The sequence below is a fragment of the Bactrocera latifrons genome, unplaced genomic scaffold (genome assembly GCF_001853355.1).
Source record: "Bactrocera latifrons isolate USDA-ARS-PBARC rearing strain unplaced genomic scaffold, ASM185335v1 scaffold_373, whole genome shotgun sequence".
In the NCBI taxonomy this organism is placed as follows: Eukaryota; Metazoa; Arthropoda; class Insecta; order Diptera; family Tephritidae; genus Bactrocera; species Bactrocera latifrons.
Window position 1 is genome coordinate 146023 of NW_017537016.1, and position 59629 is coordinate 205651.

At 35.7% G+C, this 59629-nt stretch overlaps 5 protein-coding genes across 18 annotated transcripts in view; 1 reads left to right on the top strand and 4 right to left on the bottom strand.

Moving 5' to 3' along the window:
• LOC108972057 (sodium/potassium/calcium exchanger 6, mitochondrial) overlaps positions 1–10607 on the bottom strand; it is a 21783-nt gene extending 11176 nt beyond the window's left edge. For 2 of the 12 annotated variants that reach the window (XM_018938508.1, XM_018938507.1), the window contains exons 1-2: positions 1127–1490; positions 768–988 (exon numbers count right to left, since the gene is read on the bottom strand). In XM_018938508.1, the coding sequence (XP_018794053.1) occupies positions 768–988; positions 1127–1165 (260 nt within the window). In that variant the 5' untranslated portion in view covers positions 1166–1490. Of the gene's footprint in view, positions 1–624; positions 711–763; positions 989–1126; positions 1491–3894; positions 4096–10528 lie in introns of those variants that run through there. The other 10 variants (XM_018938520.1, XM_018938511.1, XM_018938509.1 and 7 more) reach the window with 9 other exon arrangements.
• Positions 10608–18595: 7988 nt separating this feature from the next.
• Positions 18596–36654, bottom strand: LOC108972046 (putative 1-phosphatidylinositol 3-phosphate 5-kinase). Of its 2 annotated transcripts, XM_018938483.1 has the most exons (13): positions 36079–36654; positions 35834–36023; positions 35245–35749; positions 34247–35188; positions 33511–34178; positions 33173–33452; positions 31886–33106; positions 31344–31813; positions 30091–30253; positions 29786–29943; positions 19180–19341; positions 18952–19122; positions 18596–18791 (listed from the first exon to the last, which is right to left on the bottom strand). In XM_018938483.1, exons 1-13 carry the CDS (start codon positions 36559–36561, stop codon positions 18733–18735), a joined length of 5472 nt encoding a protein of 1823 aa, XP_018794028.1. In that variant the 5' UTR covers positions 36562–36654; the 3' UTR covers positions 18596–18732. The 2 variants fall into 2 exon arrangements, with proteins under 2 accessions (XP_018794028.1, XP_018794029.1); XM_018938484.1 differs by lacking the exon at positions 18596–18791 and having other exon boundaries at positions 18863–19122.
• Positions 36607–37434, bottom strand: LOC108972048 (anaphase-promoting complex subunit 13). The gene is made up of 3 exons (XM_018938485.1): positions 37235–37434; positions 36762–36908; positions 36607–36699 (listed from the first exon to the last, which is right to left on the bottom strand). Exons 1-3 carry the CDS (start codon positions 37244–37246, stop codon positions 36616–36618), a joined length of 243 nt encoding a protein of 80 aa, XP_018794030.1. The 5' UTR covers positions 37247–37434; the 3' UTR covers positions 36607–36615.
• Positions 37435–37857: 423 nt separating this feature from the next.
• Positions 37858–41725, top strand: LOC108972056 (presequence protease, mitochondrial). 2 transcript variants are annotated; one of them, XM_018938504.1, is made up of 3 exons: positions 37858–37956; positions 38037–38807; positions 38868–41725. In XM_018938504.1, exons 2-3 carry the CDS (start codon positions 38230–38232, stop codon positions 41398–41400), a joined length of 3111 nt encoding a protein of 1036 aa, XP_018794049.1. In that variant the 5' UTR covers positions 37858–37956; positions 38037–38229; the 3' UTR covers positions 41401–41725. The 2 variants fall into 2 exon arrangements, with proteins under 2 accessions (XP_018794049.1, XP_018794050.1); XM_018938505.1 differs by lacking the exon at positions 37858–37956 and having other exon boundaries at positions 37963–38807.
• Positions 41726–54643: 12918 nt separating this feature from the next.
• The window catches only part of LOC108972061, a 27157-nt gene continuing 22171 nt past the window's right edge, over positions 54644–59629 (bottom strand). Inside the window, exons 2-4 of the mRNA XM_018938524.1 lie at positions 55564–55829; positions 54852–55242; positions 54644–54730 (exon numbers count right to left, since the gene is read on the bottom strand). Of these exons, the coding sequence (XP_018794069.1) occupies positions 54667–54730; positions 54852–55242; positions 55564–55711 (603 nt within the window). The 5' untranslated portion in view covers positions 55712–55829 and the 3' untranslated portion in view covers positions 54644–54666. The remainder of the gene's footprint in view (positions 54731–54851; positions 55243–55563; positions 55830–59629) is intronic.

Here is a 59629-nt window from a genome sequence, read left to right on the forward strand (position 1 = left end):
TATATATATCAAAAATATTCGAAATTGAGTGTCTTACTGATTACGCTTCACTACCTTCAAATTACATATATAATATTACATATGTTCAACATTTTCAGGTTCTGCGCTCAGATATAAACCAATATTAAAATTTTGTTTCACTCATGTTCCATTTTATTTCGTGCTTCATTCATGCCACTGTAAATTTCCGTAAATGTTGTTACGTTATTTTGCATTTTAGGTGACGATATATATATATATATATATATATAGTATATAAACACATAAATATATATATACATATATTAGCGATCCTAGTATTCGACTAGGGCATTATTCGAATAATAATATTCGGTTAGTAGTATCCGACTAGTCATAAGTCGGCGACCATTCGATTAAGTAAGCGTTCAACTTCTACAAATTTTGTCTACGTATATAAGTTAAAAGAAGCTTTGCGGTATTGTCGCGCATAATTGGCATTTTCACAAATTTAAAACTACTCATATACTCGCAGCAGAGCAACTATTCGAATAGTCGCAATGTTACGACCAGTTCATACGAACGGTTACAAACCGAATATTCGAATAATCGGTTTTCAGTATATTCGAATAATTTTAAGAGCCGTAATATATAATATATACATACATATTCATAAACGTATCTCTTTTAGTTTCAGGTGTACAACTAGAGTATAATGCTAATAGTGAGTGATGCGTTAGTCATATCTTATGCTGAAGAAATTTAACTTGCATTGATTAAATATATAGTACTTAAAATTACATACATACATATTTTCAACCGTACATCCCAACACAATATATATTAGTATGCAAATAGTCATTAGAAGAAAAGAGCATAAAATTTGTTCGGTATCATTGTGTGGTTTCAATTGGCAGTATAAAATTTCTATATAATTTCCGAAATTGCCCATACGACTGCACGTTGATGTCTCACGTACATAAGCGCAACGTTCATCATATTCCAGCATTTGAACTACGCTGCAACTTGGCTACAATAGTTTATTATTAAGTAAATTCTTAAACTGTGATATATATACATATATACATGTACATATGTAGATATATGTACAGATGCACATATTGTTTTTAATACTTATATGTCATTTACTGCAAAACTTTTTACTTACAAGATTCGAGACTGAGGCGAGAAGTCCATCTTCAGGCATCGTGAATAATTTATTTTAACATATACATATAAGTGGGTTTACATTTATATAATAAAAGAAATTGCAAGTGAATCGAATTTAAGTCTTTATGATGAAATAAAAGAAAATCTGATATGAACTTAAAAAAAGTGATTACTGGGGTGAAAAAGTTCTCTGACTCATTCCATCTACTGTAGTTTTCTGCATTAAATTGTATTTAGAGAATGTCCCTTCATTGTATGATTAAGTGCTAGAGAGAAACGTTCTCCACAATTTTGTCTGATATTTAAATTAATCTTATTAAAGGAAGAAAACAAAGATGCTCTTAACGAATGTGATCTTCTTCTTCTTCTTGATTGGCGTAGTCACCGCTTATGCGATTATAGCCGAGTTAACAACCGCGCGCCCGTCGTTTCTTCTTTTCGCTATGTGGCGCCAATTAGATATTCCACTTGGTCCTTCCGACGGAGTGGAGGTCTTCCTCTTCCTCTGCTTCCCCCGGCGGGTACTGCGTCGAATACTTTCAGAGCAGGAGTGTTTTCGTCCATCCGGACAACATGACCTAGCCAGCGTAGCCGCTGTCTTTTAATTCGCTGAACTATGTCAATGTCATTGTATATCTCGTACAGCTCATCGTTCCATCGAATGCGATATTCGCCGTGGCCAACGCGCAAAGGACCATAAATCTTTCGCAAAACTCTTCTCTCGAAAACTCGCACCGTCGACTCATCCGTTGTTGACATCGTCCAAGCCTCTGCACCATATAGCAGGACGGGAATTATGAGTGACTTACAGAGTTTGGTTTTTGTTTGTCGAGAGAGGACTTTGCTTCCCAATTGCCTACGCAGTCCGAAGTTGCACCTGTTGGCAAGAGTTATCCTGCATTGGATTTCTAGGCTGACATTGTTGGTGGTGTTTACGCTGGTTCTAAGATAGACGAAATTATCTACAACTTTAAAGCTATGACTGTCAACAGTGACGTGAGTGCCAAATCGCGAGATAAGGAAACGCCTTGTCTGAAACCTCGTTTGGTATCGAACGGCTCGGAGAGGTCCTTTCCGATTCTAACAGAGCTTTCGATGCTGCTCAACGTCAGCTTACACAGCCGTATAAGTTTTGCAGGGATACCAAATTCAGACATCGCGGCATAAAGGCTGCACCTTTCGTGCTGTCGAAAGCAGCTTTGAAATCGACGAAGAGGTGGTGAGTGTCGATTCTCCTTTCACGGTCATTTTCCAAAATTTGGCGCATAGTGAATATCTGATCGGTTGTTGATTTTCCAGGTCTGAAGCCACACTGAGCCACACTAAAGTCCAATCAGTTTGTTGACCATGGGCTTTAATCTTTCATACAATACGCGCGATAGAACCTTGTATGCAATGTTGAGGAGGCTTATCCCACGGTAGTTGGCGCAGATTGTGGGGTCTCTTTTTTTGAGGATTGTGCATAGCACACTTAAATTCCAATCGCTGGGCATGCTTTCCTCCGACCATATTTTACAAAGAAGCTGATGCATGCTCCTCATCAGTTCTTCGCCGCCGTGTTTGAATAGCTCGGCCGGCAATCCATCGGCCCCCGCCGCTTTGTTGTTTTCCAGGCGGGTAATTGCTATTCGAACTTCTCCCTGGTCGGGCAATGGAACGTCTGCTTCATATTCATCAAYTGGGGAATCGGGTTCGTCTTCTCCTGGCGTTGTGCGTTCGCTGCCATTCGGCAGGCTGGAGAAGTGTTCCTTCCATAATTTAAGTATGCTCTGGTGCATCGGTGACTAGATCACCTTTGGGGGTTCTACAAGAGTCTTTAAACCTTCTGTAAGCCGCCGCATTTTTTCGTCGAATTTTCGAGCATTACCCCTGTCGGCCAGCTTATCAAGCTCTTCGTACTCACGCATTTCGGCCTCTTTCTTTTCTGTCTACAAATGCGTCTCGCTTCCCTCTTCAACTCTCGGTATCTAACCCATCCCGCACGTGTGGTGGTCGATCGTAACGTTGCGAGGTAGGCAGCCTGTTTTCTCTCCGCTGGGACACGGCACTCCTCGTCGTATCAGCTGTTCTTTTGCACTTTCCGAAAACCAATGGTTTCGGTTACAGCTGTACGTAAGGAGTGCACAACCTATGCAGGGAATGTTTCCCCTTCTGACTTTAGCTCCCCTTCAAACGGATGGTCTTCGGCTATCCAGAGGATACTTGGTCAAGGACCGGAAGTCGTGAGCTGCTTGAGTCATTTGTAAAAGAATCGTTTCTGGCCACTCCCAAGTGAATGGCGATCAGAGAACTTTCCTCACTTGCGTGAACTTATACACATGACACCAACTTCCTAACTAATGTGATCAGTGGTTCGAAATTCGATATTTCAAGTAAAGTTATTTGGGTGTCAATGACTTGAAAGCTTGGCCATGCCATGAAGTAGTAGCTAAGAACAGTAAATCTGGGGAAAAACTATGTTAATAATTTATTTTACTACAAATCCTCTTTTAACCTATAGAAGTAGCTCCATAACTTTGAATATAATTTCGGATGACAGGTGACAGCTCAAATTAATTATACAAAAAAAAAAAAAAAAAAAAAAAAAACTGATGACTTGAAAGATTACATTTTTTATAATGTTTTTCATATTTTGAAGTTTTGAAACTTATGACAATACTTACAATAGGTTGCTTTTCATATTTCGAGATTAGAGAACAAAAATAAAATTCAATCACCAAAATCGATATTTGTTTTTCAAAATATTCTCCATTATGAAATACATACATATATAATTTTGGTATCTCCAAAACATGCATTCTGAACGCGTCAACCGCCTCGTCATGTGGCGAAAAACGTTGTCTTATTATTTCATCTTGTACCCTTTTTCAAAATTGCAGTTGCTTCAGTCGATGTGTAAGTGTTTGCATTGGCGTGGTGAGTAGTACTCCGCCTTCGGCTGTTAGTTTTCAAGATTTCTTGGGACAACTGAAAAACAGATCCACGTTACGCATAAATCCACATTTGATCATTTTTCACTATTTCATAGACGTGTTTCGAAGCAAATCAAGCATCTTATTTGTTGACAATCGGTACGGCCCTATTTGTGAGTGATCGAGAAATTGTGTTAGATCCAACGTGACATTTCTTTCTACAGTTAAATGTCTACACAATATGCGGGACCAGAATGTTCCACTAATGATTATAGTTGCCTATATCTCACGACAAATTATGGGGATCCAACGTGACAATATTAGTTTGACACAGAATTAATATTATCTGGAACAACAATTTATTTTGGACGACCTTCACGAAAGCCGTCTTGTAGTGATTTACGATCTCGATTAAATGCACCATACCATGGGAAAACACTGAACCTTGATGGATCTTTATCGCCAAAAACTTAATTAAGTTCATCGATGCACTGTTATTGAGTTAATCCACGCCGAAAGTTGTAAAAGATAATCGCTCAATAATGTATGCGGTTTTATAAAATTGTTTGGCCGAGATGCATATTTCAAGTCACTGTAAGCAATGTCGTATGTCAAACCGATCAGAGTATGTACCATATAACATCAAAAATATCAAACTTTACGATAAAGTTGTAAGTTGCCAGATTGCAACACTAGGGTTGTCAAATCCCGGAATATAAAAGGGAACCTAAATATCAAGTAAACCGGTTTAATTTCTTCTTCTTAGCATAGATAAAAGGAATTCTACTCTAACAAATTTACTTGAATTTGTAAACCATCTATCATTGAGTTTTAGGGAACACAAACATACGGATGTTATATATACTATTTTAGCAAAGCTTTCGATAAATTTGATTTGATGGTTTGACACTTCCCCCGTCGAACTTAACCGTCGTCCTTGGGGCCAATTATTTATTTAAAGGGCGTCGATCATAAGTTCCTCTATCCGGCTCGTGTAAATTGACTGGATTTGTTACTCCAAACTACAGAATTCGAAAAAATAAGAGGAGAACCAATCGCGTCTTTCGATTATTGTGTGTAACTTTTGGCTTTTTTAAATTTTGGCATCCCTGACGGTTGTTTTCCAAAAGTCGCTGTCTAAGAGTCGTACTGGCAATGTTTTCGCCATATTTTTCGTGCATTGAAGCTCGTATTTGTGAGGAAGCTGCAAAAGGATCTTTAAGCGCCTGCCGAACAATAAGGGAATCTTCTCTTTTTGTGTCTAGAACTCTTTTTATTTGCAAAATATCACAAACTTGAACGCAAACGATTTAGTAAAAACTTACTGATGTCAGGGTGTGCTAGTTAAAATGCCAGCTTGAACTGAAAACTTCTGCGAAATAAAGGCATACTTCTTTGAAACCTACCCCTAAATTTTCACTGATGCGTGATTTATAATGGCAAATTAACAACGTATTATATTAATAATATGCAAAACAAAAGATTTCCTAAAAAACCGTTATCTACAATTTTCAAGCAATACTATTAGAATATAAGTTAACACAGCACTTCAGACAATTCCCACCATCGGTCAGCAACTCAGTACGAAACTCGAAACCCAGCAATAACTGACGTCGCGTCAGCAGTATTAGCGGCTTCACACGAGCATCCGATTAACTGCTGACTATAGGGATAGTGACCCGGTACAAGCATAGGTTTAATTTAGACTTAAGGTAAAAATTGTATTCAGTCTTAAGACAGCATTTTTATAATAAAGACGCGGACGCGAGTCCGCTATCCTTTTTAAAAATCAAAACAAAAAACTAATGGTTTATTTGGCGCCCGAGCAGGGCCGGCTTCAACGTGCGAAGGTAGTGAAAGCCTGAAACTAATAGCAGAAACAGTCAAAAACGCAGAATCGTGGGTCGTGTCAGCTGATTCGACCTATGTTATGGGCGCGCAATGTAAGTGCCCAGTGAAAAACGCTACTCCCTTCTCTCTTTGACGTAGTAGCATGACGTGAGAATCTACAGCATTTTGGTTTTGCCGTCTAAACGTGTCAGCTGATTGCTCTCTCACAACCCAGGGTTGCCAATATCTATGTATATACTGTAGTAATTTTCAACTTTTATAATTCAATCTGTTCAATGTTTGAAATTTTCTTAAAATAACTCAAAATTGGAGTCGCGTGCTATTATTTATAAATATATAAACTATTTTTAATAGTTTGTTTTCAGTTTTGATATTTTATATTATAAAAAATTGTAATTGAAAACATAGATGTGTACAAAACTATATATGCGTATTGAGCAATGRCAACATTGTGCAAATGAAAACAAACAAATATGGCTGAATTCTTCGTTTTTGCCACGTTTATCACTGGGCACACATTTTGATGATGACTGTTCCTGCTATAAAAAGTAAGGATACGCGAGTGAATAAAAATTACAATAACGAGTAATACACAAAAGCGGCTACCGGAGCCCCAAAGGATAAAAACGTCGAAGGACCAAAGATATCCTGTTGAGAAGCTGTCCCTTTACACCGGACTGAAAGCGTTAGGATCCGATAGGAAGGAAACGCACCCTCCACCACGTGCGCAACGAGGGACCCTAGTAGGACAGCAAACGGGACGACACCCCCGTTCAGTTCATGGAAGAAAAGCGTGGACAGAATTTTGGAAATATACGAACCACAAAGAGGATCGCCAAAATACTACGGTATCCTTAACGTAGTAAGAAACAGAATCGTGGGCAACGCAGACATTGCCCTCGAATCACATAACACATCTTTAGAATGGAAGGCTATTTCAAAATGCCTTACTCTGCATTACGCCGATAAAAGGGACGTAGGTTCCTTAGAGTACCAAATTCATACCATTCAGGAATTTTACCAAAGGGTATATTCGCATCTATCTCTCATTCTTAATAAACTTGGTTGCATGGAAATCGGTGCTGAATCCATGCATTTACTCACACGAACTTATCGTGACAAAGCCCTTGACACTTTTATTCGAGGACTGAATGGCGATTTGCCAAGGCTTCTTGGCATGAGAGAATCCGTAGACCTATCTCAAGCTCTTCACTTATTTCTTAAGTTAGAAAACCAGAAATTTCGTTCGCATTACGCGATCAATAATAATTCCCACGTTAGAAAAGCTCAGGACTTTCGCCCACCTCTTCCGCCTAAAAAGGCCACCAACGAATTCTACCCACAATTGGCTTACATTCCTAAGCCATATTTATCTAAACCGAGCTACATGCCTCAGCAACGGCAACAACCAAGTTTTCACTATAGCAATTCTCCAAACTTTCGGCCAATATATCAACATCCCGCCAGGCCACAACCCCCACGTCCTTTCAGACTTCCGTGTCCAGAGCCAATGGATATAGACCATTCCCTACATACAAAAGCGGTTGACTATATAAATAGAAATGCACCCAATAACCAAGCTTGGAAACGACCGTCAAATTGCCCTCCACAAGTGCCTTTCAAACAACAAAAGAACTTCCATATAGAAACCGGTAGAGAAGATCTATATGACCAACAAGCCACATATGACCACCATGACGAACAAATCTTGACATCGACAAAGGAAGAATACGAAGCAATGTTAAACAACGAACAAATCGAACAACTAGTTCAAGAGAATAGCCAACCCGACTACATAGATATTAATTTTTTAGGATGAAAAGTTCTTCGTTGCCTTATATAGAATTTAGAACGAAGAACGGAAAATTTTTAAAAATACTTATAGATACAGGATCAAGCAAAAATTACATACAACCACAACTCGTAGCAAAACCAATTCCTAATGACGAAGTTTTTTTTGCCAATTCCATAGCAGGAAAGATTCAAATTACCCATCATAAAATAATTAATCTAGCTCAAATAGATAACTCGAATTTGAAATTTTTTATCCTACCAGGACTGAAATCTTTTGATGGTATTATCGGAAACGATAGCCTCAAACGCCTCAATGCAACTATAAACATTCGCGATGACGTAATTAAATTCGGTAACGGTAAAGAAATAAGAATAAAACAGAAGCTTTCTCCTACAGTAAACAGTATTGACGTAAGGGCAGAATTTAAAAAGTGGATTCCACCAAATTCCTTTAAAAGAATCTGACATTGAAAAAACAGCTTTTTCTGTCAATAATGGCAAATATGAGTTTACACGACTCCCACTCGGGCTGAAAAACGCTCCTTCTATATTTCAAAGAGCCTTAGATGATATTCTAAGAAACTATATAGGTGAAATCTGCTATGTCTACATTGATGACATAATAGTTTTCGGCGAAGATGAAGAAAGCCATCTCCAAAATATTGAAAAAATATTTCGCACTCTCAAAGAAGCAAATATGAAAGTACAACTGGACAAGTGCGAATTTTTCCGAAATGAAGTCGAGTTCCTAGGCTTTATTATTTCGCCAAGTGGTGTAAAAACCAATCCTTCAAGAGTTGAAATATGAAAGTTCAACTGGACAAGTGCGAATTTTTCCGAAATGAAGTCGAGTTCCTAGGCTTTATTATTTCGCCAAGTGGTGTAAAAACCAACCCTTCAAAAGTTGAAGCTATACAAAATTTCCCATGTCCGAAAACTTTGAAAGACTTAAGATCTTTCCTTGGCCTTTCCGGCTAAATTAGCAAAGCCCCTTACTTCGCTCTTAAGAGGGGAGGATGGACGCATTTCAAAAAATGCATCCTGTAAAAAGCAGATAACTCTCAATAGCGCAGCACTAAAAGCCCTCAATAAAATAAAATCCTCACTCGTTTCAAAGGAAGTAGTTCTAGCATATCCTGACTTTAATAAAGATTTTCACCTCACCACTGACGCATCTAATTATGCTCTCGGAGCAGTCTTAGAACAATCAGGCAAACCCATAGCATTCATATCCCGTTCACTAAGTAAAGCCGAAGAAAATTACGCCACAAATGAAAAAGAAATGCTGGCAATAATATGGGCACTTAATAGTTTCAGAAGTTATTTGTATGGTTCACCCAAAGTAATCATTTTCACAGACCATCAACCCCTAACTTATGCATTGAGCAATAAAAATTATAACGGAAAAATGAAGAGATGGAAATGTATCGTCGAAGAGTACAATTACGAAATGAAATACAAACCAGGAAAGACAAACGTTGTAGCCGACGCACTATCGAGACCTCCATAGACTGACGTTAACGCTCTAACGACTACTGACCATAGCGACGAAAGTTCCGCACATCAGCTCATCCCAGCTATTAAAGCACCCATAAATGCCTTCAAAAATCAACTATTCATCTTAATCGGTGACATAGATAACTATACGTTTGAAATACCATTTCCCTGTTTCCATAGACATACAATTACAAAACGAGAATATTCGACACAGGACATTATAGACATATTTAAACAACACCTKGACCCAGCATTACTTAACGGTTTATACACTACAGAAAGCTTAATGTGAAAAATTAAGGAAGTATATCCACTTCAATTTGCAAATATCAAAATTAGATTCACACAAACCCTACTTCAAGACAAAAGACTTGGTTCAAAACTAACTCCAAAATATAAAAAATAAATAGTATCTGAGAATAATAGAACAACAGTTAAAACAATGTCAGGACGTATAATTCACAAATCTCTAATAAAAACTTAACTATCAATTTTAGGAACAATGGATTTATCCAAATTTATAATTATCTTCACGGTGATTACATCTTCACTAGCAGATGTAAAAATTTTGGACTATAGTAAAGCTCAACTCATTACAATAGACAACGGAAATGCAAAAATACAGGACGGAGCACTTAGACTAATACAACGCACTGACCCAGACCGTTACGAACATTTCCTGACAGAAAATTATAATGAAATAACCACTCAAGATTGAAATAAAATATATAGAAAAGGAGACAATAAGACCTAACACGAGTCAAATAGTTACCCTCCCATAATATTCCAAATTATATAAAGTTTAATGATCTACCTTTCTATTGATGATCGAGGACGATCATATTTAAGAGGGGAGGAGTTAACACAGCACTTCAGACAATTCCCACCATCGGTCAGCAAGTCAGTACGAAACTCGAAACCCAGCAATAGCTGACGTCGCATCAGCAATATTAGCGGCTTCACACGCCCATCCGATTAACTGCTGACTATAGGGAACGTGACCCGGTACAAGCGTAGGTTTAATTTAGACTTAAGGTAAGAATTGTATTCAGTCTTAAGACAGGTTTTTTAATATTAAGAAGCGGACGCGAGTCAAAATCAAAAACTAATGGTTTAATTTATATAAGCGTGCACTAATTAGGGTGCCACCGGTGTCTAAACAACTATTTTAAATTCCAGACATGTAAACTTGAGTTCTTATCTGCTGTTATCAAGTATACTGTCTTCTATAGCATTCCGCAATGGTGGTGTTAACACATATATTATTGTGCATTACTACGTACGTTGCAACTTTCGCCTTTTGCATTACACTAAATCTGTACATATGTATATATTTGTTCACATACCTCTTCTTATTAATATTTACAAATCGTGAATAAACAGGCAGTTCACTTAAATTACGTTTATGTAAATAACCGATATAAAGAATATCAACATTATTTATAAAAAGCACATGAAAAAATCCAATTAACTTTCACTATATTTACTAGATTTTTTGGGTTGTTTTAAATGAAATAAAAATAAGTACATTTGTAAAAATACTATATACTAATATAACGTTTGCTCTGAGCTTTAATTTCAGCTACCATCTAATATGACACGCAAGAAAGTACTAGTCTATGAATACTCTATACATTTTACAGCAGTTACCATAAACTAATGTACGTATAATAGTTACAGCTAGCATATTGTTATATAAATACCACCCTCATATGTATATGTACATAAGTATATGCATATTTTTAAATACAGAAGCTTAGTCAGTGTAGTCAGGAATATATTTAGTTACAGGAATATATTTTGATTAAGTGAACAAAACTAAGGTCAAAGCATTATCTTTGTCGGTGAATTCAAGGTGTTCATAATATATATTTGTACCAAGGAGAGGGTTTATACAATGTTTGTAGAATAAATCAAATATCAATAACTATGGAAAAAAGAGAGAGTGACCACACTAGCTTAGTTTGTTAGGTATTGGTGTAAGTAATATTACAAAAAATTCAAACCTATTTAATTAGAGAAGAAATGTAATGTATCAATTAGAATCGTAGAATTTTGCTAATCATTAAATTTTACCCAATCAGTTCCAATGAATAATTATGAAAAAGATGTGTTAATACACATATAAGTAATGTTAAATACTTATGTATTTAAACGAATTAAAAATCTATGTTTCACTACGCTTTTGTGTTCTTCAGCATTTCTATATAGAGGTAGAGAACATTCGGCAATTTGAACTACTGGATCGCAAAGCTTTTGCAAATAATTAAAGTTATTATATGTTCTTATCTTTATTTTAAAAATTATTTATCTGCCGAAAACTTGATTCTTACTTATGTATACTTGCACTATGTTGCGACATAATAATTTGTAGTTTAGTTTTGATTTGCTCTTAATGAATTTCACACTTTTTAGTAAAAACCTTGAACCTGCGCTTTTGTTTAAATAATAAATGTTATAATGTCACTAGGAAAAGGTTTTTGTTCCCTCCATTTTGAAATTGTAAATGTATAAAGTACAGAAAAGGCTATAAAGAGTATTTCCAAGTATCGACAATGACTTACCTACCACAAAGTGTTACTAACGAATCGATACATAAGTATGTAAGAAATAAATACCCATACAACGAAATATTCAGTCAAACATACCTATAATTAAATATGTGGATATGCTACTATTAACTTACATACATACATACATATATTACATTCAGTGAGCGATTGAGTCGCTAAGAGTCATGCAATTTATCCGACGCTTCGTCGATAGACATGGCAACTATATAGTTAAACAAGTAAGTGTGATAGGAATCCAAGCAACTATATATATACATATACAGCTGAATTTTGCTAATTCGAACCACCATAATCCACAAAAAACTTCGAGTAAGAGAGGTTTTGTGATATGGAAGGAAATTTGTATGCCTTATATTACAGAAGTTCGTGTTATGGAAATATGTATGTATAACTCATACACTGACAGACATATTCGAGAAAAGGTTTGTGAGAAAAACAAAACTGAGGGTTGTATCGTCCCGATTTTGTCCGTTTTTGTAAATACATGTAGTATATTATTAATATGCCACATACTAATAAAAAGTTTCTCTGAGATTCATTAAGGAACCTCATATACCATCCCCAATCATATGGAATAAAGTCACCCGTATTTTATGTGTTTGTTATATCCGGCTTGGTCAAGTTTTCGCCTAACTCACATATTGGCCGATATACTGTACATATGCCGTATAAAGTCACCTGGAAGTTTGAAAATTAATTCACTCAACCCATTTTTGCCACACAGACATACAATTGTCAGGAAAAGATTGTTTCTGAATTTGAATTATACATATATCTCCATAGTAATCTTGAAAAGTTTTACCTGGATTTGAACATTTTTTGGTTATAAGGTGGAATACTCTAAAGATTATTGGTGAAAAGTTTTATCCAAAAATAAGGTGGCATTGTATTTATTTTGAAAATTCTTTATTTATTCTTCCAAATCAATTTCATACCATTCAAAGTAATCCCCACTAGGTGTAGTACATTATGCCAATCGATTTTCTAATCTTCGAAACACTGGTTGTAGTCACTTTCCGGGATGGCCTTCAGTTCCGTCTTCGATGCAGCTTGAATATCGTATAAAAACGGTGTCCCCGGAGCGGTCTTTTCAGCTTGGTAAACAGCCAGAAGTCGCACGGCGCCAGATCAGGTGAATACGTTGGTTGCGGAACGATATGGGTTGTGTTTAATGATCATTTAATGCAAATTCTTTGCTTAACAAATTTCGACATCGCAAAAAACGGAAAACTCACTTTTAGCAGCTCTCAAAACGACACGTACGTATCACAAAAATTAATGAATACTTTGACATGAAATGTGACATAAATGTGACTGACAGTACTACCAACCAAAAAAAAAAATAATTCTCCAAATCCTTCGACGCGCGCAGTTTAAATTCAAATGTCACCTTATATTTGTCCACAGGTTGCTTCTTTCTTTGAACACAGGAAAATGAAAGAATCAAGTGGAACTTATAATCGTGTTATATGGAAAATAGGCATGGTTGTAGCCCGATTCCGCCGATTTTAATACTGTAATGTAAAAATTTCGCATGTCATATACCGAATTTGGTTGTAAGTGGTCTCGAGATATGTAATTTCACCTAAAAGTGGGTGGTGCCACGCCCATCGTCCATTTTTATAGTAAAGCCCAGTCGTACCTTCTCGGGGGTTAAATGTAATGTCCATTTCATATTTAGTTATTAATTTATCGTGCTTTAAGTAAATTTTGACAGTACCGTTGTATGGTTTTTCATCCATTTTCACACGGGTTGTAGTTGGTAAATTTTTATAAGAATTGTATTAAGTTAATTTGGCTATTGTAGTTACAGTGGTCAAGGAAATAAGTACAATAAACCTATTACTACAGGTGCCCCTTACTATTACAGCCCTCTTTGCCAGATTACAGTTCTTATTTAAGTGCTTAGTTATGGCACTTTATAGTGTTTCATGTTATTACTCTATCATCAGAACGCATGGCAGGCTCAATAAAGAAATGGAAAATCCTGGAGGATTACACTGGCAGCGATCGCTAGTACATTTCCTTCACTATCGATCCTGAAACAAGCGCTAAAAAGTACAGGAAAAACACTGCAACACGGAAGTGGAACATTTCGAAGCTAAATACTTCGAAATTGATATCTGCAATAGACGACCAAAACCCATCTAGCAGCTCCCCAAAAAATGCAAAAAAATTGTCGAGCACACAATGCTAATATAGCAAGAGACTATCAATAATAGAACCAGTGTACGGTAGATGTCATAAATATAAAAGAATAGTGCTATTGGCGACTCTAGATGTTCGAAACGCCTTCAACAGCACTAGATGGTGTACATATTCGACGCTCTCGAAAAAACTTCAAGATACACGACTACCTCAGGACTGTGGTGCGGAGCTACTGCTGTATGAAACTAGAAAAGGGTCACGACAGACAGCGTCTTACTATAAGGAGCCGAGATCTGGGCATACGCGCCGCAAAACCGGCGTAAGGTAATGGCCACAGTGCACCGCACCGCACCGCAGCTCAGAGAGTTGCATCAGCCTACCGAACAGTATCAGGTCTGTCTCTTATACACATCTAGATGTGTATAAGAGACAGACTATAAGGAGCCGAGATCTGGGCATACGCGCCGCAAAACCGGCGTAAGGTAATGGCCACAGTGCACCGCACCGCACCGCAGCTCAGAGAGTTGCATCAGCCTACCGAACAGTATCAGGTGATGCAATATTAGTCATAAGCGGTAATGCCCAAATTGACCTTCTACCATATGAAAGGAAAAAGCTGGGAGGTAAAGAAATCATCCAATAATAACAAGAGCGCAATACAACAAATAGGGAAAGATACAATAACAATATGCCAACAAAGATGGGAGAATGAAAGTCGCGGCAGATGGAAGGCTTTAGACTTATGGACAAGCCGTAAATTCGGGGAAGTCGATTTCTACATAACCCAGCTATTGTCCGGTCACGACAGAGCCGTCGTGCCTATATAACGACACGACAGAAGACGACGCGACGAGAATGCACTGCCGTAGAAAACCTGGTTGGGCCAATAAAGGCGGACAATTTAGTCAGCGTCATGTTGGAGAGTGAAGCAAACTGGGAGATTATCCAGAAATTCGCAGCAATCTTGCTTCGCAGCAAAAAACGGGACCTGGATGCAAATGCGGTCCCAGGGTGGGCGACGGTTCTTTAGAGGGGGTTTTTAGTAACCTGCAAGTGGCACATACCTCTGCAGTGACGATAGCACCGATGATGCGGAAGGCATTTTCCACCCCCTCAACCACAATAAAAAATAATATGGTTTAATGTAATGGCGTTTTTGTGAGCTTCGCAGTGGTCCGATTACTCCCATATACGACCTTCTGCTAAGGAACATGTATACCAACTTTCATCAAGACTTTCAACTTTTCTCGTCATCCTGATCATTTATGTATAAACAAGTATAACCCTATATCTATCTCGTTTAGTTTTAGGTGATACGTATAACCGTAAGGCGACCAAAACTATTTTACCCTCTAGGGAGTCACCTGATCTGAAAGTTCGAAAAGATTCTTTTCGATACTGACGCAGCTTTAATAGTTTTGCGGAGATACCAAATTTGGATTTGCAAGATTTGCCGCATGGTGAATATCTGCTCAGTTGTTTATTTTATACGCCTATACGAGGCTGAGGAGGCTTATCCCATGGTAGTTGGCCCAGATTGTGGGGTCTCTCTTTTTTTGGATTGGGCAGATCTCATTTAAATTTCAATCGTCGGACATGGTTTCGTCCGACTATATTTTACAAAGAAGCTGATGCAAACTCTATCTACTTAAACAAAATATCATTTAAGCGGACCTTTTAGAAATAATTGACGGAACACGAAATAAACAAGAAGTTCTATTATAAAGCATCGTTGTATAGTAATAAAGTATTTAAACCTATTTTGATAAAACGCTTTTTTTTTAGCTTTGAAAGCCAATGGTTTTGACCGTATTATTTTTGCTTCCAGCGTATATACTATATCTACTTTACTTTGCCCACGTATGCTCGCGCCGCCCAGACCTGTTCTATGCCCTTAGGGGTTATATACACTTGTGTGGGTTGGAAAAATCGAAATTTTTTTGATTATTTGTTCCAAATTTCATAGAGATCTGAGCACTAGAACCAAAATTACAGCTGTCAAACACGCACTTCTCTCATGTGCTCCCGAGTACGTGCCGACTGCTATAAACGCGATTGTCTCAAAATCATTTATTTAAAGAATACCGTTGCGGTGAGCGAGGTTTCCCAAGAACCATACGGGCTAACTGAAAACTACAATATCTCATACTTGAACGAAGGACTTTTTATTTGAAACGTGGGTTTTTTGGGAATAAAAATGTTTATTTCGCCAAATCCCTCGTTCAAGTACTGCCTTGTGATATAAACTAAAGAAAACTGTTCTTTTATTTGATTGCAGATAAACCATCCCATACAGCAACAGCTGTAGTGCCAACAAATGGGCACATTTTACTGAATATGTAAATTTAACAACTTTAAAACATACTTATACATATCAGAACTGCCACGAGTACTAAACTTTTGTTTATTTATGTAAGTACTGATCCGTTACTCTGCCTGATTCTGTCAGTTCGATTCATGTACACGAAGCGAAGCGTTTGTCTTCAAATCAGCGATAGAGAACAACTTTGAATCACTAGCGATCTGCTTATACCTGATTTGTTTATGAACGTTCGCATCAGCAGAAAATACCCGAAGTGATGCAAACTCATGCTTCAATGATTGAAATGGTCGACAGCGTTCGGTTTATACATCACCCCTAAACACTGATATACTCGTGGACTTCTGTTCTATTTCAAATACATATGTTTGTGTATACTTGTATGTATGTATTATGTATATTGAAATATTATGTATAATGGAAATTCCATCGAGTATACACATACAAAAAATGTATGTACATATATATTTATATACGTACTCGATAGAATTTACATTGTTTACCCTTCGAAAATTTATAACATGCGCACATTTTCAAAGCTGATACATTTTTTGCCACACATGATTCAAATCAGTCCAGCAGAAAATTGTTGTTGTTTACTGTATTTATAGATTTACTAGTAGATTTACTTATAGTTCACCCAAAGTTTCACATCAATTCAAACAATTGTCTCAACGCTATGAACTGACATGATACGATTGGAACCGAAGCCAGCCATACCCCGTACTCGATCGTGATTGCCAAAGAGCAGATTGTTCGTGCTGCATCAGATCAGTTGACGTTGGCGGCTACTCGAATTGATTAATGCTATGTAGTCTATGCTGAACTGAATTGATTTGATTGTGTTTTTGGCACGACTGTTTGTTCTGAATTTATCATACTCGTTGCAGCTCTCTGATACATATAAACGTATCAACAGTGTTCAATTATTAAAAAAAAAAAAAAAAAAAAAAAAAAAAAAAAAAAAAAAAAAAAAAAAAAAAAAAAAAAAAAAAAAAATGTTTAAAACCGATTTTTTTCTTTCAGAAATTAAGTGTATATAACCCCTTAAACGTTAAGGGACCAGCGATTTTCGTGAATTTTTTAGAAGGAAATACTCAATAGAATATTTTAAAGTTTTGTCTTCAAAAAAAATGTTTCCCAACTGCTGACATGATTCCGAAAAAAAAAATTCAAAAAGGTTATTAAAGTTGAAGGTATATCTTATACAATGACCTACGGTTTTGAAAAAATATCAAAATTTATAAACGGTGTAGTTTAGAAAAAAAAATAGTTTTTTTAGTTAAAAAGTTTTCGTTTTTGAATGCCAAATTGACAATTTTCAACCAATCAATATGATCGTCCTTGTGTAGTAAATATTCAAGAATACTCAGCTTCAATTTGAAGTCGATTGGTAAATTTTCTTTGAATAATGCCGTCAGCTATTTTTAAAAATGTCCTTTCGAGAAAAACGCGTTTAAAGTTTCAAGTCTCCTATTTATGGTATATATGCGAGCTGTCTCTATTTAAAACGCTGCTATTAAAAAACTGTGCCTTGCCGAAGTTCTGCGAAAGATTTATGGTTCTTTGCGCGTTGGCCACGGCAAATATCGCATTCGATGGAACGATGAGCTGTATGAGATATATGACGACATTGACATAGTTCAGCGAATTAAAAGATAGCAGCTACGCTGGCTAGGTCATGTTGTCCGAATGGACGAGAATACTCCAGCTCTGAAAGTATATGACTCTGTCCCCGTCCGGGGGAAGCAGAGGAAGAGGAAGACCTCCTTTCCGTTGGAAGGACCAGGTAGAGGACATGGCTACGCTTGGGATATCCAATTGGTGCCACGTAGTGAAAAGAAAAAACGACTGTCGCGCAGCAAATCGGCTATAATCGCGTAAGCGGTCAAGCAGTCAAAAAAAATTATTTTTGAAATAGTCACACTGGTACAGCCCCTTAAGCAATTTGTGCACAACGTAATAGTATAAATACATACGAATTCATATAAATTTTAAAATATAATTTATAGTTATTGAAAAAAAAGTTGGTAAAATAAGTAGGCACTACGCCTCCTGATCCCTTCTTACCTGCGGCCATCCTATTGGCTTCTGTTTAACTGTTCTCGCAAAAAGTGGAGTATCTAAGTTATTAAAATACATATGTCATTAAAGTATTTGAATTTAGATCTGCTAAGGTTTCAATTAAAAAAATTATATCTTTGAATGTCAGGGCTGGAACGTGTGTAATTCTTCCCGTTTACCATCTATACAACGTCGAAAGGGGGAACACGGCGCGATAGACAGAAATAATTCCCCTTTCCAAATGGCACAGTTGCTCTCAACATAGTTACTGATTATTTATTTAAACATATTTGAATACCACTGTTTAAAATGTAAAACCAATGTTTGATGGTATGCGTAATAAAATTCTCAAGGCAGCCGGTCCTACGTTACCGGAATTGATACCGATTTTATCCGACCAAGGGTTGTTATTACGGCGATCTGAGCTTGTTTGGATCCGTGAGTTTTAGATTTTAGATCTTGAGCATTTTATATTCCCCTTCGAAATTTTAACATCGTTTTTCTCTGTTTTAAATAGATAAGAATTAAGAAGCAACTTTTACCGTATATTGATTGTATAAAGATAAACATATGTCTATACAGATATAACTTTGACTTTATTTCAATATAAATATTTACAGCATGAATCACTTAAAAATCTCCAGTAATTAAGTTTTTGACAAACCTTCCCAACGATCCGGAACTGTATAGAAATAGCGATCCATTGCATCAATAAATCGTTGCTTATAACGCTCTGGTGATATAACTGTTGGTAATTTGCCCATGCCACCTAATATGCCAGTTTGTTTTACAAATGACTCAACCTTTTTATCGAAAGTAAATGTTCGTATGTAGTCTGTAATATATTATAAGTAAGATAGATTGTAACGGTGTTTTGTTTTATTGAATTTACCGATTATTCCCAATACTAATATACTGCTATCATGATTTAAGCCTACAAGCAGCGAGTAATCCATTATTTGATTTTTCTCTAAAAATGTAGAATCTCGATTGATAGCATCTTTGAGAACTGCTTTGCTATGTGACAAAATGTATAGTGGTTTAGACCAAGACACTGTAAAACGTAATTTGTTAAGTTAGTTGAATTGATATTGACGTCACAAATTAAAGTTGATATTATAAATTTCATTGTATATTTTATTTATATATACATACATACATTTATACCTGTTTGCAAAATTAATTTAGTCATGATTTTCAGACGATACAGTAACTTACTGAAAATTGAAAAACTTATAGAATGTTGTGCACTAAGTAAGATGCAATACCATCTGGAATAGGTGGATTCAGATAATAATATAATATTTATAAGGACAGACAACTTGTAAGGTTTACACATACATAACTATATACAATTTATATTTGGACTGTATTTGGTATTATTACGTTTATTATACTAATAATATCTCAAGTAGACGATTTATTTTACATCGACTTTAAGTGACGCGCTGATTTAATCAATAAATATCCATACTTTTATTGGATTAATTTCTAAGAGCCTGTAAATGATAGTCGCAATCTACATACAAATTCTTTGTTGAATTTTCATTTATTAATTTTTATTATCGCCTTCAAAGTAATCCGCACCAGATGTAATACACTTATGCCAATGAGCCAGTCCTCGAAACACTTTTCATAAGCACCTTTGGGATGGCCTTCAGTTCATTTATTTTACCATAGTCGAGCAAGAAAGCGTTTCATACCCAAAATCATCAAACGGAATCGCGAGAGATGTCGAGCTCTCTTGCCACGTCTCTAACACTCGCCTACGATCTTCAAGCACGATAAAATGACCTATTCAGAATACTTAAATAGTTAATTTATCTATGGATCACTTGGATCTTCTGAAATGCAATTTCACAGCGTTGAAACAAGTAAAACTTAAAAAAAAAAGTCGAAGTTCGACAATAGTTCAACCGTTTTTTTTTTGTATTGCAGTAACAAGGGGCACATATGGGCTAAAAAATTTGAAAAAGTGGGTGTGGCGGTGCATTTTAATAAGTTTAATGCATATATCCCTCAACCTGTACAAGCCAAAATAACCAAATGCTCTCAAGATAAATCCTTTAAGAACCCCCACGCGAAAATGCAAGAAATCGAACCATAACCCTATATAACGGTACTGTTCAATAATAAGTACACCAGAGAGAGAGGGATCCTCACTACCGATTTCAACCAAATTTAGTACGTGGCATTCCTCTGACATTTTTATGTTATGAATCGGGCTACAATCGCGCATTCTTTTAATAATTAATCAATAATTCAAAATAATACAATTATTAAATCCATCAGATTCTTTCACTTTCCGCAGTACAAATCAAGAAGCAATTTATATAATGGAGAAAATACTTTGTACAAATAGGAATAAACGAATAATTGCACAAATGTTCACGTCTTTTCGTGGTACGGCCGTTCTGTGAGCACATAACGAAGTAGCTTCATTTTTATATAATATATAAGAAGAAAGAAGAAGATAAAGGTAAGATACATTTTTTCTTTAGTTAAATTTTTTTATAGATCTGCATGCTATATATCCAAATAAAGATCATAGAACATGCAACCTATGAGATGGGGCAGATTCGACAGGGAACTAAAATAAATTCTGAAAATTTTCAACTGTGAAAATCGTTTCTATGATAAACATTATTTTGGTTGTTGAAAAAAATTTAATATGACAAAAACGTGGAATCTTAAACTCTCGAGATATTGAGATTTTACATCTGTGTTAATTAATAAATTTTCACGATTAAAAGCTAATTTTTAAAACTTAAAATCTTTCAGCAAAAAGTAGTACGACTTTCTTCATAATTTTAAAAATCTTAATTTCTTCTTCAAAATATATGTATGTTGCTGCCTCAAAATAAAGGATTCTAACGTTTTTTCGAATCCTCGAAACAGTTGTTAAAGTCAATTTCCGGAATAGGCTTCAATGCGCGTAGCGATTCACTTTTAATATCTTCAATTTACTCAAAACGGTTTCCCCAAAGCGGTCGTTTGAGTTGATGAACAGTCACAAGAAGCTAAAACAGGTGAATGAGGTGTTGCCAGCACGATATTGGTTGAAAATTTGCAGAAGAATCAAACTTAATTTTTGATCTTATTTTGACGTGATTTTTTCGGCTTCGTCTGGTAGTCGGAAAGCATTGTTTCACAGACGTTAAAGTTAAAAACAGAGTCTTTGAAGGAACAGAGTCTTGAAAGAAGTGTTGTGATTTTCTAACCAATCGTGCTTTAACTTTTTCTAGGCCCAAATGATCTTACAAATGGTTTTCACTGATCCTTCCGATATTTCAACGATGACAGTAAGTTCTATGACTGCTAATGGACGATTCTTAAGCAAAAATCCTTTATTTTATTGACGTGTTGATGAATTTGATGGCCGTCCTGGATGTGGACGTCGTCAACGCGTTTTCAACCCTCTTGGCTCTTGGAATAATTCCTCTGACATTTTTTCACTCGCTCGCGACAAACAGTTATCCCTGATTTTAACACGGAATTTGAACCTTTATAACCTCTTGGAAATTTAACGATAGTTTTCTTATACATTCTCCCGCTACACAGCTGAGGCTATTGTGCAGGATAATTCAGACAAAGCCGACGTGTTTGCCGCACACCTCCAAAACGCGTTTACTCCTAACGAGTTTAGAAATGTGTTCGATAAAAAATATCTGTGAAGCGGGTAAGTAACGTTTTTCTTTAATGTTTTGTATTCAACTTATTCACCTATATCTATTTCATATATATGTGTATGAAACTATCATTAATTTTTTACTTTCAATGTGTATTAATGACGAAAATATAGTGGTTAGTAAACTAACCTTCGTAACTGTTGCAGGAGTATAGGTTTAATCTACTTATGAGTTAGGCATGTAAGAATTCATGTATTTTTATACTCTCGCAACAAAGTTGCTAAAGAGAGTATTATAGTTTTGTTCACATAACGGTTGTTTGTAAGTCCTAAAACTAAAAGAGTCAGATATAGGGTTATATATACCAAAGTGATAGGGTGACGAGTAGAGTTGAAATCCGAATGTCTGTCTGTCCGTCCGTCCGTCTGTCCGTGCGTCCGTGCAAGCGTTAACTTGAGTAAAAATTGAGATATCATGATGAAACTTGGTACGCGTATTTCCTGGCTTCATAAGAAGTTTAAGTTCGAAGATGGGCAAAATCGGCCCACTGCCACGCCCACAAAATGGCGGAAACCGAAAACCTATAAAGTGTCATAACTAAGCCATAAATAAAGATATGAATTTTTTTGGAAAAGTGGGCGTGGCCCCGCCCCCTACTAACTCTGTTGTACATATCTTGAAAACTACTATAGCTATGTCAACCAAACTGTATAGAGTCGTTTCTTTTAGGTATTTCCATATACAGTTCAAAAATGGAAGAAATCGGATAATAACCACGCCCACCTCCCATACAAAGGTTATGTTGAAAATCACTAAAAGTGCGTTAACCGACTAACAAAAAACGTCAGAAACACTAAATTTTACGGAAAAAATGTCAGAAGGAAGCTGCATCCAGGCTTTTTTTTAAATTGAAAATGGGCGTGGCGGCGCCCATTTATGGACCAAAAACCATATCTCAGGAAGTACTCGACCGATTTCAAAGAAATTCGGTATATAATATTTTCGTATCATCTTCCCTGATGACATGTACCAAATAAGGGTGAAATCGGAGAGTATAAAATGTTCGGTGACCCCCGAACTTAGCACTTCCTTACTTGTTATATTTATTTCCGTATGTCGCGCAAGCTAAATAATAGATAAATCAAAGAATACTTGTTTCAGATATTCCTTCAGATAGCGAGAGTATTTGTAGCGATGAGGATACAGAAGTTCAGCCAAATCCGCTGGTGTTAGGCGATTCGATTGGAGAAGTTCAAACGACTGATTATGACAACTTTGATTCCGATGATGACATCCCTCTGTCTAACTTAGTACTTCGGAATCCTGAATCTACAGAGTCTAACACTGTAAGCGCAAACAGACCGGCTATAATGGCTCCAAAATGGAAGAAGTATTATAGAATGGACATACCTGGTGAATTTACTGAAAGTGTGGGAATAACCGATCAAATCCTTAGCATGGAGAATGTGCAATCTCTTCTACTATTGCGCCTTTTTTGGACAGAGCATTTACAAGATACTTTATGCTTTCAAACTAATCTTTATGCTACTCAATCAGGAAAGCTTTATACACCCACCACTATAGAAGAGCTTGATGTTTTTATTGCTTTGAACTTGGTAATGGGTATAAAGAAATCACCCAGCTATAGGGATTACTGGTCATCAGCAACTGATTTGACGGCTATGTATCGAGGTTCATGAGCTTCAATAGATTCAGTTGGCTTTTTAATTCTTCTTCTTCTTGATTGGCGTAGACACCGCTTACGCGATTATAGCCGAGTTAACAACAGCGCGCCAGTCGTTTCTTCTTTTCGCTACGTGACGCCAATTAGATATTCCAAGGCTTTTTAATTACTTGCATGTAAATGACAGTAGTTTAATGCCTAATAGAAATTGCACAGATTTAGACAAACTTTATAAAATTAGACCACTACTGGACATCATGCGAACTAATTAAAAAAAAAAAACTACAAACCATCAGAAAAATTTGCGATTAATGAAAGTATGATAAAATTCAAAGGCAGGAACTATCTGAAACAATACATGCCGAAAAAACCTAGTAAACGAAGGTACAAGGTTTGGATGATGTGTGCATGGTCAGGTTACTGCCTAGATTTTGATGTTTACACGGGAAGACAGGGTTCTAGCGTTGAAACTGACTTAGGTGGTAAAGTTGTAAGAAATTTTTTCGAAAATTTGAATCACAAAAATCGTAAAGTCTATTCTGACAATTATTTCAACAGTTACCCTTTGCAAGTTAAATTACGAGAAGATAATATTTTCACCTGTGGAACAGTGAACTCAAATAGAAAGTTCTTACCATCGCTAAAAGAAGACATTTGCAAAGAGGAGCACATGATTACCGGATGAGTGACACAAAAATATCTTTTTTGAAATGGAAAGATAAGAGATCAGTTTTCATGCTATCAAATTATCATGACCCTAAGGATGTCGGAAAAGTTACCCGCCGAGAGCGTGATGGTACCAGTATTGAAGTATCATGTCCGGAATCAGTGAAAGGTTACAATGCGAATATGAACTTCGTTGATAAATTCGATCAACTGAAAGGAATTTATGCTGTTGATGAAAAATCCCACAAATGGTGGCACAGGATTTTCTTTCATTTTCTTGATTGTAGTATTGTCAATGCTTTTTTAATTTATAAAGAACTACAGTCCTCTTCACGCAGGGATCTAAGCCCTTTGACGTTGAAAGCATCCAGACGAAGCGTATACCAGGGTGTACTGACCCCAGCATATGTCAGAGACAAACGAAGGCCCGAATCAGTGAACAGCAACCGCGATTCTACAGCTTCTTCTACAGGCCCTGAATTTATAAAACGTCACAAGCCAACAGTCCCTTCAGAAATTCGTCTTGAATCCAGTCGCACTAAAGTATTTTTAGTCCGTACTGTATGGCAGTGTAGCACATGCAAAGTGCCTCTTTGTCGACGCAAGGGAAAAGCTTGTTTATCAGATTTTCATGACAAAAAAAAATTTACCTTAGTTTCGTTCCGGAGAATTTCATTATATCATATAATATTAATAAACAATATAAGCAACTCATAATTGTTTTGTTTCTATCAATAGTCACGGTGGTTAGTGCCACTAACCACCTCATACCTAGAAAACATTCATACGTAGACTTTTGTTTTTAATACTTTCAATGATATTTTAGCTGTAGATAATGCCAAATAAATTTGAGGTTTTAAGTTAGAGGCAATTTTTGAGACTTGAGACGATTTTGCGATTCTGTAAGTGACAGTCACAAAATCTATTACATTTCATTATTCAGAAATATTAAATTTTCTATAACATAGTCAAAAAACATAATTATCAATAAAAATAAAAATATCTGTTGATTTTGTTTCATAATATTAAAGAAATCTATGTAAAATTTATTTATTTTTAACCTTTTCGTGTTTCAGTTGCTTACAAAATATAAAAAAACGACAATTGATTAATATCTATGGTTCAGTATATTCAAAATGGCAGACAAGAGTTCTTTTTCGTTTTGTGACTTGCTGACTACCAGGTCTCAAATTTGAGGCAATATTTTGAGACTAAAGATAGAGACTGTTTAGTGAATAGTAACTAGTCACAAATTGAAATTTTACCACAAAATGTCTCAAATAGAGATTAGAGACTGGTTACAGAATCCCGCTATTAATCTAAAAGCGTGACTGAAAGAGTTAAGTCCCGCATCCCTTAACTTTGTGATTCCCATTGCAATGGATGTTCAAATATCATTGAACATGCTTTTATTAGCAAACCCGAAATTCTACTAAATATAAATATCTATTTATTTATTAATATAATATACATACATATGTACATAAACATACTCATGCATTTACATGCAATACGCATCAAATAATAATAATAAAAATGTAAAGACAAGTCATAAATTTACAGATCAGATAACATTAAACACACATACACACATTTATTAAATTGTACACTTGAAAACAACCCCTTGTCAAGCAGCAATAAACAATATGCTGCAATACATACAAACATACACAAATATATTTAGTTATTTAAGATAGATTTAAAAATTGTATATAATGAGCAGAACACAATGCTCGCGACAGACGGCAGCAGCACGACAGTGAACTGAAAATGGCGTTGTGAATCCTACTACATGAACGTTTGTGAGAGGGCAGCAACATAACAATTTTCGGCATGTACACAAAACAACGCAGTTGTCCATTTTGCATGTACACAATTTCGTTGTGGCCATAGTAATACCTTGCACTTCAATGAAATTTTRATATTTTGTTCAAAGTGAAATTTTTTATGCAAAAAATAAGTAAATAGATAAATATTTTTGCTTTAAATTATCAGTTATTACAAATGATGTGACAGAGCTATTTTATGCTTTTATTTGTAAAATAACGTCAAGTTTGTTAGAGCATATTAGTGGCATCACCACTCTACCTCATCTCTCTATCTTCCATTCTACTGTCAACTCTACTGTCGTTGGCAAATATAAGAATTTAGCGAGAACGACAACTGTCGGCCTGCAGTCGTGCAGTCGTGCAGCTGTCAAAATAGGTCAGTCCGTAAGATAGGGTGTATTTTAATATTTTACAGATGTAGTTTGCAGTCTGTCGCACTCTATTAGTTCAACACATCACTCGACAAAAGACTTGATCATTTTCCCCCACCAGTGGTAAGGTTGAAAAAATCTTTATTGAGTTTAAAACAATGGAAATGTGATGAGGTTATTTTAATTCTTAAACCCGAAAAACCTGAACATATGGTTAGTTCTTATCGTTCACTGGTAATTATTTCGAAAGTATTCGAAAGAATATTTTTACGCACGGTTTTGCCTTATGCATTGCACAATCGGACGTTCTACGTTATATGTCGTGATACTGAGTCGGATTTGAGACCTGTTCGCGCTGGCGTGCCCCAGGACAGTGAAGCCGACCTTCCAGTGATCAACTCTGACTCGACAATGAAGGCAACCTATGCTGCTGATACTGCACTGCTAGCATCAAGTGGCAACACTAATACTACTTCTATAAAACTTCAGATACAATTGAATGCTCTAGAACCATGGCTCATCATTAATGGAAAATTAAGTTGTTAAGTTATAAGGTAACACTTAGACCGATCTGGGCATATGACATTCAAATATGGGGAAGTGCAGCGAATTCAAATTTAAAAGGAATTCAAGCTTTTCAGAATAAAATTCTGCGTACCTTCTTTCAATGTGAGAAGCGATGTCCTCCAACGGATATAAAGTTGTAAAGGAAACAATCGAAGAATTTAGCAGACGTAACCTCTTCCATGTGGAAATTAAACAAATTCTAAATATAGTGAAATTTACAAAAAAAATACGACAAATGTTTAACAAAAGATTATCTTATGATTAGACATAGGTCGGGAGCAGCGCCCTCTTCTGACCTACTCCTTCATTGTTATACACTAAAAGAAGTAAGGAAGTTCCAAGTTCGGGTGCAAAGTCAGCCGGTTATTCGAAAAGTAATATAAAACTTATAGTATATGGGAGCTAAGGGAAGTATTAGTCCAATTCAACCCATTTTTGACATACAGGCATACCATTATAAAAGAAGGTTTATCTCTTAATTTCACTTACATATATATATACAGACCATCATTTTCGATCAAAAGTCAACTATAGATACCACCTATCGCAGACGCAGAGCTCGAGGTGCCGCGAGAAACGCGAGTGACCCTAACGCAACTTCGTTCTGGATATTGTAGCAGGTTAAACTCCTACTTATCCAGAATTAACCCTGACATACCCAACGTATGTCCTGCATGCAACGAGTCTCCGCATGACACTGACCACCTCTTTGCATTCCCTACCAACTCCACCCATCTAACACCCTTTTCCCTTTGGTCCGACCCCGTCGAAACAGCACGTTTCCTGGGCCTCCCGTAAAATGACTTCGACAACAACACGGATAACTCTCACCATTATAGCGGGGACTGATAACCGCTAATACAACAACAACAACAATTTTATATCTTAATTTAGTGCTTAGTTATGGCACTTCATATGTTTTCGATTAATAGCGATTCGAAATTCGAATTTTTTTTTCGTACTATAGAACCTATTATACATACCAAGTTTCATGGAGATATCTCAATTTTTACTCAAGTTACAGCTTGCACGGACAGACAGACAGTCAACTGGTTTTCAAGTTTTCTCTTCATCCTGATCATTTATATATATATATAATGCGAACAAAACTATAATAATATTTCGCAACTGATTGCAAGAGTATGCATATATGATGCAGAGACTGTGACATACTTTGCGTATTATTTATTGCAAGTGATAAGATATTTGTGAAAATTTTGTAACGTCATACGTACATAACATATTATTATTTATGTAACATCATACATAAGTATGTTCTATCCCCTAAGGGATTTACGAAGTCAAAATGTGGATTGGTAATTTAACTATTTCATTATATTGTTACTATGATTAATGATAACCTTGACAACAAGGAGCGAGAGTTTTTATATAATTTTTGTATTATTATTGTATCGAAAATTGCTTTTATTATTATTTTTATTTAGCTAGGTATTAATTTTATAGTGTATAGATTAAAACTTGTCCAGACTGATACTTTTTTTTATACAACATCAAGAAATGTTTCCTTCAATCCTTTTTAAAAACAGCAACATTTCAAACTTTCTTTTTTCAAGAGCATTATTTGTTGCAACAAGAACTATTTCAATTTTCATAATTTATCTGGGAAGAGTCGCTCTGCGCCATTACTAAGACCCTCTTAAACAAATGCTATAAATACCCCTATTCCATAATAAATAGGTAATATTGATGTGAAGTGAGAAAGATAAGATTTCGCAGTCAAATATATTTTTAGGCAATTTTGTGATTTTTTGACTCGGTATTGTGTGCATTGAAAGATGGTCACCAGTAAAGAGAAAATACGTCATATTTTATATTTTTCTTCGAACAAGGCGAAAACACAAGCAAATCGGCTGTCGAAAATATCGATAAAACAATGGAAATCGTCAAGTTAGGTCGATGGATAGTGGTGATGAAAAGTGGCTCCCTTACGACAAAGTCAATGGAAATGATTGTGATTTAGTTTTGGTGAGTCGGTGAAAACGGTGGCCAAATCAAGATTGACGGTCAGGAAGGATTTACTGTGTGTTTGATGGGTTTGCCAGGGAATCATCTACTATGAGCTCCCTTCTAATAGCCAAACTCTTAACTCGATCCATACAACTGTGGCCAATAGAAAAGGAAGTGTGTTCCATTAGGAACTTCCGGTGAGAAGAATGTTGTTGTTGTTGTCGTGGTTATCTAAACCCTGTTTGGGAGAAAGTTATACTCGTATTAACTAGCATTTAACGGTAGGAGTTTAACCTGCTACAAAACCCAAGACAACGCTGCGCTAGAGTCACTCTTTATTCACAAGCTCTCGTTTTGCAATGGATGCGCTGGGAGGGAGTCAATGATGGTGTTAATAGCTCCATTTTTTGAAGGAACGGAATGAGGGAGATTATGCGAAAAGATAGATGCCAAAATAACAACTCAAGTTTAGAAACGTCGCCAATACATTCAAGCAACAATTTTGGGATAGTGGAAATGGTCGAAGCATCGAAAAATTTATAATTTGAGGTTTAAGCATACTTAAGCCAAGACTGTTACCTTAAGATTATTACTTCTTCAGATAATGGAAGGATCGAAAATGGAAAGTTTGCGAGATTATAATTCAATACATCTCTTTATATATGTCAATTAACTCTGTATACCATATGTTGCAAAAATACACATCCATACATAAAGTACATATTTGCTTTTAATTTTACATGCACGAATAGGTCAAATTAAATGATTGATTTGGTTTACTTACTTTGAACTAAATTTTCATCCAATAGAACTATTTCACCTTGCTGGTCAGTGGGGTCCACCATTCGATTGCGTTCAGAACCCTTTAAGTCGAATTTATTTTTGATATCACAATCGTAAAAAAGGTTCTCCATAACGAGCAATGATTTCTCCACAAATGAACTAAAAAATAAATATTAGACCAGATATGACTACATAAATAAAGTAGACTTTGACGACGAATAATAGCTTTATCTTTGTAAAAGTCTCAGGCGCAGGTTTAGACGAACATTAAAATAATATTTAGATTTTATATTTTAGTTTACGTACTCTTTTTTTTTTACGACAACTTTAAACACTCCAAAAATTTTAGCCAGCAATGTGGGCTGATTTTGCTGTTGACATTTGCTGATATATTCAAAATAATTAGGAGCGAAATTTTCAAAAATATTAATATCTCCTTTAGTCATTTCCTTCAACACAAAGCGGTCATCTGAAATAATAAAATTATTATACATATACTAGTAGATCTGGCCCCGTATTGCTATGGCTATGTTAATTTCTAGAAATCTATTATAATAAACGATTCAATACTGTGAAAATATTATTTACGAATAAAGGCGAAAACGAAAAGGAAAATTTTACCTGAGGTTTAATTTTAGAAATTATTTGAGATGAATTTTCATTTGGCACATTTTTCTTTGAGTTTTGATTATAAAAATAAAATACATTTCTCTTCAGTTTTGAAATGGATGATGAATTTGTCCAGAGATAGCCATAATGCAACCTTTCAAGTTGACGGACCACCGCAGTATATTTCAGGATGATGTCTTTACTATTGCGAAAGCAGCGGAGGTGGCATCTAATGCACCTGTAGGTATTTCCAGAGTCAACATCTACGTAGACAGCCAAGCAGCAATCAAGGCAGTAACCTCGTATCGCATTTCAGCCAGAAGTGTCTTGGAAATCATGGTAGATGTTGAAATTGTTGTCATAAATAAGCAACTTAATTTTTACTGGGTGCCAGAGCAATGAAATATTGGACGAGATTGCCAATAATTATATAAGTCAACCATCCGAAAACGTGAACAACAACCATGCGATGTCTATATGACGACCTCGACAAAAATATGATACAGAAAATCCAAACCCGATTGAGCGAGCTACCAGGGGGCAAAATTACAAAAGTCATGTGCAAATCGGTAGATTGGAAGTTCACAGTATTCCTATAGGCACTCGATAGAAGAGACTGTAGAAACACGATGGGAATACTAACTAGCCATTGTCTGGTGGCAACACATGCCCGCAAGACAGATCGAGAAAACTTCAGGAAATGCCTAGAGCAGGGCACCAAGGAAACAATGGAACATCTCTTGTACACTTGGCCCGCATTGGCAAGACTACGCTGTAAGCATCCGGAGTCTACACAGTATGACGCATTGGAGAAAGTATCGACAGTGAGGCCGTAGAATCTATTAAAATTTGTGTCAAGCGCACGCATCCTAACGATGACTACTCCTCTAGGACTTAGGAGGAACGGACCAATGCATTAGTAGAATATGGATGTAAAATTTCTGACTTACCTAATGTTTTACAGAATCTTGAACCAGATTTACCACCTCTTGCTTCCCATTGTACACTGCTGCATAATGAACGAGCCAAACAATTACGGCATTTCTCGATTTCTGTCTGAAAAACAGTTCGATTTAGTTTGGTTGCGTCTGCTTGTGTAGCGTTATATATATCGCTGGGTTTATGCACCAATTCCATCTCAGGGCCACTGCGGCTTTGGCAAACTTTTAACTCCTCACGTTTTTTCTTCTGTTCAAGATCTTTATATAATGATTTTTCAGTAATGGGAGGTCTTAATGTTTTTACTCGCATTAAATCAAACTCTTTCGCAAAATAAATTTTACATGTAAATTGTTTGCCGTTATCATGGAATGTTAATTCTACGTGTGAAGTATTCGTTTTTGATTTGCTCTTTTCTTCTTCTGTAGTATTGGTACTATTTGGAACATCTTGTGTGTCGCTTTCATCTCCTTCTTGTGAACTATAAGAATAAAATAACAACAGAGCTTTGTCAAATTATATGTTTTTTGTAAAAAAAAATTATTTTACCCACTTGTCTTGTAATTTCTGTTTCAAACTAGGACTATTTTCACTATCCATAGTTGGCGGATGACCTAGTCCAGTACCGCTACTGTTTTCAGAGTAACTACTGTTTGCCAAATTGGCAATTGATTTTTGATAGTCACTTGACGTCAGACTATAAGCGATGAGCGAACTCAAGTCCTGATCGTGTACCAGGATCGGAAATGCTCCCAATGGTAATGTATAATGTTCTTGTGACGAAAAAGGTGATTGAAGCAAATTTGCTGGTCCAGCAGAAGGCAAAAGTTGAGTCAGTATTTTTTTAATAGATTTTTTATCGGTATTCGCCGAAATCGTAAGAAGTTGCTCCACTGTTGATCTCTCGCCAGAGCTATCATCTATTTGTGAATATGTATCATCACGTAGCAAGCGAGGCCTTTCTGACATTATCGGTGAAGCATCCAAATAATCGGAATGTAGATCTTCGTTACAAACGATAACAGAATCCGAATGCATCTGAGTTGGTTGTTTGCTTACCGCCTTTTGTGCCAACGCAATATCGTGTACTCTTGGCCCCCATAAATCAATACTCTCGGCCAGTACGCGTTTAGACATGAGTAATGCGTCATTTATATCATATATACTGGCTTTTGGCTCAGTGAGTAAAGCTTGTACAATTTCAATATGTTGTTTAAAAATAAAATGATCTTTGTTCAAAGCTGTTTTTAAATTAAGCACTATCGCCAAAGTATCATCCTCGGTGGCAAGATCAGCAATACGCTCATGAATGCGAGTATACACTTCATGTCCCTTCATAGAAAATGTTTTGATTTCATCCACATATTTGCAATGATCAAACTGTAGTGGTTTTAAATCTAATATCAGAGAAGGTAATCCAATATCCCAAACTTCAATTGGCGTATACTGAAATTTAGCCCCTACGCCTCGATAGGTGAAATAGTGTACATAATCACGATGGAGAGAATGCTGACATTGATTATATTCTACGCAACTTGGGCTTATTGAAGGGGAATTTCTGCTGATAATAGTTCGCCGTTTATAGGAGTGTCCATGAAAACGAAGCTCCAGATATTTTGCGAAAGAAAGGCATTTTGAATTATCGGACAGCGGTACACTCGGAGTCATCTCATTGCAAATTGTGCACCAAGCGGTAAAAAAAATACGATTAGGATCAGTTTTTATATTATCCTCGCTAAGAAAGACTTGTACACATCCCATGGAATGTACGTATCTGTAGATGGTAATTGGATAAAATACAACTTGTCAAAATGTTTCCATCCCCTACCAATATACTCACCGGCGTACATGCCCCAACATTGGCAAATTGCAAAGTTTACATATCGAATTTAACCGACAACAATAACGTTGCAAGAATTGTCCAAGCATAATATCGTGTTGTCCATAAAATTTCATGTCTAACAAAGTGGGTGGGGCGCAAAATGAGGAAGCAGACTTTGGATTGAAATAAAAACTGCAAAATAGTACCGGCAGCCTTTGATGGTTTTCTAAATCAAGTGCATCTTTAAAAACCAGTTCCTCGTCCACCTTCTGCGAAACTTCATTCATTTTTCTAAACGCTATGGATTTTAATATTGTTCGTTAAATAATTATCAAAAAATATTTGTTCATAATTACAATTTTTTTTCTTTGGATAACGACCACCATATGATCGAAATTCTGCCAGTAAATTTTGTATATCACGATTATCACATGGTGTTGTGAGCTTTAGTTTTAAAAAAGGATGTGGAGATTTTAACTGAGTTTCATTCCCCATAATTTTAATATTTTCCAAACTTTCATTACGATCTAAATGCAGGCTATTCCTATTTGACATTAATTTTGAGTAAAAAAGCTCAGTTGGAAATAGTTTGCGCAGGGCACATTTTCGACCTTGTTCGGTTTCCAAATACGGTAATGGAAAACTAAGAAATGGGCTGACCGAGAGTAAAGTTGAACTAAGTGCAGTGCGAAAACGATTATCGTAACGTGATTCAACTGCTAATTTTATAACAGGTCGATCTTGTGATATTTTGTTTGTGCCAACCTCCACGGAACGGAGTGGATCAGTAAAGTCAGCAACATTCTCTGACACTGAGATGATTTCTTTGCGTTGTGGCTGCACTTTCTCCTCTTTTCGTTCCACCACAAATTTTCCAAAAGATACCGGCGTTAATTTCTGTTCTTTATCACCAGGAGATAAATCATCTGGACTTGGTTCTTTCGAGTTGAAAATGGGTGGTTTTGGAGTAAGCGGATCAGCAAACTCATCTAACAGAAACGACATTTCCAATCGCCAATTATAACTGAAGTAGTAAGTAATATTATTTTTAACGTCTATTTAAAAGAATAATTAATAATAAAGTGTACTCACCGCGCATACACTAAAAACGATGCAACTTTTTTGACCTTTGACAGCTCCTTATTACAGCCTCCACGTAATAAGCATGTGAAGCCGCGAGGATTGTTCAATTTTTCAAAAAACATTAAGGTTTTATTAATGCCACTACCATCACTGAAATTTCGAGTATAGAAAGCATCACACATTCCGAGCTGTGGCCGGGCTATATTGGACTCTATGGAAACCACAATGTCACATTGTAGTGTGCGGGATATTCGTTCCATTACGGAAAGCTTCACATCTAAAACCAAAGTAATACCTTGTGAGCGTAGCATATCTTGAGCTATGCCCGCAACATTTTTATGCACCAATACCACATTTGGTTTGAAACTCATAATGCGATCGCAAACACGTCGTAAATACTCTTTTTCTTGTAACAATACTGTTGCTATACTAACAAACTTTCCTTCAATACGTTCGTACACAATAGGACATTGTAAAAGGAGTACACGTGGATGTTCAACACGTGTAGCCATATCTTTGTGAGCAATGTTTTTTGAAAAAACAACCCCACCCACTATTGTACACTCCTGTCGTTTGCCACCTGGTATTTTCTTTATATTTACATAATTGCGTACGTCCATTAACTCATTGGTGCAATATTCTGGCTTGAAATGATTGGCTGCTCGACAACATAACGACATGAGTACTTTAGACCAACGCAAATCTAAGTGGAATATGCGTAGCATCTGAGTAAGCAACTGCTCTTCGTAGTCGCAGTAAGATTCCAAGAGTTTAGTTGTAGTTGTAGTGGAACACAATGAAGATTCAAATTCCATGTCCCTCATGGAATGGAAACTCAATGAGACATCTATTGTTTTTGGCGGTTGTGGTTCACCACTGTTATCAATCTGTGGAGTGGTGACCACAGAAACGTTGGTCGACTCCTTAAAATAAGCATTGTTATAATTATGTCTGTAAATAAAAAGCAATGCAGTTAAAAAGTAAAAATGCAGCCTTATTCAAATTACTTATTCGGCTCTATAAACTTGTAATGCAGGTTTTCATCGAAATCCATCAGTTCGGAATCTGGGACTATAGGTTGTAGAAAGCCAGCAGCTAACATTGCATTTAATATTGCTATAGCTTGTATCTTATTTGAAGATTTTTCATGTAAGATCATATACTCGATTAGATATGTGCCGCTGTTTTGTGTTGTCAACTGACGTTGCATTTCTTCGTGCAGTGTTATTAAAGAATTTGATTGCTGAAGTATGTTCTTTCGATCATCAATAGACAAGCAATTACCCATATGAGTAGCAAAACGCTCTTCTTGATATCCAACAGATATCTTCCGAGTTGAAATTGCACGTGTAGATAAAACCTCAATGTTATTAATGTCATTTTGTTCCTCTAGTTTTTGAGTTAAATCTTGTTGTAATGCTTGTAAATCTGCATGCAAATCTACTGCTATGTCTGGAGATTTTAAATAGCTAAGTACAATTTTGGAGCAATAATTGCAAACCTTGAGGTCACCTAAAATATATATATATACAATAAAAATAAAAATAAGTCATTGTAATATATTTAAATATCATATATATATATGTATGTACAAACCAGCACACTTAATAATTTTTCCAGGCACAACTTGATTGCAGCATCTGGAACAGAATATTTGTCCACAAAGACGGCAATGATGTTTTCTCCTAAAGGTGGAGAACTTTTGGGTACAATCATAACATTCCTTTGCCTTTGAATCAGGCATCCAAAAACGATGTAATTCAGTGTCTTTATAATTTTGTAGATCCTAATAATAAATATATTAATAACTGTAAAAAGCTTTTATATTTCTTAAATATTACACTGTTTTTTGTTGCCATTAAGTTACTCATCCGTTTTAGTACATTGACCATGGTGCGGCCCTCACTGCTTTCGTTTCGTAATCCCAAAACTTGTTCTTCAGTTTCTTTTTTAGATTCATCTATTGTTTTGTTTTTTATTGTTGAACTACACTTGTCTATGCTTTTATTCAAGTTGATAGTTTTATTTGGTGAATTCGTATTAATTGATAAGGTATTTATACTGGAATTCGAATTTTGGTGAGAAATACTTGCGTTGGCGGTAGCATCTATATTTTCGTCAGCGTAAAAACACGGTTTCGAAACTTGAACGGGCGAGACGCCGTCGACACCACTATTTGCTACTTCATTAACAGTGTTATAACTTTGATTATATACGTTTTGTATTTTGTTGACAAAGCGACCCAATATAGATTCGGTCTCTTCATCTTCGAAATCCCGCGCAAATTCGGTAAGCTTTGTAGGTGAGTGGAGATGCTGATTCATTTTACAGACTATAATTTTAAAATTTTATTATGGTAAAATTGATATTTTAATGATTTATATTGAAGAGAGGTTCAATTGATCCCCAAGAGAAGATTCGGGTGCCAATGTACTCAGGGCTAAATCACTCCATTTTTGTTCCTGTGAAAAATTTCAAAAATATAAATAGGAATATACTTTTAATTAAGAATAGATTAATTTACCTGTTCACTAAGTGTTAAATGTGAGTCTCCACCATCAGCTTCTGGATCTGGCAGTTTATCTGCCGGGACAAGGATCTGATCAAAGGGTAAAAGCTCCTCACGCCACTTATTATCCACAATATCCAATAAACGACCTTCGGCTAGTGGCTGAAATTGTAGGCCGAAACAGTACTCTATAATAGAATTTTTCTCGATTTTCTAAATTTAAGCTGCACATGGCCTTTTTATTCCAGCTACATATATAGTTTGTTTAATTTTATTAAATTACTTAATGTTAGCTCTAGAAAAAGCTGTAGCTAAATTGTTTTTATAAATGAATCATGCCGCGTAGTTAGCAGATTATAATGTTTATACATAATTACAAATATATGGGGAGATTTCGTACTATTTGCAAAAACGTTCTTAATTTTAAAATTATGTATATATTTAAGGAAATAGTTTGAATATTTGATATTAAACACCTCGGAACAGACCTGACTGTCCATTACTGGATTTCAAAATATATTTTATTGGATTCCACTTATCACTACCGTAATTAGGTCACAATTTGTCAAATATTATGTCAAAATAAATGTAAAGGAGAACTATAATAATTATGCACAATTTATTGCATTTTTACTCCATCTAATTGTTTAAAAATTACAAATTATTGTGTGATATTTTATAGAGTTAAATTAAACAACTTTATATACATATGGTAAAAATATTTTCTTATTGCGTTAAATCGAAGAACGAAGATAATTCGAATCAGCTGTTTTCAAAGTTACCAGACTCATAATCTAAAAAACGCTGTATAAAACTTACTTGGCAAAGCGTTTTCATGTGAACTTAATGCGTACATCGAGCTCATCAAATCGGGAAATTTAATTTTTTTTCGTTATTTTCGTAATAAAACCAACTCCAAAGAGTTATAAATATTAATATTTATGGATCTCAAGTTATATATGTACATAATTCCTCATATATTTGTATAGTTTGAAATCAACGTAAAGTACTACTTTAGTTTCAGCTTAATATAATTTTGGTCAATTTGTTCAATCATATGTCATTCGTTTTAGTAATGTCAAAAATTTGTACAATTTAGAGGATTATTTTGTCTCATTCTTTTATTTGTGCTGCTTGTAAAACCTATTACAATAAAAGTATAATTAATTATAAAATATATATTAATTAAAGATTAGTCGAAATTGTAAAAGTAAGTGTAAAATTAAAAAATAATTTAAAATCGATATTTATTTACATGCAAAGATAAAATTGCGTAACATCACATTCTAGCAAATTTTTACTACGATTGGGGAATGAACCGGCTGATTTAGCGCAAGAAATTATTTAAAGTTAGGTACTGTTTTAATCAAACGAAGTGAAATATATAACCTATTAATTGCTTCCCTGACAAAACTCTTATGATTCTTGGCGTTTTAAAAGAGAATTAGTGTACCCACAATTAGTGATAACATATTGAAGAACAATGTTGGCACTTACCAGGGGGACGGGTTCCGTTGCTCCAGTAATAAAGCGTGCAGCTTTATTTTATACAGACAATAGAAAAATCGGAAAAATTGTTAATAATCAAATTGTCTACGGTGTCTCAAACAAGATATTATATCGTAACAAAGTAATGGCCGCACCTCATATTATACAGCAGCAAGAGCACAAATTCAGTGAAGGCAAAGAATACAATGGGTTTAAATGTATTAGAGTGGAATCTGTACCAGATTTTGGTATAATGTCCTATACATTTCGTCATGTTAGATGTGGTACAGAACTGTGGTACTTGGATCGAAAGGATTCAAACAATGTATTTTCTATAAATTTTCGAACAACGCCATTCGATTCAACTGGTTTACCACATATCCTTGAACATAGTGTATTATGTGGTTCGAAAAAATATCCAGTGCGGGATCCATTTTTTAAAATGCTGAATCGATCAGTCGCTACTTTCATGAACGCTATGACGGGTCCGGACTATACAATATATCCTTTCTCCACCATGAATGAAACTGACTTTAGAAATTTACAAAGAATTTATTTGGATGCAGTATTCAGGTGAGCTGTTATAGATTACATACTTTAAAAATTTGATAACCGGCTTACTCTAATTTTTAGACCGAATTTGGCGTATTTGGACTTCTTACAGGAAGGTTGGCGATTAGAGCATTCGAATGTGCATGACAAGTCTTCTGAATACGTATTAAAGGGTGTAGTTTATAATGAGATGAAAGGTGCTTTCTCAGAGAATAGTTCAGTATTCTCCCAAAATCTTCTTAATAATCTAGTACCAGACCATACATACGGCTTTGTATCAGGAGGTAATCCACTGGAAATACCAAAATTATCACACAAAAATTTGGTAGATTTCCATTCGAAATATTATCATCCAAGCAACGCTCGTATTTACACTTACGGCAATTTCAATTTACTTAAAACCCTTGAATATTTAAGCAGTGAATATTTAAGAGATTGCAATGGTATAGATAACTCTTATAGCCGAATACCAAGCCAAACTCGTTGGGATAAGCCACGTAATGTACACATATCCAGTCGTTTTGATAATATGGGTGCACCATTCGAAAAACAAAATCAAATAGCTATAGCTTTGCTAATGTCAGACGTAACTGACAATCAAGAGACTTTTGTGCTGCATGTGCTTTCAGAATTGTTAATACGAGGACCGAATTCATCGTTCTATAAAAGTCTTATCGAACCTAACTTCTCTGGCGGTTATAATCAGGCAACTGGCTACGATCCACAAATAAAAGACACTTTTTTCTGCGTTGGATTACAAGATTTACGTGTTGAAGATTTCGGACGCGTACAGGAAATCTTTGACAAAACCATAAAAAAAGTAATTGCTGAAGGATTTGATCATGGCCACGTAGAAAGTGTTCTTCATAATATTGAGCTACTACTGAAACACCAAAGTCCACAATTTGGTATGGGCTTGCTATTTAACTCCACACCATTGTGGAATCATGATGGTGACGTTGTTTCCAGCTTACGGGTAACGAATATGATAGCCAATTTTCGCCATAATTTGTGTAAAGATCCGAAATATTTGCAACATAAAGTGGAACAATACTTTGCAACCAATACACATCGTCTAACATTAACTATGTCCCCAGACGATCATTATGAAGATAATTTTAGAACTGCTGAACTAGATCTTTTAAAACAAAAAATTATGTCACTTGATGATATAAAACGAGAAGAAATTTATAAAAATGGCATTAAATTGGAACAAGCCCAAAAGACCCCACCTAATTTAGATTTATTGCCATGTCTAAACTTGACCGACGTTCAAGAAATGCCAAAAATGCCAGCTACTAATGTTGTGCGTATTGGTAACGTACCAACCCAGGTATGTCATGTTCATACCAATGATGTTTCATATTTAAAATTGCATTTTAACGGTAACAACTTAAATCATGACGAAGTTATGCTATTACCCCTTTTCTGCAATGTCATAAACGACATGGGCACCAGCAATTATGATTTTAGAGAATTTGATAAGCTGATTTTATCAAAAACTGCTGGTATTGATTTTAAATTGCATTTCGCAGAAAATATTTACGATAGCAAATCATACTATTTGGGTGTTTATGTGACAACACATGCGTTGGACAAGAATGCAAGCGACATGTTTTTATTGTGCACAGAATTACTAACGAAATTTAAATTAGAGGACATTGATCGTTTAAGTATGCTAATTGATAACTATGTATCCAATATCTCGGTGGGAATCGCTAGCTCAGGCCATTTATATGCAATGCAGAGCTGTGCGGGCTTGGTAACAAGTGCTGCGAAATTAAAATCTCTTCTTTCAGGTGTAGAACACATTGAATTTATGAAAAATTATGTAAAAGAAAACAAAATTGAAGATATTAGAGAAAAGCTTTATATTTTGGGCCAAAAGCTTTTATTAAAAAACAATATGCGTTGTGCTTTAAATACTTCTGAAGACTTCTATTCAAACCTCATTAATTACTATGAACAATTTCTGGATAGTTTGCCAACTGGTTCAGAAACAAATAAAAACTGTAATCACATTATCAATTTGCTCGAGCCTAGTCAACAACATTTTGTTATGAACATCCCAGTGAACTATTGTGCCAAGGCATTCTTCACCGTGCCATATACTCATCGTGATCATCCCACACTACGTGTGCTGGCCAAATTAATTTCCGCTAAATATTTGTTGCCAGTAGTGCGAGAACAAAATGGAGCATATGGTGCTGGTGCGAAAATCGGATCAGATGGCATTTTTTGTTTTTTCAGCTACCGGGATCCAAATTCAACTAAAACATTAAAAGCATTTAATGATACATACCAATGGTTGGAGCAAAACAATTTGGAGTTAACCGAGCAAGCTTTATTCGAGGCAAAATTAGGTGTACTGCAGCAATTGGATGCACCTATTGCCCCGGGGAATGTTGGCATTGATTTCTTTTTATATGGCGTTTCCCAAGAGATGTTTGCTAAATACCGAGCTCGCATTCTCTCCACATCCGTAGATGAGCTGAAAGCGGTCGTTGCGCGTTATTTTAAATATGAACCTGCACATTTCGGTAATTGTCTGCTTGGACCTGAAAATAAGAATTTGGAGGAGGAGACGAACTTGAAGTGGAAAGTTATTTCTTAAAGAAACAATAATTAACTATATCAGCTTTTGAATGAGCGTATGTGTAAATTAATTCACGACATAAGTAATTGTATTAAATTATAATAAGTGTCTCTTTATTTTTTAACCTCCGTTTTGATGCCACTATATATTTAGTCATTTGAATAATATTTTTTATTTTAAGTTTGGTTTAGGCGATGTGTGTATGTATATAAAATTTTATTTTAACGGCAGAAGAATTTGAAAATACAATTATTTCCACAAACTCTTATTAAGGTTTGATCGTTTTTGTATATGTACACTAAAGAAGTTAATGAGAAAAATTAAATTAAATTAGAACTAGAACAATGAGAATTTTAATCATTTGTCATTTATAATTTAAAACAATTAAATACTGAATTGTTAATAATGATTTTCATGTCTGTTGTTTTAATAAATTTCTTCTTATTGAATTAACTTGCCAAAATTGGTATATGGAGCTTTGTTTTGCAATATATGGTACGAGTATATATTTGATATATAAATAGTAGACATACCTATTGTATTTGTGTCTACTTACCATATTATAGCATATTGTTGCAAAACGTTGCTACAGAGTATAATTTTAAATTAAATTAATACTCACCGATCCAAAGGGATCGTATAAAAGATGGATAAACTCCGGGTCAGTTCCGGTCGTCGTGGGGATTCTTACAGAGTATAATAGCTTTGTTCACTTAACTGTTGTTTTTATCATCTAAAACTAATCGAGTAAGATGTAGGGTTATACGTATTGTTATATAAGATTAGGATGAAGAGACGAGTTCAAGTCCGACTGACTGTCTGTCCGTCCGTTGGTCCATCTATGCATGCTGTAACTTGATTAGAAATTTAGAATCTTGATGAAACTTGATACACATGTTTATGGGCATCTTAAGGCGGTTGGTAATCGGACCACGGCCACGTTTGTCAGCGTGGCGTAGTCGACGCCACTAGGCGAAAATTTATAAAGTGTCATAACTAAGTACCCAATTCAGCTAATAAACTGCAATTTGACCCAGGGGATCGCATTAACAAGGGACATCTGTGGGTTAATATTTTGAAATAGTGGGCGTAGCTCCGCCCTCTAATTGGTCTAATGTAAATCTCTTCTAAACCACTTAAGGTACAAAAAATCTAATTCGCTCAGGACAATGGTATTTTGTGTGTCAAAAATAGGTTGAATCGGGTCAATACTCACCTTAGTTGATGCCTAATACAACGATTTTTGAACTGCTAGGTGACTTTATACCGCCAACGTTTGAGCTATCTCGATGAAAATGAGAGAGCTGATAAAATGGATAAAAACTTGACCTATTCCCCGTATAACAATCATATGTCATGCGGGTGAGTTTACTCCATATGATTAATGATAGTAAGTGAGGTACCTTAATGAATGTCTGGTAACATTTCATTAGTGTCTGCCATTTATTAGTATGTAGTATTGACAAAAATAGATAAAATCGGGACGATACGACATATGAATAAGGATTTTCGTTTTTCTGACAAACCTTATGTCGAATGTGTATATAATTGCTTGAATTCCAATCCTCTGACACCTTAAGGCATTTCCCTGGCTCTCATTCTTGAAGTTGCAAGAGTATAAACTGTTCGGTTGGACCCGAATTTGGCCCTTCCTTTCTGTTTTATATAAACGTAAGCGGTCTAATGCAAAAATTAATGTTGTTCGTCAAGGTATGCTTGATACGAACATTTGACTGGAATGTCCAACACTATATTGAAATGAGGGTAATAAGAAAATTTTAACTTCTTGCACCGCTAATAAAATATAATAGAAATATTATAAAGTTAGAAAACTTAAATTTATACCTAATATCAAAAACTTATTTAAATATTAATTGCCTACATAATTTTAGTATATATTTTCAGTTTATTATGGCCCTGCCTGAAGGATTTCACTCTTCTCTGGACTATTTTAGAGCTACCGTTGCCTTTCTCTGTGATCATTCTTGGATATATATAACTCCCAACACTAGATTCATAAAAGCCGGATTGTTGGAAAAGATTCCATCCGACTATATAAACTATTTTTTGCAATTAAGAAGCTCTAAATTAAATATATTTCCATTTTTGCATGAATATGAGAGCTTTAACCTTGGTATTGATTCTATTGCTTTGCAAACATTTCGCTCAGTACTGCGCGGCCTTATACCAAAAGAAGTACACGATACGAAAGATATATCAAATAAACTAGAAGGGTTTCCAAAATGTCGACTTAGGAAGATGAGTGTAAAAAAACAACACGAAATTATTCAGTTGACTAAAGCTATACAGACTCATTGTAATGATGTACACTTACTAATTGACTTTGGAGCTGGTTTGGGTTACCTTAGTGAGGCGTTGTGCAGCATTAACAAAACTTGGCGGATTCTGGGCATAGAAGCAGATATGTGTCGAGTAATGAGTGCACGTAAACGTCTGCGACAGCATATACCTGAAATGAGTGAACGTGTCACTTATGTTGAGCAATTTATTGAACCGACTGCAGGCAATGCGATTAAATATCATATTTTGAGAAGTGGGTTGACTGGTCTGAATAAATGGGCTATTATAGGCTTACATGCTTGTGCTGATCTATCGGTTACATCTATAAAGTTATTTTTTGAAATGACAGAAGTTAAACATTTGGTTATCATGCCATGTTGTTATCACAAGCTGAAGGAAACTACTAGTGGCCAATTTTTAAATTTTCCGTTGAGTACTGCATTAAAGTCTGCGGTCACTGAAGGAGATATTAATGTGCTGAGCTACTTCAACCGTCCTTTTCTGCGCCTAGCTTGCCAAGAGACCATTTCTCGTTGGAGACATTGTTCAGAGGAGGAGCACGTTGCGCACGGAGAGCAGATGTTCTGGCGTGCCGTAGCCGATGCTATCATTAACGATGAAACGGAAGTAATTGCAACTATACCGAAAAGCCAACGACCTAATAATGATTGGAGTGAAATGAGAAGTTTTTCAACTTTTCGACAGATGTATAAAGTAAGATCAAAGGCAGCGGATGCACAGTTTTTGGTGGCAGACATGTGGAATAATGAGCACGAAGATAAATTTAAAAAAGTCGTTGAAAAATATGCTGAAGTTGGTCCCAAATTGGCAGAAGCATTGACTTGCTTGCAAACAACAATACAGGTCAGTGACACTATTATATCTGTGCTATCCTTGTCAGATATAAATTTAAATTAGATTACTGCCCACATCATAAGTTGAGAAGTAAGCTTAGTAGAACAATAAACGGTGAAATTTAAATCACTGATTGTATTCATTTATCCTTTATGGTAAAAATATCAGTTATTGGAGAAATTACAACCAGTTGCACAATTCTAAATGTTAGTTTGTATTTTCGAATCCCATGGAATGAAAATTTTCTCAAAAATTCAAACATTCAACAAAGAAGTGTAAAAAATTTAAACTTGTAATTCCTTAGCTTATTCCTAGAAGGAATGCTCAATGCAGAGACTCATCCACCACTTTTAAGCCATTGTCTTTTTGAAAGAATGCAATACTTAATATCTATACAGTTGTAACCCTTTGCTACGTAGTCTAATAGTTCTGTTCACCTAACGGTTATATGTATCGCCTTATACTAATATATATAAATGATCAGGATGACAAGAAAAGTTGAAATCCGGGTAACTGTCTGTCTGTCCGTTCGTGCAAGCTGTAACTTTAGTAAAAATTGAGATATCTTGATAAAACTTGGTATGCGGGTTTCTTACAAAAAAACGAGACGACGTCGTAGATGAGCATAATCGAACCATTGCCACACGCACAAAACCTCATTAGACGAAAACCTATAAGGTGCCATAACTAAATCTATATACATATGTATTTATATTAAAGAAAGTTGTGTTAGTTACACCATTTATAACTCAAGAAAGGCTGAACCGATTTGGAAGAAAATTGGTAGGGTGGTAGCTTAGAACCTGGGCAAAGACATAGGATACCTTGTATGTCTTTATGTCAAAATTTAATAAAACTCATAAATATAAAAAATATATTTCAAATCATAAGCATTTACTCAAAATTCATGTTTGTAGGAATCATTTGAATATATGTGTACAATTTTAAACAGATTCTTCCTCAATAATAATACAATTGCTAAGTATTTGAAATAGAAGAAAAGAACTGCAATCAAACACGCAGTGAAATAGATTATAACTGTCTGAGTAATCAGTCTTGAGTATGCATTATTTGCGTGCATCAAAAAAAAAACTGCCATAACCTTTCCAGCCGGCTTTTTCGCCTTTCCACGCCTGAGAACCGGTTCATCATGTGCAGTCCACTAGAAGGACTGTCGATTGGACTCCAGTGGGAAATGATTCAGCTATGTTTCTATCACCGACGCAAAAATTCGGTTTTATTACGATTAAAGAACACTCAGTCACTCCTCAGAATCAGTAATTCGTTGTTTTTGTTGGACTATGAACTTGCTAGGCACCTACTTTGCTCATTTCGCCTGTTTCTAGCTTAGCAAATATCTTTTCAACAGTGGATTTCCCTGAGCACAAATTCAACAGCATTTCCCCCCAAAAAAAGGTATACTTTATTAACACATGAAATACTTTATGATCCATTTTTTTTTGTTAACTAACACAAGTTGGTTCACAAAATTACTATATCTCATTGACTAATAGTTATAATCCAACTAATAGAAATCATATGCTAGACGGTAGTAGTAGTAGAATTATTTATGTATCAGCCACAGTGGACTAGTTAAGATATAAAACTGGAATTTGGCACAGAGGTTCACAGTAGCAAGAAGGAAAAAAATTTCGAAAAAATGGGCGTGGCCCTGACCTCTAATAAGATTAATGCAAATATCTCGTAATATAAAAAAAAACCATAAAAGCTTTAGTAACCAAATTTGCTCAGCGAAAAAATTCAGGTATTCAGGGGTTGAATCGGCCAATACTTCCCATATATCTAACATAAAGATTTTTGAACTTCCGGATGGCTTTATACTTCATAACAGTGCGAAAACTTGATCTACCTCCTATATAATTTGTTTTTAGTACGTGGCATTGGGAAAAAAGATAAAACCGGCTCGATACACATCGGCTGTACTACATATTTTTCGCTTTTCTAACAGACTTTATGCCGAATATGTCGTTCAGTGTATGTGCTATACACAAAGTGGAATGCATATTTTCGAAAAGAATTCGCACGATGCCATATCAGGTGAATACGGGGAGTGGTTAATGGTCAAATAATCTTCTTTCGAATCTTGAATTTTGAGCGATTTTTAGTCGTCAGTCAATTTGTGCGGAACAAACCGTGCCTTTCGTAAGCCCAAATGTTCGGTGAAAATGAAATGAATCGATGTTTTGGAGATGTTCAATTCCATTTCCATGATTTTCAATGATGATTTCGGCTGATTTTTGACGAATTCACGCAGAGTTTCGATGGAATTTCCGGTGATCACGAATCTTGGGCACATGTTGATCGTCATTTATGTCCTCACGACCACTTTGAAAACATTGAAACCACTCGTGCACTCTGCTACGGGATAGGCAATCATCGCCATAAACTTGTTTCATCAATTGAAACGTTTCTGTAAAAGTTTTACTAATTTTAAAATAAAATTTAATGTCGGTTCTTTGTTCGAAGCTCATTTTCGCACCGATAACACAAACATACTAACACTTAAAAGGCAATAACTTCACTTCCAATCGATGAAATGTCATGAAATTCTCACTGGTACAAGATTCAAAAAGTTCTGTTTTCTTTGGAACGCTCTTTGTATATCTATGTACAGGATTTGTCTGGAAAGTAATAGGACTGAGTCGATTTATAAAAAGTTACTAAACCAATGGTTACAATTCTTTAAAAAAATTCAATTCCAAACATTGAAGGCGTCACGGAAGGCATTCTCTGGAATAGCCTTAAGAGCCGAAGTGGATGTTGCTTGGATCTCCTCTGTTGTGAGCCGGGGCAAGTTCCAATCGGCTGGAATGTTTTATCGGCCCGATTGACCCTTCGTTTGAGTCTCTTGAGAACTTTCACATAAAACTACGTGTTGACGGTTTGTATAGGGAGAACAAATTCATGGTGGACGATGACTTTGAAGTCAAAAAAGACAATGAGCATCGTTTTCACTTTGGATTTACTCCTTCATCAGCGACCTCTTCCCGGCTTTCCAAAAATGTCTGGTTTTTAACATTTGGTTAAACCTGCTTGATCATATCAAACGTCTCTCAGTCCTAATAGTCTTTGGACAAACCCTGTAAAAAAATGCCATAAATTCTTAGACTTTGTTCTCTGACTTTTAGTATATGGTTCATGTGAAGTTTGCACAAAATCGGTCAAACGGCAAAAAATAAATATGTTGACCGTACTTGTATTGAAATTGCACGAATCGTGATAACGAATACGTCGTGCTATTTTGACTGAAATGATCTGCTGATTTTAATTTCAACAGTCAGATTGATACTAGTATGTACGCATACATTGGATTGATGTCCGCAATGATACGGCTAACTTTCAAAATAAGACTCCCGGGATGAGTTACGCTAAGCAAAGGGAGATGGTCAGCATTAAAAATTCAAATTTCAGAAATTAATATTGAAACGAATGTATGTATGTATATAGAATCTGCATTCACATTAGAGTTAAGACTAACTAATTAAAAATTCATTTTTTATTATGTGTCTAAACATACAATTATATTTTTTCCAAATATTTGTCTATATATAAATATCTACATGCATAAAAATATATATTTAAAAAAACGAATAATTTATTTATTTTCTTCCTAGAAACTTTGCGAGAATATTGTTCTTTATGATCGCGTGTGTTACATGAACGAATACGCAGAGACACAGACAAATTTAAAAATAAAGGTAAAATATCATAAAATTTTAGATGAGAAGTTATCACCACGTTGCTTTGCTTTAATCGCGGAGAAATTGTAGACTAAAGGCTGTTGAAATTTCACTTTAGTTTTTTTATGTATTAATAGATTATAGAAAGTTAAGAATACAATGAAGCTTCAGTAAGGCAAGTTAATGTGCAAATCCATATGTTTAAAGAATATGCCATTCGCCGGCTTTCCTCATCCAGACGTATCTTAATAGACACTTAATACAATTAACATAACTTTTAAAGCTGATTAAATAAGAGCACTCAATTACATCTAAGAGTATGTACGCTTCTTTATAATACTACTGCTATTAATACTCCGACTTAACTAATAATTAATTTCGCAAGAAGAGACAAAGTTCATTACCTTAAAGACATTACGAATACAATATATTTTACCATACACAGTTTAATGAACAAATATGCATTTCGATAACTTATTCATAGATAAAAATGTTCACACATCTTAATGTATAGCATATCATAATATCCTTATAAGACTAAGATGTCAAAGCATTTTTTGGCATTAACCATATATGACAATAGCTACGCATATACTATACAAGAAATAAAAACCACCTATACTAGCATCACGAACTGCTATTAACGACGACGAAATTTCTAAACTTTGGTGTAAATTAATTATATAATTATATTTAGCCACAACGCAGGAAATTTTAAATTCGGCTGAGACACGGTTGCGTACATCCGCCTATTTTTATATACGTTGGATTTATAAATGTATATATGCTGCTCTGATATATCCCCATTATACTTAAATATTACACATGTATTACCTTTATATTGCATACGTATGTTTGTATGTACACATATATATGTTTTCATATAAAGTAATAAATAAGACTAAGGGCATTGTGAATCTATAAAAGTGCTGGTATTTTTTTATTATTCACAGGTGACGAAAATTTTCTGATTGTCATTCACATGGGAGTGGCCAGAAACGATTATTTTACATATGTATGGCTCAAGCAGCTTATGACTTCCGGTTCTAGACCAAATATACTGTGGGTAGCCAAAGAACATCTGTTCGAAGGCGAGCTGAAGTGAGAAGGCGAAACATCCCCTTCACAGGGTTGTGCGCTGGATTTGGGACCCGCCATGTATAAAACGCCTCCAATGAAAAGGAACAAACAGCCTCGAATGAGAGACCCCCCTTTTGATGTCGACCACAGCAAACGCATTAAGCATAACGATTTATGGCCATGCAATTGGAATGTGCAGTCCCTTTTTTGGGAAAGTGCTTATTTGATTGAAGGATGGCATTACCGCTGTCCAAGAAATGCGATGGCATTTACGACGGGTAGGTCCTTATAGCATTTGCTACAGTGGCCATATAAAGGAGCGCAAATTTGGGGTGGGATTCGTGGTGGGAGAGAGACTCCGTCGCCGAATACTGTCATTCACCCGTATTAAAACTAAGTTCTTCAAAATATCGCTGATTTGCGCTCACACCCCGACGGAAGAGAAGTACGATGTGACCAAAGATGCCTTCTATGAGCGTTTGGATGCCAGCTATGAGAGCTGCCCCGATGTCAAAATCGTGCATGATTACTTTAACGCCAGAAGGTATCTTTGGCACAACAGTCGGTAAATTTCGCCTCCACAAGGAAACATCCCTAAATGGGTTGAAGCTGATCGACTTCGCCGGGGCCCGTAATATGCTTATCTGTAGTACTTGATTCCAGTATAGCAAAAAGTGATCAAAGGTCCTAACATCGACTCAGACTACTATTTTGTGCAACCAAAATACGCAACCGAATCTGTGCACCAAAAAAAGCACGTCAACAAACACAAGCAAGATTCGACGTCAAGAAGCTGCAATGACAATGGGAACTGTGGGACGGCATTTCAAGCTCCTTACCTACAGTTGCAAACGAAACCATTGGTTTTCGGAGAAGGCAAAAGAACAGTTGTTAGGTTTGCCGTGTCTAAGTGAAAAGAAAACTTACTGCCTTCCGCACAACTTTACAATCGACCACAACACGTTCGGGATGGGATAGATCCAGAGGGTTGAAGAGGGAAGCGAGACGCATTTCCGACAGGGGTAGTGTTCGAAAATTTTACGTAAGGATGCGGCGACTAATTGTTTCAAGACCGGAGCATACTCTTGTAGAACCCCCAGAGGTGATCTAGTGACTGACGCCCAGAGCATAAAAAATTATGGAGGGAACATTTCTCCAGACTGCTGAATGGCAGTAAAAGTATAACGCCAGAAGAAGGCAAACCCGATTCCCGAGTCGATAACGATGAAGCGGGGAGCGATGGATTGTCGGCCGAGCTTTCTAACGGCTGTGTAAGCCGACGTTGAGCAATACTAAAAGCTCCGTCAGGAAAAGACCTCTCCGAGCCGTTGGATACCTAATGAGCTGAGAGACGCCTTTCCCTGTCGTGCGACTTCTTCAATCTGCTCTTGGAGAAAATAATTCAAGATGAAAAACTAAATAGGGCAGGTACTATCTGCTATAAGAGTGTACAACAGCTGGCGGACGCCGATGACAACGATATCATCGGCTTCAACAACCGCGCTTGATTCTTTTTTCTCCAGAATGGATAAGGAAGCGAAGCAAATGGGTCTGGGCAAGACAAAATATCTCCTGTCATAAAACAAACAGACATCGTATTCGCGACTAGGCTCCGACGTCACTGTTGACAACGTCCGGTATGTCAAACTCCCCTCTATCCCCACCAGGGTCTTGGTATTACTGTTCACAAAAAAATGTAACAATTTGAAAAAAATTACATTTTTTGTTCGAACCTTGAAAATGCTCTAGCGGCTAAAGTATTTGACCTAAGTGGTATAGTATAGTATAAATTGCACCGGTTAGGTAATTCGAAGACCTTTCCGAAAATGTCCGAATCATTCGCCCCTAAGCCCCCACCGGGAGCATGGCTATAGGCGAGAAACAGGTTGCGAAAATATGGATAAACTTCTATGTACTTTTGGCAGCCATTTCCACAAAAATGGGAACGAAATAATAACGGTAACTATGTGATTTATGTAACTACAGGTGTGTACGTTAATTACAGGTATAAACCACTGATGAGAATTGAACAGGTGAGTAGTTATCACAAAAACAACCCTTTTGTTACACTATGGTTAGGGGAGTATGGGGCCGTAGGGGATTTGCGAGTTATTCAATCCTAGAGCTTTCAGGAAAGCAGAAAGTTTACAAAAAAATGTAACTTTTTAAAAAAAATCCAAAAAAAAATTTTAACCTTGAAAATGCTCTAGCGGCTAACGTATTTGACCTAGGTGGGTTAAATTACTACTATGCGTCCACCACCAATAATGTCAGCCTCGAAATCCAACGCAGAATAACTATTGCCAAGTGGTGATACTGCGGACTGTGTAGGCGATTGATAAGTAAAGAATTCTCTCGACGATCAAAAACCAAGCTCCATAAGTCATTCATTACTCTCGTCCTGCTATATGGTTCAGAGGCATGGACAATGACAATAATGAGTCTAACGTTACGAGTTTTCGAGGGAAAGGTTCTGCGGAAAATTTATGGTAATTTGCGCATTAGCCACGTCGAATTTCGCATTCGACGAAACGATGGGCCTTGTGAGCTGTACGACGACATTGACATAGCGAATTAAGCTACGTTGGTTGGGTAATGTCGTCCGAATGGACGAAAACACTCCAGCTCTGAAAGTATTCGACTCAGTTCCTGTCGGTGGAAACAGAGGAAGAAGGCTTCCGCTCTATTGGAAAGAGCAGGGGGAGAAGGACCTGACTTCGCTTACTGTATCCAATAGGCGCCACATAGCAAAAAGGAAAAACTTTATTTGTACTCCGTCAAGATTATATGTTCAAAATAATGTTTCTGTTCTGAGACATTTCAAATGTTTACAGAACCTCATGGCTACGCTAAGTAATGAGTTCCAGTGGTTAATTATTTTAAGGCGATATTGGATCGAAAAATAGATAAGTGAAGCTTTTTCGAAAATTAGTAATAAGGCTCTCAACATTCCTCAAGGATATACTGGAATTATGGAAAGATATCTTATCAGATAAAAAAATTTCCATAAAGGTACTTGATTCTCAGGATTCAATTTGTATGGCTCAGTTAGCATGTTCCGATATGAGCGATTCCGATAAATAAGCAGCTTATTGCAAATATATATAGACAACAGACTCCTTATGTTGAACATAGATAGCAATTACTAGTACATCTTAAATACAGATTATTATAATAATGTAAACAATGAGAGTTGAATTCTGTCCATCTTTCCGTTCGTCCATGTAAGCTGTATCTTGAGTGACAATTGAGACATCGTGTTGAGTGCACACATACATATGTCTGTTCTTTGGCAAAAGCGAGATAATTAAATCAAAATCACTATAAGTATTTCCTTCTGATAACTTAAAATACTGCAAAAAACTGATGAAATGCGATGATTACCATACCCACCTTTCTTAAAAACGATAATTGAACATAATTAAAGTGCAGTAACTCGATATAAAAATTGAATAAAAGGTGTGATACTGCCCTTTTTGGAGAAATCTCATATCTCACCATTACTATTATTTAAATTACAATTTAAAAATCAAGCACCAATAACTACATCGGAATTTGCACAAATAGGTTAATTGTAAATTCAAATAGTAAAATTTGGGTTCTAACTTTAAAAACCCCAAAATACCGCAAATATCGTAAAGGAATTCAGGGGACAAGTTTTCCTGATAAATAATGTACTCAGGTGCCAAATATGGATAAAATGTGTTAAGAATTGCCCCTAATCACATTATATAAGGATTATCAAACTTAAGGTTGGGTTTATATCGTATAGATCGTATAAGACATCTTATCAAAACTAGTTTACACATTGCGAGAAAATAAAATGTTCGGTTACAGCGGAGCTTAGTTCCTTCTTACTTGATTACTAAAGTTTACATGACTAACTGATGCGTTTGTTGTAACTATTATCGTTATTGTAAATAAAAGTTCTTATTCTTATATTTTATTATTATAACCAGGAATGGCATCCCTTGGATAAACACGTAATATTTCCTTGTAATAAAAACAAAAGATGTAGTTGCTAATAGAACATAATTGTTTATATGTATAATTATGTATATGCTTTATTAAATATTTGTAGTATAAGATAACATACATATATTTTTCGCACAAAGGTTATATTTGTATGGTTGTAAAAAGCATGATTATTTTTGCTCAAATAGAAATTAAAATCACAATTATAATACTAGTTACTTAAAAATAAACAGTACTTTTATCACAATTAAATTGAATCCGTAAAATGGCTATCATTTTGTCAACGTTGTTAAAAGAAATTGTCAAATATATTTCTATGAAGTATATATGGTATATAGGTATCGTACACACATACATAGATGTCACTGTAATTAAATAGATGTATGCTCCATTTATTTTAGATATTTAGATAGATTAATAATTATTAACTAGATTTTATGTTTTTATAATATTATTTACAATTATGTTACATATGGCTTTTATAACTTTTGCTCTTGAAAAAAAATGTTTATTTTAGACATATCGTTCGAAGTGTGTCTAAGTTTGTGATTTCGTGACGATTAAAATTTATCCAGCCCTTTCAAAATTTTAATTTCACTTTTTATATAAACAAGTGCCAATCTCATAGTGATTTTTAGTGTGCTTAATTATTACATATAAAATCTGTGGTGGAAAGACAAATGTTAATTTAGTAAATGTAAACATATATCAGTGAGTACGCAATTTATTTAAACTCATTTCTACACTCTAAATTACATATGTATAATGTTTATAGGTAATGTTGTTGAGTTCTAAATTGAAATAATCGGAATGTTTCTTTAGAATATGTATTTTGAAATCAACGTTAGGTAATTTTGCTTTCCAACACAGATATACAGGTATATTCAAATTTCATAAGTGAAGTCTTTTTAAATGTTCACATCGGTTTATACTCATATTTTTTAATTACAGCGCACTCGCTTGAAATCATATAAATTAAAAGTAGCGTTGTTCAAAATAACGAGCTCGTTCGATTCATCAATAGTTTCAATGCTTAGGTAATTAAGTGTTGGCAACTTGTCCTTAGTCATTGGAGAACTTATTTATTTGTTATTGGCCACTGGGTGCTGACGTACAAGTCGGATTTCTGTAAAAAATCTCTAAATTGTATTTAACTTTCGTTCAAGTTAAAGGAAAGAATTATGAAGTAGTCAATGAAGAAAACGCGACTTTGTGGATATTAGAGTTAACGCGAGAGCATTGCATAATAATTTTTTAGAGTTGGTATAGCCGTAAAATATATCGAGTGATATTATTATGAGTGAAGTAAACATAATATTGCTGTAAACCCGCAACTTCTTAATACTTTTAATAATGCTCATAAGTATATCATTTACTTTCTCTCCTCGACGCTATGAGCAATCGTCAACTGGTTGATAATGTTATTGATCTCATCGCTACAATAAAAAGTAAAACAGTCGTATTTATCTTTTACAGATGTTTAAATGTAAGTAAGTTTACAAAATAAGGAAATTTAATACAAGAGTTCTGTGCTTAAGGATTGATTGATTCACTTACATATTGCGACAGCGAAAAAAGTTCCTCAACCCAGTATATACACAAGACATCATTGAAGGAGTTTGTATTTGTTCTTGTTGTTGCTTTTCCAGCATATTATTTTCACCGTATGGGTATTTGCTAACACTAGTATGTTGGAATGCTAAACCATTAATTGAGTTGAGAGCATTATTGTTGGCAAGTTGATTTTCTTGTTCATATGGCGAATAGAATTCTGCAGCGGAGTTTTCTTCAGAGCGCTTTCCATACCGTGAACCCAAAAAGAAGCGATCGTTACGAGGTACCACACTTAGACGACGTGTCTTCGAAGAGCTGAGTGCAGCACCGCCACTGGATCGGCCATATCGGCTGCCAACAAAGAAAGAGGGTCGTTTGTGTAATGTTAGTGGTTCTGTTGAGGGAGAAATGATGTTAGATTTAAATAAATATAACAAAATTTAGTATAATAAATTTTAAAATAATGTATGTATATATGTAAAATAAAGTCATACAGTAAAACTAGCACAAAAATATATATTGAAACAAAATTAACCTTCCGAACTTGGTTACACAAAAATCGAAAAACTTTCAAATAAAAAATGTTTAAATTATTTTCTTGTATTTGTATTATATGGTAGCAAGGGTTTAAAGTGATAAAAATTAATCATTTAACTTATGAATAACCATTAAACTTTATTATTTATTATAATTGGAACATTCTGAATATACGCACCAAAGTTATTTCTGTACACCCCGCCATTGGTGAATTGTTCTTCTTTTTCATTGACTACTCCAATCACCGGCTCTATTAAAAAGTGTGTTAGCACTGAAAATGCCGTAAAATAGAAGAATCCCTTACAGAAGATTACTGAATGAAGCATATTTGTTGGAAAAGTTAAAAGGGTGAGTAAGTGCTATAAACGCGTTTCAAAGCCAGTTAGAGATTATTTAATTTCCTAATACTCCAGTATTGCTTCCTGTTTGGCGTATGGTTATGCACTATAACAGAAGAAAACGAAAATATATTTTTATCGATATGTGGTTGTACTACAAGTAAATGTGTCTAAAGGGGGTAATGTACATTTTTACAAACCAAATTAAATAAAAACAAAGATGCAAGGCTGAATAACAAAATAAAGCCTTAGGAAGATTATATTTGAATAAAACTTAAGGGATCGTCTCAGCGTGACGCTCCGAAAAATCGCTGATTTTCGCGATTTTTTTTAAGTGTTGAAAATAAAAATCGATAAAGTTTTTTTATAAATGAATACATTCATGACGAATACAAAATTATTTTTTATGTTTATTGGTTGTATTATAGTTAAATAAATTGTTGAAGTTACACGTAAAAAAATGGTCCTGTATGATGTCCATGATTGAGCCGCTATTTTGATCTAAAATAAAAATTTCAAAATGGTCATTAATCTGCAGGAAAGCCGTTATCGCGCGAGTAGAGTTGAAATCCGGATGTCTATCTGTCCGTCCGTGCAAGCTGTAACTTGAGTAAAAATTGAGATATCATGATGAAACTTGGTACACGTATTTCTTGGCTCCATAAGAAGGTTAAGTTCGAAGATGGGCAAAATCAGCCCACTGCCACGCCCACAAAATGGCGGGAAGCGAAAACCTATAAAATGTCATAACTAAGCCGTAAATAAAGATATTAAAATGAAATTTGGCACAAAGGATCGCACTAGGGAGGGGCATATTTGGACGTAATTTTTTTGGAAAAGTGGGCATGGCCCCGGCCCCTACTAACTTTTTTGTACATATCTCGAAAACTACTATAGCTATGTCAACCAAACTGTATAGAGTTGTTTCTTTTAGGCATTTCCATATACAGTTCAAAAATGGAAGAAGTCGCCCACGCCCACCTCCCATACAAAGGTTATGTTGAAAATCACTAAAAGTGCGTTAACCGACTAAGATAAAACGTCAGAAACACAAAATTTTACGGAAGAAATGTCAGAAGGAAGCTGCATCCAGGCTTTTTCTAAAAACTGAAAATGGGCGTGGCGTCGCCCACTTATGGATCGAAAACCATATCCCAGGAAGTACTCAACCGATTTCAATGAAATTCGGTATATAATATTTTCTTAACACCGTGATGACATGTACCAAATATGGGTGAAATCGGTTCACAACCACGCCTGAAATCTCGATTATCACTTTATCATGCGAGAGTATAAAATGTTCGGTGACACCCGAACTTAGCCCTTCCTCACTTGTTTCTTTAAAATTTGATATAATGGCGGCGGTTTCAACAAAAAATATCGAATTTGGCCTTTTTTCGACAGTATTTCGTGGAAAAAAATAGGAAGATTTCAAAACAAAACAAAAAAGCTAACAAAGGGTGATAGCGAATGACGTTAAAAATGTTCTCTCTAAATTGGAACTAGATTTCTTCAAAACCCTTCCTTTAAGAGTGGAAGCCGTTTTGAAAAACACCATTCTGAGAAAAACGCGTTTAAAGATTGGAATCGCTATGTTCCGCACTCTGTTCACTTTTTACAAAAAAGCCGTAGCAACCGTAATAATTTGAGTCTCGATTTCAAAATTTGAGAGAATGATTATTAAAGTGTGTACTATCCGATAATAACAATCGCTTAATGCAACCAAATTTCTGATTTTCCAGTAGTATCAAATGTAGGACAAAGTTGTATAGGTATGCAACTATTAATTTATTAATAAAAGTATTTAATATCGATCATTATAAATAATTTTATTTAAGGATAATTTTTTAAATTGCCATAATAGCATGCTGGAAAAATCATTTCCCTTTTAAGAGATGGGTGTTTATAATACGTATAACCGACGTAGTTGGTATATCGGGGTTAGAGCGAGGTATGGAAACCAAATTTGTAAGCGATATGTTCAGCATATAATCAATCAAAATAACATATTGTATATTGGAAATTGGTTGACATTAGCCATAAACTAAGTCATATAAGTTAACTGATAGGAAAAAGCTAAGGAGATATGTTTAGCAAAATCATGTCTATTTATCTGTATAAATTGTAAAGAGTTCAAACTACACCACGTCCCATCACCTGCTGAAGATATATTAAGCGTGAATTATTACTATTCATTGATTTTGATAATAACGAGTGCACCGAGACAGAGTGTATATCGCTTTTGATGGAGTACTTACTGATGACAGTAATAACTCCGAAGGGAAAGAAGAATCAACATATACAAATGAACGGTGCAAGAAATAACTCCCAAATCTTCGGGTAACTGAAAAATAGTAAGTCAGTATTCCAATCTGAACTTCTAAATCAGTGAGAAGTAAAAAAGCATAAAACAAAAATTGCAAATTTCTTTTCAAATAATTAAATATGTGTATATGGGAGGATGGAGTCATGTGTAGAAGTTCACGCAAGGGAGGAAAGTTTTCTGTACGAAGTACGAAGAGCTTGATAAGCTGGCCGACAGGGGTAATACTCGAAAATTCTACGAAAAAATGCGGCGGCTTACATAAAGTTTCAAGACCGGAGCATACTCTTGTAGAACCCCCAAAGGTGATCTAGTCACCGATGCACCAGAGCATACTTAAATTATGGAGGGAACACTTCTCTAGCCTGCCGAATGGCAGCGAACGCACAACCCCAGGAGAAGGCGAACCCGATTCCCAAATCGATGACGATGGAGCAGACGGTCAATTGCCCGACCAGGAAGAAGTTCGAATAGCAATTATCCGCCTGAAGAACAACAAAGCGGGGGGGGGCCGATGGATTGCCGGCCGAATTTAAGTGTGCTATGCCCAATCCTCAAAAAAGGAGACCCCACAATCTGCACCAACTACCGTGGGATAAGCCTCCTCAACATTGCATATAAGGTTCTACCTAGCGTATTGTGTGAAAGGTTAAAGCCCACCGACAACAAACTGATTGGACCTTATCAGTGTGGCTTCAGACCTGGAAAATCAACAACCGACCAGATTTTCACCATGCGCCAAATCTTGGAAAAGACCCGTGAAAGGATAATCCACACTCACCACCTCTTCGTCGATTTCAGGGCTGCTTTCGACAGCACGAAAAGGAGGTGCCTTTATGCCGCGATGCTGAATTTGGTATCACTGCAAAACTTTGAGCAGCACCAAAAGCCCCGTCAGAATCGGGAAGGACCTCTCCGAGCCGTTCGATACCAAACGAGGTTTCAGACAAGGCGTCTCCCTATCGTGCGACTTCTTCAACCTGCTTCTGGAGAAAATAATTAGAGCTGCAGAACTAAATAGAGAAGGTACAATCTTCTATAAGAGTGTAAAGCTGCTGGCTGCTGCCGATGATATTGATATCAACACCCGCGCCGTTAGTTCTGCTTTTTCCAGACTGGACAAGGAAGCAAACCAAATGAGTATGGCAGTGAACGAGGGCAAGACGAAATATCTCCTGTCATCAAAGAAACAGTCGTCGCACTTGCGACTATGCTCTCACGTTACTGTTGACAGTCATAACTTTGAAGTTGATAATTTGGTCTATCTTGGAACCAGCGTAAACACCACAAACAATGTCAGCCTAGAAATCGAACACAGGATAACTCTTGCCAACAGGTGCTACTTCGGACTGAGTAGGCAATTGAGAAGCAAAGTCCTCTCTCGACAAACAAAAACCAAACCTCAAAATAAGCGTTTTTTATAACATTTTCCATTATGGCAAGATTGAGCAAAATAAAATTTTTTGGGCATTTAAATTAAAACACCCAACATTTATCACGATTGCAGATTATTATATATTGGACTTTTAATACATGGCGAAACTACTTAATTCCTTTTTTATGATTTTATGGTATATTAAAAC

Coding starts and splice junctions, on each gene's coding strand:
- LOC108972056 (XM_018938504.1), top strand. CDS start 38,230: ATGTTGGCACTTACCAGGGGGACGGGTTCCGTTGCTCCAGTAATAAAG. Junction 38,808..38,867: donor TATTTGGATGCAGTATTCAG/GTGAGCTGTTAT, acceptor TCTAATTTTTAG/ACCGAATTTGGCGTATTTGG.
- LOC108972048 (XM_018938485.1), bottom strand. Junction 36,700..36,761: donor ATTTAACACTTAGTGAACAG/GTAAATTAATCT, acceptor AATTTTTCACAG/GAACAAAAATGGAGTGATTT.
- LOC108972046 (XM_018938483.1), bottom strand. CDS start 36,561: ATGAATCAGCATCTCCACTCACCTACAAAGCTTACCGAATTTGCGCGG. Junction 35,189..35,244: donor AAGTTTATAGAGCCGAATAA/GTAATTTGAATA, acceptor TTTTATTTACAG/ACATAATTATAACAATGCTT. Junction 33,453..33,510: donor TTATCCAAAGAAAAAAAATT/GTAATTATGAAC, acceptor TAAAATCCATAG/CGTTTAGAAAAATGAATGAA.